The sequence below is a fragment of the Schistocerca cancellata genome, chromosome 3, assembly GCF_023864275.1.
Source record: "Schistocerca cancellata isolate TAMUIC-IGC-003103 chromosome 3, iqSchCanc2.1, whole genome shotgun sequence".
NCBI classification, from domain to species: domain Eukaryota; kingdom Metazoa; phylum Arthropoda; class Insecta; order Orthoptera; family Acrididae; genus Schistocerca; species Schistocerca cancellata.
Genome location: NC_064628.1, coordinates 206,386,050 through 206,458,138, shown reverse-complemented (window position 1 = coordinate 206,458,138; position 72,089 = coordinate 206,386,050). Strand labels below are relative to the sequence as shown.

Below are 72,089 nucleotides of genomic sequence, written 5' to 3'. Positions count from 1 at the left end.
TTAAATAACATCGGGGAGAGGCTACAGCCCTGTCTCACTCCCTTCCCAACCACTGCTTCCCTTTCATGCCCCTCGACTCTTATAACTGCCATCTGGTTTCTGTACAAATTGTAAATACACTATCGCTCCCTGTATTTTACCTCCGCCACCTTCAGAATTTTAAAGAGAGTTCCAAGATAAGTCGTAAGGTCAGTATTGCCTCACGTGTTCCAACATTTCTACGGAATCCAAACAGATCATCTCCGAGGTCGACTTCTACCAGTTTTCCCATTTGCCTGTAAAGAATTCGTGTTAGTATTTTGCAGCTATGACTTATTAAACTGATAGTTCGGTAATTTTCACATCTGTCAACACCTGCTTTCTTTGGGATTGAAATTATTATATTCTTCTCGAAATCTGAGGGTATTTCGCCTGTCTCATACATATTGCTCACCATATGGTAGAGTTTTGTCATGACTGGCTCTCCCAAGGCTGTCAGTAGTTCTAATGGAATGTTGTCTACTCCCGGGGCCTTGTTTCGACTTAGGTCTTTCAGTGCTCTGTCAAACTCTTCACGCAGTATCATATCTCCCATTTCATCTTCATCTACAACCTCTTCCATTTCCATAATATTGTCCTTAAGTACATCGCTCTTGTATAGACCCTCTATATACTCCTTCCACCTTTTTGCTCTCCCTTCTTTGCTTAGAGCTGGGTATCCATCTCAGCTCTTGATATTCATACAAGTGGTTCTCCTTTCTCCAAAGGTCTCTTTAATTTTCCTGTAGGCAGTATCTATCTTACCCCTAGTGAGATAAGCCTTTACATCCTTACATTTGTCCTCTAGCCATACCTGCTTAGCCATTTTGCACTTCCTGTCGATCTCATTTTTTAGACGTTTGTATTCCTATTTGGCTGCTTCATTTACTGCATTTTTATATTTTCTCCTTTCATCAATTAAATTCAATATTTCTTCTGTTGCCCAATGATTTCTACTAGCCCTCGTCTTTTTACCTACTTGATCCTCTGCTGCCTTCACTATTTCATCCCTCAGAGCTACCCATTCTTCTTCTACTGTATTTCTGTCCCCCATTCCTGTCAATTGTTCCCTTATGCTCTACCTGAAACTCTGTACAACCTCTGGTTTATTCAGATTATCCAGGCCCCATCTCCTTAAATTCCCACCTTTTTGCAGTTTCTTCAGTTTTAATCTACAGTTCATAACCAATAGATTGTGGTCAGAGTCATCTGCCCCTGGAAATGTCTTACAATTTAAAACCTGGTTCCTAAATCTCTGTGTTACCATTATATAATCTATCTGATACCTACTAGTATCTGCAGGATTCTTCCATGTATACAACCTTCTTTCATGATTCTTAAACCAAGTGTTAGCTAACGACGTCCTCTTGAGTAGTCCCCGCCCGGAGATCCGAATGGGGGACTATTTTACCTCCGGAATATTTTACCCAAGAGGACGCCATCATCATTTAACCATACAGTAAAGCTGCATGCCCTCAGGAAAAACTAAGGCTGTAGTTTCCCCTTGCCTTCAGCCATTCGCAGTACTAGCACAGCAAGGCCGTTTTGGTTATTGTTACAAGGCCAGACCAGTCAATCATCCAGACTGTTGCCCCTGCAACTACTGAAAAGGCTGCTGCCCCTCTTCAGGAACCATACGTTTGGACTGTAAACAGATACCCCTCCGTTGTGGTTGCACCTGCGGTATGGCTATCTGTATCATTGAGGCACGTAAGCCTCCCCACCAACGGCAAGGTCCATGGTTCATGGGGGGGGGGGGGGGGGGAGGGGGACATAACAACGACATAACAAGCTGAAAACACAGGAAGCACATTTTCGCGACAGTTCATTTCGAAAAGAATAAAGTTATTGCTGAGGACCAAACATACACATCAATAATAACAGGTGTCGCAGTGAAATGGGAGAATTGTCAACCACGGAAATAGCACGTTACGTTAGGAATCAGAAAACGGAAGTGGTGTCCTCTGGACAACAAACCATTGCCGATGACCTTGATATCACATTCAGTCGAGATGGTATCGTAGTCCGGTAAATAACACGCCGTTGCCTTGCAGGCGTTTAACAGAACGACGACAGCTACGTGGCCACGCAACGTGTATTTCGTATTGATTACTATCTCGCAAGTCATGCACCAGTCCCGTCGGCACATGCCATCAAAGTATGGATACTGAACTTTGAGGCAACGCGCTGTGCGGTGCGAACGAGGAGTGGAAGTGCAAAACGCGTGTGCTCCCCAGAGAATGTTGTAGGTGTGGAAGAAGACTAGGGGAAGTTCAGGCGTTCTGTACGTAAGCATGCACTGTAACTTGACACATCCGACCGCAGTAAATGGCGAATATTGCACAAGGGACTGCAGTATCACCCATACAGAATTCAGATCGTACAAAAACTGAATACGGACGACCTCCCAAAGAGACTATCCTTTTCCAGGGATTTGTTGGAACTCATGAACGACAACCCAGACCCGTGTAACAATTTGATCATGAGCGATGAGGTCAATTTTTATACATCAGACTTTGTTAACAAGCAAAACTTGAGATACTGGTCACGTGATAATCGTCAAATGTTTGATGAAATGCCAGTTCGGAGTCAGAAAGTGATAGCGTGGGACGGCGTATCACCGTTTCGAATCAAAGAGCCTTGTTTTTCTTTTAAAGATGACCGCGCCAATGTTGTTACCGTGAATATTGAACGTTATTTCTAATGCGACAGCTTTCGGAACTTCCTGTAGCTTCAAGCACATTCTTCAAACAAGACGGCGCCACATTCCATACCTCGCGGTATTCCATTACCGCGCTGCGGAACATCTTTCTTGGTCGTCCCACCTCCAAGAACGGGAACACTTCGTGGCCTCCAAGACCACTTGACCTCTCACCGTGATTTCTTCCTGAGGGATCATTTGAAATCTCAGATCTTCCGGTGCGACCCACCACACATCATTCAGGACCTGTTCGAATTCTAGTGCCAGTCCTGCAAGATGTGGTCTCTAACTTCCCTAAAAGAACTGAAACGTCTGTGAAAAAAAATGGCGTCCACAATTTTCAATTGATGGTCATTTTAAATTCCAAGCATTGTGAATTCATTATGTATTTCTTTTATATTGCAGTGCATAAACTTTATCGCTCGTGGAGGTTTCAAAGTTGGCCGTTTCACTGTCGCACCTGTTAATTTGTCTACTAACTTGAATCAGTAACAATGGCAGTAGCTCTACACTGGTGTAAATTGCCTAGCAAAACAAGGACAGACTATTTCACAATCAAACCTCAATTGTTTATTCTTAAAAAATCGCACGCCGGTGGCTCTCGTAGTGTCTCTTGTTCTAGGGTGATTGTGCCACGCCTTCTCCGCATCCACATTACTTCACTGAATAATCCACTCCTGGGAAAGCGATGCTGCGAGAGGGCTCGGACGTTCTTTGCAGTATATATGTAACGTATTTTTTACAAAATTAGTAATAAAACTTCTTACCAGCTGTCGTCTTTCTCCCAACGCTCAGCAGTTGTTTAAGAACAACTAGTTCAGGAGCCTACTCGATGTGTAAATGGTTGCGAAAACATACTTGACGTCTAAGCAACAAATAATCCTGGCCATACAAAGAGCATCATGACAGATACAGGGATTAGTGAGCATAAGGTCGTTGTGGCTAGACTGAATACCGAACATCCAAACTCAGCGAAAATAAACGCAAAATGTATTTAAAAAAGCAGACAAAAATTCGTTTGGCGCCTTCCTAAGAGATAATGTCCACTCCTTCCAATCTGATTATGTAAGAGTAGAGCAGATTTGGCTTGAATTCGAAAAAATAGTATCGACGGCAACTGAGAGATATATGCCAGATAAATTAAAAAGAGATGGTACTGATCTCCCCTGGTACACAAAACAGGTCACAGTTCTATTGAAGAAGCAATTAAAAAAGCATGATAAATTTCAAAGAACCCGAAATCTCCCAGATTGGCGAAGTTTAACAGAAGCTCGCAATTTAGAGCGAACTTCAATGTGAAATGCTTTTAATAGTTAACACAACGAAATTCAGCCTCGAAATTGGCAGAAAACCCAAAAAGATTCAGGTTGTATATAAAGTATACCAGTGGCAAGACGCAATCAATACGTTCACTGCGCGATATCTGTGGTGATGATTAGGATGAAAGCGCCACTAAAGCAGAGTTACTGAACATGGCTGTCCGAAATTCCTTCTCAGGGGAAGACAACGTAAATATTCCAGAATTCGAATCAAACTAACTGAGAAACATGAGAAACTTAGAAGTAAATATCCTTGGTCTAGCGAAGTAGCTAAAAACACTCAAGAAAGGCAAGGCTCGCGGTTCAGATTATATGCCAGTCAAGTTCCTTTCAGAGTATGCTGACACAATAGCGCCATAATTAGCAGACATATATAACCGTCCGCTCGTAGAAAACGATTTATTGACAAACAGCCAACAAGGATTTAGAAAATATCATTCTTGAGAAACACAACTAGCTCTTTATTCTCACGAAGTAATGAGCACTATCGACAGGGGACGTCAAATCGATTCCAGATTTTTAGACTTCCAGAAGGCTTTTGACATCGTTCCTCACAAGCGACTTCTAATTAAATTGTGTGCTTAAGGAGAGTGACTGGATTCGTGATTTCTTGTCAGAAAGACCACAGTTCCCAATAACTGACGGCAAGTCATCGAGTAAAATAGAAATGATACCTGGCGTTCGCCAAGGAAGTGTTATTGATCCTCTGTTGTTCCTGACCGACATAAACGGTTTAGGAGGCAATCTGAGCTGTCCTCTTAAATTGATTGCAGATGATACGGTCATTTACCGTCATATAATGTCATCAGATGTTCAAAACGAATTGCAAAATAATTTAGACAAGGCATCTGTACAGTGGAAAAAGGGGCAATTGACTCTAAATCATGCAAAGTGTGAAGTCATCCACATGAGCACTAAAAAGAATCCGCTGAATTTCAGTTACACGATAAATCACACAAATCTAAACTCAACTAAGTACTTCGGGATTACAGTTACGAATACCTTAAAGATAATATTACATACAGATAATATTGTGCGGACAACAAATAAAGACTGCGATTTATTGGCATAACATTCAGAAAATGTAACAGGTTTACTACGGAAACTGCTTACACTACTCTTGTCCGCCCTCTTCTGGTGTACTGTTGTGCGGTGAGGGATCCGCATCGGATAAGATTGACGGAGGACATTGAAAAACTTCAAAGAAGGGCAGCTCATTTTGTATTATTGCGAAATAGCGGAGAGAGTGTCACAGGTATGATATACGTATTCGGTTAAAATGGTTCAAATGGCTCTGAGCACTATGGGACTTAACTGCTGAGGTCATCAGTCCCCTAGAACTTAGAACTACTTAAACCTAACTAACCTAACGACATCACACACATCCATGCCCGAGGCAGGATTCGAACCTGCGACCATAGCGGACGCGCGGTTCCAGACTGTAGCGCCTAGAACCGCTCGGCCACTCCAGCCGGCGCGTATTCGGGTGGCAGTCATTAAGCCAAAGGTGTTTTACGCTGCGGCAGGACCTTCTCACGAAATTCCAATCTCCAACTTCCTCCTCAGATTATGAAAATAATTTGTTGGCGTCCACCAACATAGAGAGAAATTATCTCCGTAATAAAATAAAAGAAATCAGAGCTCGCGCGGAAAGACTGAAGTGTTCGTTTTATCCACGCCCTCTCCGAGGGTGGAACGTTAGAGAAGTAGCTCACAGGTGGTTCGATGAAACGTCTGTGAGGCAGTTAACTGTGAACGGAATGTAGATGTAGATGTAGATGGATATTCATTACTTTCCTTTACACATATTTAATTAATGCTTTAGGGGGGAATAAAAAACGTTCGTAATTAGACTGTAACAACGTGGTTTCCTTCGTGATTGGCGCATGCTCGAAAATGACCTAGTGCATTACACGGAACATGTCCCTCACCGTGACTTGCAACCGCAGCGCTGCCCAGATATAGTTTGTGACAGGCCAATATGAGTATAATGCGTCACGTTAGAAACGTCTCGCCACAGAAAAAAAATTGAAATTCACACAATTTAAATCAGAAAACAGTTTCCTGCGTCTAAATACAGGAAAGTGTTTTGTGGATTAAATTATGTGAATTGAGATTTTTTTGTATTGATGTGAAATAATATGAAACTTTTATGTTAATGCAGATGTTTACAGTGGAGGAAGGATATCCCGATCCATCAGAAATGATTGTTGCAAGAGCTTTGGAACACACGCCATGGGTGCTAAAGAACTGCCATGCCATCGAAGCTGACCGCTGTAAAACAAACGGACGTCTATTACACACAATCATTGTCGGTTAAAAAGTAAATAGCCTTATTCCTTTCCCTTTTTGTAGTTTGTACTCAGGATGAAAAAAAATTATATAACAGTTGTTTTTAGTTTGTAGTCAACTGGCTGCGTTGGCTGCCGAAGTATGGTCATCCAAATCGTAACAGAAAGCATTTTTTCTTTTTTTTACAGGGGTAACACTTGTACATCTTGTTGTGTTCATTAGTACATTTTCGATTACCGTGGTTTTTGATCCGGTTTCTCTAAGTTCCGGAGAGAAGAGGTTCAAAATGGTTGAAATGGCTCTGGGCACTATGGGACTTAACTTCTGAGGTCATCAGTCCCATAGAACTTAGAACTACTTAAACCTAACTAATCAAAGGACATCACACACATCCACGCCCGAGACAGGATTCGAATCTGCGACCGTAGCGGTCGCGCGGTTCCAGACTGCAGGGCCTAGAACCGCTCGGTCACCCTGGCCGGCGGAGAGAAGAGGCGAAATACTTAAACCGGAAGAACGAATAGTATGTTGGGGGGGAAAATAATTATCACTAGTCGATCGCGAAGTAACCTGCTTCTCGAACAGATTTTGATATATGTTAAGGTGGAAACTGTATGACCGGTAATTGTACAGTGTATTAACTGTAAGACGGCATAGTTGTGAGGGGAGTGCGGGGAGAGGAGGAAGCAAACATTGGCTGGCGATGGGCGAGGAGCCGTTGGGGGAGGGGGGGGGGGGGGCAAGGCACGTCTACCAGTTGCAGTGCGAGCACTACAAATTGCGCGTCATGCTTACACGAAAGCAGGCGAAAGGCTTGGAAGTAAAACTCGCTTTTAATTTTGTTCGTAAACGAAACTGAAATCGTCATGTACATTAAAATCTATATATATAAAAATGAATGTATGTATGTATGTTTGTTTACTATGCGCTCATAAACCATTCATCCGATTGCAATGAAACTTTGGTGAGTTGTTCTCAGAACGCCCGAAAAGAGTAATGGACAATGTTTCAATGACACGCTGGTTGAAATCATCGATCTTTACTTCGATTTCTCCACTTCTTTTCCTAAGTTAAAAGAGAGAGAAAGATTTATAAGAAAATGCCTTCTGCACTGCATGTATTTTTTGAATTTGGAAATGTACTGTAATACGAATGTGTTTCGAAATAATCAGTAACCAGTGGTGTTTCCATACAAAGCAATACGGTAGCAAGGAAAACTGAAACATAAGGTAATTCGGACGAAATAGGGGGCTCCTTCAAAGTGATCGCGAACAAAATATCTGAAATGGAAACTCACCTTTTCTTGCCAGGCGTTTGTGGTGATACGCCAGGATGATTCTTGGAAAACTGTTTGAATCTTCCAATGCTACGCATGCTTTGTCCTGTGTATGTAGCAGCTCTCACTGAAGATTTGTGAATGGGGTGAAGCAATTTTTTCTGCTCCCTTTCCCTTTCGCAGCATTCAATCACACGCAATATAATTTTGCGACCATCGCTACGTAATACTCGTTTCCTTCTAACCGTAGGCCTACCAGTAGGGGTTGTTGGCGACTCCTGAGATGGTCCAGCAACTGCCTCTTCACTCATTTTGATAATGTTTAGCACAACTGCACTATAAAAACACGCAGAACAGTACAGCGCAAAACAATAACGAAGCAGACGACAATGGCTACCTTGTACGACACAGTCAGCTACGTAATGTTGGCAGCAGTCGAAACTGCGTGCCTACCGAAGCCTCCCGACGTTTACCGACTTCTACCGATTCAGGACTAGGGAGAGGTCTGCCATCTAAAAGTTTACACACTGTAACGACAGCTATCCGGATCCAGTGAGGACGGGGCTAGTTTCTGATATTGTAGGGTGGGTTCTATTTTGGTGATGAATTGGATCCTACGGGAAATGTTTTCCGCTTTCTGCGAAATATTATATGAAGTTATTGGTACTGAGTTCAACACACAATCAGTTTTAGTTTACCGGTTTTTGAGTTGATATCTTGGAATTGTAGCAAGCAAAGAATAGCATCATTCTCTAGTTGAAGGATGGGCTACTTTGGAGTAGTGACTATTCAGGGTGTTACAAAAAGGTACGGCCAAACTTTCAGGAAACATTCCTCACACACAAAGAAAGAAAATATGTTATGTGGACATGTGTCCGGAAACGCTTACTTTCCATGTTAGAGCTCATTTTATTACTTCTCTTCAAATCACATTAATCATGGAATGGAAACACACAGCAACAGAACGTACCAGCGTGACTTCAAACACTTTGTTATAGGAAATGTTCAAAATGTTCTCCGTTAGCGAAGATACATGCATCCACCCTCCGTCGCATGGAATACCTGATGCGCTGATGCAGCCCTGGAGAATGGCGTATTGTATCAGCAGCCGTCCTCAATACGAGCACGAAGAGTCTCTACATTTGGTACCAGGGTTGCGTAGACAAGAGCTTTCAAATGGCCCCATAAATGAAAGTCAAGAGAGTTGAGGTCATTCGATTCCCGGCGGGGTCAGGGATTTTCTCTGCCTCGTGATGACTGGGTGTTGTGTGCTGTCCTTAGGTTAGTTAGGTTTAAGTAGTTCTAAGTTGTAGGGGACTGATGACCATAGATGTTAAGTCCCATAGTGCTCAGAGCCAGTTGAGGTCAGGAGAGCGTGGAGGCCATGGAATTTGTCCGCCTCTACCAATCCATCGGTCACCGACTCTGTTGTTGAGAAGCGTACGAACACTTCGACCGAAATGTGCAGGAGCTCCATCGTGCATGAACCACATGTTGTGTCGTACTTGTAAAGGCACATGTTCTAGCAGCACAGGTAGAGTATCCCGTCTGAAATCATGATAACGTGCTCCATTGAGCGTAGGTGGAAGAACATACTGACGAAACTAAAATGAGCTCTAACATGGAAATTAAGCGTTTCCGGACACATGTCCACATAACATCTTTTCTTTATTTGTGTGTGAGGAATGTTTCCTTAAAGTTTGCCCGTACCTTTTTTGTAACACCCTGTTTATTGTAACAATGTACACTCCTGGAAATTGAAATAAGAACACCGTGAATTCATTGCCCCAGGAAGGGAAAACTTTATTGACACATTCCTGGGGTCAGATACATCACATGATCACACTGACAGAACCACAGGCACACAGACACAGGCAACAGAGCATGCACAATGTCGGCACTAGTACAGTGTATATCCACCTTTCGCAGCAATGCAGGTTGCTATTCTCCCATGGAGAAGATCGTAGAGATGCTGGATGTAGTCCTGTGGAACGGCTTGCCATGCCATTTCCACCTGGCGCCTCAGTTGGATCAGCGTTCGTGCTGGACGTGCAGACCGCGTGAGACGACGCTTCATCCAGTCCCAAACATGCTCAATGGGGGACAGATCCGGAGATCTTGCTGGCCAGGGTAGTTGACTTACACCTTCTAGAGCACGTTGGGTGGCACGGGATACATGCGGACGTGCATTGTCATGTTGGAACAGCAAGTTCCCTTGCCGGTCTAGGAATGGTAGAACGATGGGTTCGATGACGGTTTGGATGTACCGTGCACTATTCAGTGTCCCCTCGACGATCACCAGTGGTGTACGGCCAGTGTAGGAGATCGCTCCCCACACCATGATGCCGGGTGTTGGCCCTGTGTGCCTCGGTCGTATGCAGTCCTGATTGTGGCGCTCACCTGCACGGCGCCAAACACGCATACGACCATCATTGGCACCAAGGCAGAAGCGACTCTCATCGCTGAAGACGACACGTCTCCATTCGTCCCTACATTCACGCCTGTCGCGACACCACTGGAGGCGGGCTGCACGATGTTGGGGCGTGAGCGGAAGACGGCCTAACGGTGTGCGGGACCGTAGCCCAGCTTCATGGAGACGGTTGCGAATGGTCCTCGCCGATTCCCGCAGGAGCAACAGTGTCCCTAATTTGCTGGGAAGTGGCGGTGCGGTCCCCTACGGCACTGCGTAGGATCCTACGGTCTTGGCGTGCATCCGTGCGTCGCTGCGGTCCGGTCCCAGGTCGACGGGCACGTGCACCTTCCGCCGACCACTGGCGACAACATCGATGTACTGTGGAGACCTCACGCCCCACGTGTTGAGCAATTCGGCGGTACGTCCACCCGGCCTCCCGCATGCCCACTATACGCCCTCGCTCAAAGTCTGTCAACTGCACATACGGTTCACGTCCACGCTGTCGCGGCATGCTACCAGTGTTAAAGACTGCGATGGAGCTCCGTATGCCACGGCAAACTGGCTGACACTGACGGCGGCGGTGCACAAATGCTGCGCAGCTAGCGCCATTCGACGGCCAACACCGCGGTTCCTGGTGTGTCCGCTGTGCCGTGCGTGTGATCATTGCTTGTACAGTCCTGTCGCAGTGTCCGGAGCAAGTATGGTGGGTCTGACACACCGGTGTCAATGTGTTCTTTTTTCCATTTCCAGGAGTGTATTTATGTGTAGCGAGACTCCAACGGCCTAAACATGAGAGATTTGCTCAGTCTGTATCAAATAGGTTAGTAGTGGCGGTGGAAACAACCTTTTTATTAGGAAAGGCCATGAATAGGTTAATTTTGGTAATGCTCGAAGAGTGTGCGCAAGAAAAGAAAAATAAAAAGCATACTCTTCTGCATCATAAAAATCAAAAAGGGTGTACAGTAAATTGCATTTCTAATTATCCCAAAGTAGATTTGATGTTTAATTAAATAATAAACTAGACTGAAAATATATTTTACTTTCCTCTGGAAAAGGTTATAAGGAAGTCACAGTAGTTATTTAACTATGATAAGAATACACATTGGATGTATTTGTCGAGCCTTATTTGAGAAGTAATTGATTCCGCTAGCCGGGTGAAAGTAATTAAACAGTCAGATGAATGGTGAAAATCTTAACATAACAGAGAAAACTGTGTATAAGGAAAAATCACTTCATAAAGTACTAAATAATGTCATCTAGCAGAAACCAGATACCGTGTCCGGAAGAGATACGGCACACAGCGCCACATATAGAAAAGCGCCAAGAGTGGATATAAGAAGACACTTAACTCCAGTAAGACAGTATCAACATAATCCGCACTGTATTAGCGACAGCATCAACAGTACCTCAGGATAGTTTCAGGACCGTGTTTCCACCAAGAAGAGATAGACTGGACTTTCTACACTCCTGGAAATGGAAAAAAGAACACATTGACACCGGTGTGTCAGACCCACCATACTTGCTCCGGACAATGCGAGAGGGCTGTACAAGCAATGATCACACGCACGGCACAGCGGACACACCAGGAACCGCGGTGTTGGCCGTCGAATGGCGCTAGCTGCGCAGCATTTGTGCACCGCCGCCGTCAGTGTCAGCCAGTTTGCCGTGGCATACGGAGCTCCATCGCAGTCTTTAACACTGGTAGCATGCCGCGACAGCGTGGACGTGAACCGTATGTGCAGTTGACGGACTGTGAGCGAGGGCGTATAGTGGGCATGCGGGAGGCCGGGTGGACGTACCGCCGAATTGCTCAACACGTGGGGCGTGAGGTCTCCACAGTACATCGATGTTGTCGCCAGTGGTCGGCGGAAGGTGCACGTGCCCGTCGACCTGGGACCGGACCGCAGCGACGCACGGATGCACGCCAAGACAGTAGGATCCTACGCAGTGCCGTAGGGGACCGCACCGCCACTTCCTAGCAAATTAGGGACACTGACCATTCGCAACCGTCTCCATGAAGCTGGGCTACGGTCCCGCACACCGTTAGGCCGTCTTCCGCTCACGCCCCAACATCGTGCAGCCCGCCTCCAGTGGTGTCGCGACAGGCGTGAATGGAGGGACGAATGGAGACGTGTCGTCTTCAGCGATGAGAGTCGCTTCTGCCTTGGTGCCAATGATGGTCGTATGCGTGTTTGGCGCCGTGCAGGTGAGCGCCACAATCAGGACTGCATACGACCGAGGCACACAGGGCCAACACCCGGCATCATGGTGTGGGGAGCGATCTCCTACACTGGCCGTACACCACTGGTGATCGTCGAGGGGACACTGAATAGTGCACGGTACATCCAAACCGTCATCGAACCCATCGTTCTACCATTCCTAGACCGGCAAGGGAACTTGCTGTTCCAACAGGACAATGCACATCCGCATGTATCCCGTGCCACCCAACGTGCTCTAGAAGGTGTAAGTCAACTACCCTGGCCAGCAAGATCTCCGGATCTGTCCCCCATTGAGCATGTTTGGGACTGGATGAAGCGTCGTCTCACGCGGTCTGCACGTCCAGCACGAACTCTGGTCCAACTGAGGCGCCAGGTGGAAATGGCATGACAAGCCGTTCCACAGGACTACATCCAGCATCTCTACGATCGTCTCCATGGGAGAATAGCAGCCTGCATTGCTGCGAAAGGTGGATATACACTGTACTAGTGCCGACATTGTGCATGCTCTGTTGCCTGTGTCTATGTGCCTGTGGTTCTGTCAGTGTGATCATGTGATGTATCTGACCCCAGGAATGTGTCAATAAAGTTTCCCCTTCCTGGGACAATGAATTCACGGTGTTCTTATTTCAATTTCCAGGAGTGTATTTCGATAGATTAAGGTTTTATTGAAGTACTCTGAAAAGGATTTTGCTGAAAATTTTTTTTCGAGCATTTTCCTACCACGTGTGTACCACAGCCACTTTTCTGTCATCCAACCACTGTCAACTGTAAGCCATATGGAGATGCCATTATTAGCAAAATAGTATGTGTAGGCCATGTTCAAAAACGTTTGGGAACAAGGCTTACAAAACTAACTGTTGATATGAGAGGAAAAAAATTAGAATATGGAAAACTGTTGACCAGACAGGATCGGTTAACTAAAACTGAGATAGAAAACTTGCAGATATACTATGGGCAGGCAATTAGGAGAAATACAGAAAATCTGGAGGCAATGAAGACAGATGTTTGGGCCATATTCTTCCTTAAGTCCTCTATTGATGGTAAGCCATGTCACGGATTGTGTCCATCAGGGGAAAATTCGTAGTGCAAATACAATAGGGCTCAGGCAACTGGAGAATCTTATTCTCACCAGCATTATCTTCCTGCTGCTGTTATTTCAGCAATTAAACCTATTTTCAGAGACTTGGCTCATCCTGACCTTCTAAGGAAATGTCTGTATGGGCAGATACAGAACCCAAATGAATGTTTCAACAGCATAATTTGGAACCGCCTTCCTAAAACTGTATTTGTAGGCATGCATACAATGAAACTAGGAGTTCATGATGCTGTTATTACATTCAATTGTGGTAATATTGGAAGTGTTAGGTACTGAGAAAGCTGGGCTTTAATCCTGGTGAAAGTATGATCACTGGGCTGCAACACTGCGATAAAATGAGGATAGCCGATGCAGACAGGTCTGCATCTAATATGGCCAAGAAAGCGACAAATGTCCAGGAAGGTGAAAAAGAAGCTGGAAGATCGGCTAGAGGCCAAAGAAGGGCAATCATATGCAGCAGGCAGTTTTAATTAACTGTAAGTAACAAATTTCAAAAGTTTTTTTCTTTAGTCAATTTCCCACAAACTAAAATTTTCAGTACATATGCCCCATTATATCAGAAACTATTATAGATAAATGAATGAAATTTTCAGACTCTGCATAACATAAAAAGTTGCCTCTGGTACTACATTCATTAATATTCCTCCATTAGAAAGTTCACAAAAAAATATTTTGGGGAAGCAGACCAGACAGTGAGGTCATCGGTCTCATCGGATTAGGGAAGGACAGGGAAGGAAGTCGGCCGTGCCCTTTGACAGGGACCATCGCGGCATTTGCCTGGAGCGATTTAGGGAAATCACGGAAAACCTAAATCAGGATGGCCGGACGCGGGATTGAACCATCGTCCTCCCGAATGCGAGTCTAGTGTTTAACCACTGAGCCACCTCGCTCGGTATTTTTTGCAGAAAATTTTTTTTTTGTAATAAATTTAAAAAGTATTTCTTAAAAACTATAGAATGGACAAAGTAGATTTTAGCACAGTCAACTCATAGTATCACATAACATACAGTAAAAATATTAAGGTCCTGCATCAAAAATACTTGCCTAAATTAACATGTTACATAGGCAGGGTGCGGTCCTCTTAAAGTCATTTCAATTTTGAGTACAAATGGATTCAGGAAGACTGCAGTTTAAGACATGGCACATATTAACCCTTTTAGTGCCAAATACGATCTAATCAGATTGTATCGTACGTGTTAAAAGTGCCTCATACGATCTAATCGTACTGCCATTTTCACACACTTTTCTTTCAAACTAAGGCACAGATTGTGGTATATCAATGTCATGAAGACAAACGAAGGTCAAAAGATAGTTGTCAAGTACTTCGTATCAATTGTCGATGCCAATAACCAATATTTTCGATTTCCAAACACAAGGCTGTTTTTCGTTCGTTTCGAAGGTACTATGGCGCCATCAAGGAAGAAGTCTCACTTGAGTGTGATATATACCGCGGAAAGTAGTGAAAGTGAGAATGATTTTGCAGGTTTTTCGGACAGTGGATCGATCTATGAGTGGTCTAGTGGTGATATCTCATCATGTGAGTCATCAACAGCTCAATCTGCACCCAGCAGCAACGAAGACGATATTCTACATCTACATCTACATCTATACTCCGCGAGCCACCTTACGGTGTGTGGCGGAGGGTACTTATTGTACCACTATCTGATCCCCCCTTCCCTGTTCCATTCACGAATTGTACGTGGGAAGAACGACTGCTTGTAAGTCTCCGTATTTGCTCTAATTTCTCGGATCTTTTCGTTGTGATCATTACGCGAGATATATGTGGGCGGTAGTAATATGTTGCCCATCTCTTCCCGGAATGTGCTCTCTCGTAATTTCGATAATAAACCTCTCCGTATTGCGTAACGCCTTTCTTGAAGTGTCCGCCACTGGAGCTTGTTCAGCATCTCCGTAACGCTCTCGCGCTGACTAAATGTCCCCATGACGAATCGCGCTGCTTTTCGCTGGATCATGTCTATCTCTTCTATTAATCCAACCTGGTAAGGGTCCCATACTGATGAGCAATACTCAAGAATCGGACGAACAAGCGTTTTGTAAGCTACTTCTTTCGTCGATGAGTCACATTTTCTTAGAATTCTTCCTATGAATCTCAACCTGGCGCCTGCTTTTTCCCACTATTTGTTTTATGTGATCATTCCACTTCAGATCGCTCCGGATAGTAACTCCTAAGTATTTTACGGTCGTTACCGCTTCCAATGATTTACCACCTATGGCATAATCGTACTGGAATGGATTTCTGCCCCTATGTATGCGCATTATATTACATTTATCTACGTTTAGGGAAAGCTGCCAGCTGTCGCACCATGCATTAATCCTCTGCAGGTCTTCCTGGAGTACGTACGAGTCTTCTGATGTTGCTACTTTCTTGTAGACAACCGTGTCATCTGCAAATAGCCTCACGGAGCTACCGATGTTGTCAACTAAGTCATTTATGTATATTGTAAACAATAAAGGTCCTATCACGCTTCCTTGCGGTACTCCCGAAATTACCTCTACATCTGCAGATTTTGAACCGTTAAGAATGACACGTTGTGTTCTTTCTTCTAGGAAATCCTGAATCCAATCACAAACCTGGTCCGATATTCCGTAAGCTCGTATTTTTTTCACTAAACGTAAGTGCGGAACCGTATCAAATGCCTTCCTGAAGTCCAGGAATACGGCATCAATCTGCTCGCCAGTGTCTACGGCACTGTGAATTTCTTGGGCAAATAGGGCGAGCTGAGTTTCACATGATCTCTGTTTGCGGAATCCATGTTGGTTATGATGAAGGAGATTTGTATTATCTAAGAACGTCATAATACGAGAACACAAAACATGTTCCATTATTCTACAACAGATTGACGTAAGCGAAATAGGCCTATAATTATTCGCATCTGATTTATGACCCTTCTTGAAAATGGGAACGACCTGCGCTTTCTTCCAGTCGCTAGGTACTTTACGTTCTTCCAGCGATCTACGATAAATTGCTGATAGAAAGGGGGCAAGTTCTTTAGCATAATCATTGTAGAATCTTAAGGGTATCTCGTCTGGTCCGGATGCTTTTCCGCTACTAAGTGATAGCAGTTGTTTTTCAATTCCGGTATCGTTTATTTCAATATTTTCCATTTTGGCGTCCGTGCGACGGCTGAAGTCAGGGACCGTGTTACGATTTTCCGCAGTGAAACAGTTTCGGAACACTGAATTCAGTATTTCTGCCTTTCTTCGGTCGTCCTCTGTTTCGGTGCCATCGTGGTCAACGAGTGACTGAATAGGGGATTTAGATCCGCTTACCGATTTTACATATGACCAAAACTTTTTAGGGTTCTTGTTTAGATTGTTTGCCAATGTTTTATGTTCGAATTCGTTGAATGCTTCTCTCATTGCTCTCTTTACGCTCTTTTTCGCTTCGTTCAGCTTTTCCTTATCAGCTATGATTCGACTACTCTTAAACCTATGATGAAGCTTTCTTTGTTTCCGTAGTACCTTTCGTACATGATTGTTATACCACGGTGGATCTTTCCCCTCGCTTTGGACCTTAGTCGGTACGAACTTATCTAAGGCGTACTGGACGATGTTTCTGAATTTTTTCCATTTTTGTTCCACATCCTCTTCCTCAGAAATGAACGTTTGATGGTGGTCACTCAGATATTCTGCGATTTGTGCCCTATCACTCTTGTTAAGCAAATATATTTTCCTTCCTTTCTTGGCATTTCTTATTACACTTGTAGTCATTGATGCAACCACTGACTTATGATCACTGATACCCTCTACTACATTCACGGAGTCGAAAAGTTCCGGTCTATTTGTTGCTATGAGGTCTAAAACGTTAGCTTCACGAGTTGGTTCTCTAACTATCTGCTCGAAGTAATTCTCGGACAAGGCAGTCAGGATAATGTCACAAGAGTCTCTGTCCCTGGCTCCAGTTCTGATTGTGTGACTGTCCCATTCTATACCTGGTAGATTGAAGTCTCCCCCTATTACAATAGTATGATCACGAAACTTCTTCACGACGTTCTGCAGGTTCTCTCTGAGGCGCTCAACTACTACGGTTGCTGATGCAGGTGGTCTATAGAAGCATCCGACTATCATATCTGACCCACCTTTGATACTTAGCTTAACCCAGATTATTTCACATTCGCATTCACTAATAACTTCACTGGATATTATTGAATTCTTTACTGCTATAAATACTCCTCCACCATTGGCGTTTATCCTATCCTTGCGGTATATATTCCATTCTGTGTCTAGGATTTCGTTACTGTTCACTTCCGGTTTTAACCAACTTTCCATTCCTAATACTATATGCGCACTATTTCCTTCAATAAGAGATACTAATTCAGGAACCTTGCCCTGGATACTCCTGCAGTTTACCAATATTACGTTAACTTTTCCTGTTTTTGGTCTCTGAGGACGGACGTTCTTTATCGACGATGATAATGTCCTCTCTGGTAAGCCGTCAGGTATTTTATCGTTTCGCCCAAGGGGGGGTCCCTCTAACCTAAAAAACCCCCGTGTGCACGCCACACGTACTCTGCTACCCTAGTAGCTGCTTCCGGTGTGTAGTGCACGCCTGACCTGTCTAGGGGGGCCCTACAGTTCTCCACCCAATAACGGAGGTCGATGAATTTGCAACCATTATAGTCGCAGAGTCGTCTGAGCCTCTGGTTTAGACCCTCCACACGGCTCCAAACCAGAGGACCGCGATCGACTCTGGGCACTATGCTGCAGATATTAAGCTCAGCTTGCACTCCGCGTGCGATGCTGGTTGTCTTCACCAAATCAGCCAGCCGCCGGAAGGAACCAAGGATGGCCTCAGAACCCAAGCGGCAGGCGTCATTCGTTCTGACATGTGCTACTATCTGCAGCCGGTCACACCCAGTGCGTTCAATAGCTGCCGGAAGGGCCTCCTCCACATTACGGACGAGACCCCCCGGTAGGCACACCGAGTGCACACTGGCATTCTTCCCCGACCTACCCGCTATTTTCCTTAGGGGCTCCATAACCCGCCTAACGTTGGAGCTCCCTATAACTAATAGGCCCGCCCTCTGTGACTGTCGGGACCTTGCCGGAGAATCGGCCACTGGCCCAACAGGCGAGGCATCCTGTGGTGGCTCGGAAACGATGTCATCACCACTAGGAAGCACCCCGTACCTGTTGGAAAGGGGTAAGGCAGCTGCCACGCGGCCAGATCCCACCTTCGCCTTTCGGCCAGGCACGCGCGAGCCCACCACTGTCCGCCATTCACCCTGGAGTGATGGCTGACCGGTAAGATGCTCACTGCCGGAAGACGCAGCGACATCAGGGGTTCCATGTGATTCCAAGGCCACCGAAGTAGGCATAGGTCTCACCACAGTTGCCCCAACGCCACTACGAGCCGACGCCTGCGCCTCGAGCTCGATGAGCCTAACAGACAAAGCCTCCACCTGCCCCCGAAGAGTGGCAAATTCTCCTTGCGTCCGCTCACAACAACCACAGTCCCTACACATGACTATGTTTACCCTACCCTATACGGTGACAAATTCCCAAGATAATCTTCTGATGAGCTACTCTGATTATCAAGAAACACTCACTGAAATACGAGACGCGAAAACTACGCTAGGTTTTCCCAGAAAAACTATTTAAAAGCTAAGCGCAGCAAGTAAGTACAAAAACGCTTTATACAAACAGTACTCGCTGCTGCTGGTGCTCTCGCTCTGGCTGTCACAAGACAACTGCTGATTCAAGTGACTAGTGGCTAACGGCCGCGAAACAAACAAAGACGGTTTTAGGGCGCTTTCTGTTCTAAACGACCAAGAAAACACTAAGAAATCTAACACGAAAACTACGTAAAGTTTTATCAAGAACTGTTAGTTACTATGCAGAGCAGATAAACACAAATAGAATCCCTTCCTTAGTGGAAGGTCGTAAACAAAATGCAAAATAAACGCTTTATACAAACAGTACTCGCTGCTGCTGGTGCTCTCGCTCTGGCTGTCACAAGACAAGAATTGACTGCAGCCAGCGACACATTTGCTGAAATTGGAACTGATGAGTTGGACAATCCTGCTCCTCACCGCTTCACGTTTTCGGAATTACCAGGCCCCAAACATGTACCAATAAATGCTACACAATTGATTTTTTTAACTTGTTTTCTTTCTCTTTTTTTTCTTTTTTTTTCAGTGCAACTGTTTACGAAAATCGAAACGGAAACAGACATATGCTCAGCAATTTCTCAAAGCAAACATAAACTTATCAGTGAACTCTCATGCGAGAAAGTGGTATCCCACCTCACTTCCAGAAATGAGGGCTTTTGTGGCAGTAATACTAAATAAGGGACTTGTAAAAGAAACCAACAATTTTTAGTTACTGGTCCAGAGGTGAAAATATGTCAACTTCATGATTTTCCCAAATGTTTCCACGAAATAGATTTCAGTTGTTCCTAAAATTTTTCCACTTGACAGACAATACAAAATTGCACCCTCCTGAACATCCCGCATATGACCCCACTGCAAAGTTTGATATAATACTGAACATTGTGAATAATGTGTTTCATCACCATTATACGCCTCTTCAACAGCTGAGTGTTGACGAAAGTCTTGTTGGCTCTAAAACTCATTCCAGCTCATCCAGTATCTCCCTAATAAACATCGCCACAGATGGGGTGTAAAGTTCCAGATGCTATGTGATTCTGTGGTGAACTACTGCCTTCGATTTTGCGTGTACCGTGGAGCAAGATGTGAAGCTGACAAGAGTGGAGGTAAAAGAGCACAGATTAGGCTATGTAGTTATTACAAAATTACTTGCTCTTGGTAATTACATGAAAAAGGGGTACCACATTTTTTGTGACAATTTCTTCACATCTATTCCCTTAGTGGAGAAACAGTATTCCGTGGGAACCTCCCTCACTGGCACAATATGGAGGAACAGAAAATTTCTCCCACCTAATCTTTCCAAATTTTACATTGGGCAGGCCGAATTCTTTAGAAAGGGCCTTTGTGCTTCTCTGTGGCTTCAGGGAAAAGAAGTCACAGAAAAATCTAGTTCTGTTGATCAGTTCCTCCTCTACTGCAACAGTGTCAGAGAGACTATAAGCGAACAACAACCTTTGAAGAATCCTGATGTCATATTTCAATATAATAAATACATGGGAGGGATTGATTCCTCCGATATGATGACCAACTGTTATCTGGATGAGAGGAAGATGGTGAAATTATGGAAGAAAGTGGTTTTCAGCCTAACTGGCAGAATGTTTCTGAATGCTTACATTCTTTATAAGAAAATCTATCTTAATCCGAGAAACCACTCACACGTCAACAGCAAAATCATCTGCACGTTGTCCCAGGAGTGGTTCAAGATACAAAACTTAGCACCAACTACATCAAGTGCAGATGCAGCAGCCCCCACAGTGTATGGTGTAGACATACTACTGGGAAAGAAGGAGCAAGCCAGTGTTGTGTGCTCTACATAAGATACAACACGACAATCAAGAATAATGTGTCCTCTGTAAGAAGGGATTAGATCCCGAATGTGTTGGTCAACATTTGTGTGTCAATAAATGATCCAAAAACTTAATTGGTATTATGTTATTTTCTGTTGGAACTAGTGACAAAATTATAGATGTTTTGCCCATTTTTCGCATCAGTTTTTTCAGGGTGCATTATTTTCAAAAATATGTGACACAAACAAATATTATATCACTCAGAATACTATGTAGATTGATAATAGGAACACAAATTTTGAGTTCAATTATATTACATGTGGCTAAATATGACAAAGCCAAAGTTTTAATTTTTTCCGTACAAAAACTCTAATACAAATATGGTTTTCTATAAAAGTATGAGGCCTAATGGTGTACTCTGCTCATATTCCTGTAGCTAAAGATACTAGCTATAGAAGAAAAAAAAATTACGGTCTTATGGTAAAACGGTGCACATTTTATGGAAAGCTTAACAAACTTCTGCAATTCACTATAAAATCTCCTGGCACTTTCAGCTGATACCTTTAAAATCACATGGCACCAAAAGGGTTAAGAAAGAAGAAACAAAGTATGAGGTTTAGACTCCCATGGTTGGCAGCATTTGGAATTTTGCTGCCTGATTAACACTCTCTTCCATGCACTAGACATCTTTATCAGTCAAGTTAGCTTCATTGTTCCCCCAGGAACATTCCGCAGTGCTGTTTTTGAGCAACACTGAAACATGGATGGCAATATACACTATGGTGGAGGTCATATGTAGCAGCAGCAGCTAACACAAATAACAGATGGCAATCACAATTCAGTCCTATTTTCGAACTTTTGCTCTCATCTCACAATCTGGTAACATTGTTGGTAAAATCTTCACAACGGGTCTTTCCACGGTAATTTAGTTTTACAATAACATCTGCAGTAAGTTTAACACGTTCACTGCCACTGTAATTGGCCTTGCTTTGCCACGTAACCAATATTTTTCTTAATAGAATCTGAAAATATATTGCTAAAAGTAATATAACATGTATTTATTTTATAAGTACACAATCAAATTTACTCTCGTGAATCAAAGTTGTTTTGGGGCGCACTAAGGCGTCAGTGGCATATCAGGCCATATTCTGTAGCGGGTGGCCGTGGACGCGCCAATGCGTCTAGTGTATTGTTCCTGGTTAGTGTGACAGTTTAGGTTACTACAATTTCATTTTATATTCATAAATGAAACGAAACATCCTACTGACAAACGACATATTTATTGGACAAAAAATATAGTAGAAACATTCAAATACAAACACAAGATCTCGAAGAAACTTCTGAAATAAAATGTATGTCAAATCTAAGAAAAATACAATCTAGAGCTTTATCCATTACACTCTCAAACAAATAAAATAAATACAAAGTTTACGTATAGTACCGACACATAACTGTCGAAAAATAAATGAGCAACGAAAGTGCTATCTGCCTTTAGAGGTGGTGAATAACACAACAATTCAAACAATATCCCGCTTTATTTGGGCAATCTAGGCACTCGTAAATCGTGTCTGTTCGTTGTCCACGGCTGGCGCATGATCTGCACTTTTTTCGCGGTGTTTTTGATTTTCCATTTGATTCTCGTTTTACCACAACATGTTGGGGATTTCTGACTGGCCGTTCTACCTGCTTTCGTGGCAATAGTGCTCTTATAATACTGAGTCTAAATTCTTGGAGGGGCATTTTTGTGCCACAATATTTATTGTGTAGGGCATGTGCGTTTGTCAGTATCATTTCCACAACGTGGATAAAAAGTTTCTTGTACCAGCGTATGGTTTTGCGTTCCGAGAGGTAATATGATAACATCTGATCGTGCCGATCAACTCCCGCCATAAATTTATTGTAGTTTACAATGGCCAAGGGCTTAGATTTCTTCTCCTTTCTTTTGGTTTCAACCTCAACCATTTCATTTGTAAATGCATTAGAAATGTAGCAAACCTCCCTCTTATCACGCCACTTACCTATCATAACTCCTTCCGCAAATCTGGCAACGGCTTCACCTTTTCGTAGTTTTGCTTCCTGTATTTCCTTGGGTGTATCCTTCCTATTCGCCCTCAGAGTTCCCGTGCAGTGGGTCTTCTTATCCAGGAGCAGCTTTGCCAATGCGAAGCTGTTATAGTAATTGTCCATGTACACATGGTGACCAGCATTCAACTTTTCATCTAGTAAATGAAGAACAATTTTTTGCGCATGGCCTCTTCCTCCTAAATCGTCCAGCATGCCAGTGTATACCGCGAATTTTAGGACCATTCCAGTGGGAGTTGTCAAAATATATAGCTTTATGCCATATTTGTGCTTTTTGTTTTTGATGTATTGGCGGAAAAGTAATCGTCCACGCCAAAGGATCATTGATTCGTCCAGAGACAGTTCCCGTCCAGGGTAGTAAACTTGGCACATCCTTTCATTGAAAAAATTGATAACGGGACGTATTTTATACAACCTGTCGGATGGTGTTGGTTTGCCCTGTTTTGGATTTTCAGAAAAGTGTAATGCACGTAGTATTAGCAGAAAACGATTTCGTGAAATACTATCGGCAATTCCTTTCACGTTGAATAAAGCGTCCTTTTTCCAATAGTCCTGCAAATTCCTCATCTTTACATTTCCCATGTGCAGGAAAACTCCCAAGAACACTAACAATTCGCCAACAGTCACATCTTTCCAACAGTTTATTCGTGATTGTCCTTTGGTTCCCGCAGAAAGGAATAATTCAATCGCGTTTCGATTTGTTTCTTCTACAACTGTCAATAGAAATTCGTCCGTCAGCAAAAGACGAAAATAATCTAAGGGAGTGTTTTCCGTCGGTTGAATAAGCAGTCCCTCATTTTTTATAAATGGGCAATTTATCATTCCAACTGGCTCTCTTTCCCACGCAACAGTTGTATCAGCTGCGTTATCTCTTGTTACCACTCCTTCTGCCATTTCCCTGTCGCTAGGATTCACAGCCATTTCTACAGTCTCATCTAAAACAAACTCGGCTCCGTCAGACTCTTCACTGGATTCCACGCCGTCCTCCTCACTGGCCAGTTCCGTTTCCGAATCGCTTTCTTCTAATATTCGTAATAATTCCGCATCCGTTAGTTTTTGTACGTTTCTTGTGTCCTGTGTTTTACGTTTCTTAGGTTCTGAAGGGCCCGCCGTGTCACGATTGTCTTCCATTTTCAGTCCGACAACAGAGAAAAACTGTAGGGAAAACACACGAACCGCACCCGCAAAAATTGAAAACAATACGTTCTTAGAGTGCCTGCGCAATGAACCACACCGAATGGCTGTGCCCGACTAAACTGTGGCGCTGAGAAACAGCTGAGTGTCTCGCCGCGCAGGCGCGTCGACGGCATATGCACTAGTATCGGCCGGACGCGCTGGTGCGCCGATGGCAGTGAACGTGTTAATGCTATTTATTTTATTTGTTAAGATATTTATTTCTGGATTAAGTTTCTTTCTTGTTTCATCTGAGTGTTACCATCTTGTTCTAAAGCCGATTAAAACCTGGTAACATTTTCCCCTCAGTATTCTAATACATGAACAGCAACAATTTCTTATTGACAACCCACTTGATACATCATTAGTTTCTCATAACCAAGTAAAATATTGACTTGGGTTCAGAATCCTGTAATGGTTTTTGAATGACAAGATTTTTCAGCTTTGAATGTTATATTCACTTAAAAAGCAGCATAACTGTATGTATACAGTACCCATAGATCATTTTAAACCTGTTCAAATACAACAAAATTTTATAAGTTCACAGAATTTAACACTATTTCGCCCTGTGTTTCACAAAATTATCAGTTTTTATGCAGAGCATTAGACTGTTGAAGTCACTACTTCATAGTTTCTCGTATGTCCCTTGCACTAGCAGCACGAGTCAGGTGTCACATGATTGATTGAGGAAGGTCGATCTGTAGTGAACACTTTGGCATATTACGATATCTCAAGCCTTTTTGAACTCTACTACTGTTTGCCAAGCCCAACCCTTCAGAATGAATTTGTATGAAACCCAATAGTCAAAGCTTTGTCTGTAAATTAAGACAACCCTCATATTCATCAATTACACAATGTAAAAACATTGACTTCAGCCAGCAACAGTAGCTTAACATGCGAATATAAAAATGTCTTTCTGAATGACAAATTTCGGGAAAAAACCTTGTCTTTTCATCAGGTAAATATGGTATTTTTTATTGTATTGGCTTGCAGCCCCATCAGAGAAGTAAATCAGTTTGTTTAAGAAAACGGGTGCTCTTATGTAGTTTGTTAATTGCAGTTGAAAAGTGACAGTCAATGATCCCTTCAGTGCAAATGCACAGCAAGCTTTAACTCTCAGGCAAGATGCTGTAAATAATGAAGCTAACAAGGGAACTACACCAATGGAGTTGAGAATTTGGATCTGATGGGAAGCAGTCTCGCAATTATGGTGACCAGTGTCCAGATGGCGTAGTGCCTTAAGCAGGAGACCCATATTCAAATCCCAGTCCGGCACATATTTTCTAATTGTTCCATTGATATATACTAATGCCTGCTGACAGATAATGTCTAATTCCTTTGTGTCTTGATTCAAAATCGCTGCAGTATCAAAATAGTGTTTTGTTCTGGACTTGTCCAAAGGAACAGACACCATGTTTACACGACATGGAAATGTCTTTCTTTTTGAAGCACTGTTTGCCTTTCCAATTAGTGGTACCAACTTTTCTGTTCTGTTTTTGTTACATATGATACAACAGCTTCTCTTAATAAAATTTTCTATGTGGCATTTTTCTCCTCTGAAAACAAAATGTTTTTTCAAGCAGCCCATTTCATCTGCATTAAAAAAAAAATTCACTGGGTCTGTACTTTTCTATGACTGATGTAAGTGATTTTTCCATGGCTACATTGTCAATGTCCACACTTCACCTCTAACACATTTATATACTAATTATGTCTGTTCTTGAACCTTTTGATCCAATCACTGGATGCCTTAATGTGCGAGTCTCCACTTTTGCACCAATACATTGCTTTAGCACGAATCAATGTACCATCAATTGGAATGATGGGAGTACGTGTTTCCTTTATCCACTTTAGGAAACTGTCAAGCACTCTTTTCATTTGCCACTTTCTCCTTCCAAGCATGCTTCTCCCATTATTTTTCATTTGTTTACCATGGTATTTAATATTAGAGGAATGTTCAGTTTTTCTGCAGTATCAACTTGGTTCATGTGTTAATTGTTCGCATCTTGAACGTTCCACTTTTCTTCATTTGTAAACTGTCATTGTCTTTTTATCCCTGACAAACCAGTACACCATTTAACACAAAAAAATCATGGACAAAAAATCATTCAGTCAAATGACAAACACAAACAAAATAGACCAGTGACTGAACTACCCACTATTCGGTTAATTTGGACACTACAAAAGTCTGAAGTAGTTAGAGCTATTACCAACCTACACAAACTTCTTCCACACTTTTTTTTTTTACCATAGCAAATGATCTCTAAGACTTGCACACTTGCCCACACTGAACAGCACTGTGTCCCTGCACATTTTTGCACCACACGGCTGCAAACGCGCTGCCCCACTACCCTCAACTCTTGGCCGCAAAAATTGTAGGGGCCAAACAGTACCAATACTGCCAAATTTGAATGTGCTACGCAGGAAGGAAAACACAAAAATGCGATAGTTTAACACGTGTTTAATGGACGTGGGACTTCCAAAAATGGATTTCCTGTGCAGGACTGGAAAACACAGTAATGACGGATGTACTAACAAGATTCAATATATCTCCACCATCTGAATGTGCGCACTGTCGTGAATTGCAGAAAAACAAGCTAAATTCAGTAATATAGTAGAACATAAATTCTTAGCCAAAGTAGCAAAGGCGCATACGTGATCGGACACAGCCACTATTTACTATTTGTTCTGCCGACAAGGGCAGACTGTAGCATCACGAGGCTAAGAGTAAGGAAGGAAAGTGACTTTTGAACACAGTCACTGAGGAAATATCATTTGTGTACGCAATGTGGATCTCACACACTCCTGCATGATTAGCCCACCTGTGAACGTAAGGGTACAAGCTTCCAGAAGGATAGAACTGTGCATAAAGATGCCTATAAAAGGGCTACCGATCCTACTGGAAAGGTGGTTGTATAGTCATTGGGAGGTTAGCTAGTGTCACTGTGTTACAGGGACTGGACTCAGAAGAATCCGATGCAATTAACACTTAGGCCAGCACACTCACCTCTTCACCACGAGACTTAGGCTAATGGAAGAATAGCATGTCTTATAACCAAATGAAGACTGACAGACTTGTACATAGGGAATGTCCCAGGGGGTGCTTCCAGTAACAGTAATCCTATCTCCCACTTTTATTATATCCTTCTCGGATCACCAAGATTCCTGCCAAGTTCCGTAATCTAAACCACTAAGCCAACTTTTCAGCCAAGCAAGAGCAGGCAGCCCACTAGCAGAAGTTCTCGACGTACCTTGTCAGTGAGTTCCATGCTGCACATTCGTATAGTCCTTCATACTCCCTCTCAGGCCTCTTCAGTGGGATGCGACAGTGGTAAACTTTTCTGGTGCCAGGTCTAGGGTTGATTTTAGTACCATTGGATGGAGGAATCGGCTAAATAGAGTACAGAAATAGCCAGAGAGGCGTCGCACCTTACCATCACAGAGCCAGAGGGGCATCGCAAAATGCCACTGCAGCAGCCAAGAGGCTTCACACCGCACCGACTGTGGGCAGAACACCTTACCACCTCCGTGAGCACAGTGCAAGAAACAAGGTCAGTAAAGATGGGAAATGATGCTGAAGTAAACTTAAATGAGAACAGGCTGCACTCGAGTTACAGCGAGGCTACTAAACTAGTGCCTCAAATTTGATGGAGATAGGGAAAAATTATCAGAATTTGTAGATAACTGTACCTTTAATTTAGTAGACCCTAATGTTAAGCAAGTATATCTAAGATTTATTATTGGACAGATAATGGGCTCTGCCCCCAGTAAATTATTAGTTAGAGGACCACACAGAAACTTGGTCCAACATGAGGGCAATTTTATTAGGAAACTATGACAGCAAATGCACTATTGATTACTACACATGTACAATGTTCAATAGTAGGCAAGGGAAAGAGGAAAGTGTGGCTCAATGGGACTGTTGTGTGGACACCACACAATTTCATTTCAGAGAAGCGATGAAGAGGGTTATGGAAGCTGAAGAGGTTGTGAGTAGCACTGCTTTGATAGGGAAGTTAGGGCCAGCTGTATTCATTCTGGGGCTATACAATGACAGGATGAAGAGTGTAATACAGGCTCAAGGAGAAAGAATAACACTAACCAAAGCCATTGACTTAGCAGCTCCAGAAGAGTGCTGACCAGAAAAAAGGGCCACTGTGAAGTGGCTCAGTTGTGGTAAGGAAGAGCACATAGCACAAGAATGCAGGTGGAAATATACTGTCTGAAAGACAGACACTGTTCGGGAGGTCCCCCAACAAAACAGAATGTATTTGGCCACCCATAAAGGAAACTGATTTCCAAGAATTCAAATGGAATGGGTCACTTGTGCAGTGTCCACTGCCAGTGCGATGTACACAGTGCAGCTTGATGGGACACTTCCCCGTGCACTAGAGAAAAACCAGTGACGTGCTTCACGTCATCAGACCGGACACTGCGCCTGCGATTGTCACAAGCAAATGGGCTATGGTACATAAGAAAAACGAGCAGCAGGTGTAATGCCACAGTCCCATTATGGTGAAGCAGAGATAAGAGCTGCTGACTGCACAGGAAAATGATGATTATATATGGGTACAGATTAAGGATGTAATGGGCACTGATACAAAACTATTAATAGATAGAGGTGCACATATTAACCTCATTAAGGCCAAGGTTCTAAGAGAGAAGGTGGAATGGGATCCCAGAAAGGCGGTTATGATAAGAAGTATCGTGTAGGGCATAAGGTCCTGTGGCAATACGTTTGAGGTCCAAGATAGGAACCGACTGGGTTACAATGTTGCAGCTCTCCACAGAACAAGTAACAATAGTAAGAGCTTCTCTGACATGGGTAAATCAAACGCTTCACATAGTAACCAAGAATACTAAGAAAATTGAAGAAAGGATACGAAAACTGAATATGCATGAAGAGGATTATGGGAACAGTACTAGCAAAAAGAAACAGCACGATCTGATTCTCATAACTATCACTGAATAGTTAATACAGATTAATGAACTTGAATGGGAATATGACTTGTTGATCTCTGCAATTGTGAACGCACAGAAAGGTCTGTTACAGCCACATTTAATCACTCCAGTACATTCAAGTATTTAGAGCTAATAAAAGAGGACTTGAAAGAAAAAATTTCCCATTGAAGTAACCAAGGACCATGGCATATGTTACTTCGTATATCAGATGTATTTCTAGCCAGCAATACGTTACACTATGTGCTAAATGTACCATTAGTGGATAGTAATGTATATACATTATACACAATATGGCCATTACCTGAAGAGTATGATAAGGCAAATAAGTTGTTCACTTACACAGCGTCTGAGAAGAATTATCTAATTATCGATGATGCAAACTGACAGTATGCGCTACTGTTCAGTGACCAATTACACCGTAAAACAGTCATGCTGAGACATCAGATTTGCAAACAAAGGTTTGTTCTATTGTCCACTTATGACAAGTGATATGAAGCTCGTATGCTACAACAAATTTCAAAAGATTGCAATCAAAAATATATTATATTAAATGAAAGTATCTGGACACAGATACAAGACAATGAATGGTTGTATGTTGCAACAAAGGATGAGGGCTTAACCATATTGTGAAAAGAATTATCCCATTAGCCTTATTATAGAAGGCACTTGGAAGCTAACCTTTACAATCCAATGTAAAGGGTATGGTGGGCAAATCATGCTACAGGCTGTAATGGTACTTGAATTACGTCACCATTACGGCAGCTCACCTGAACCTCGCGATACCAGCAATATTCTACTGTGTTTCTGTAAAGTAGTTGACATATTTCTGAGACAACATTCAGATTTGATTTCATTAATGTAGAGGTACTTTGATACATTGATATGTTTGTATTGCAATGATATTATTCTTATGTGTACTCTTTCTTTTTCCACTATGATCTTTGATGTACTTGTAACTCTGATTTTTGGGCGCGTAAGCGATTAGTTAGAGTGTCGGACCTTGAGAGAGTAAAGTCTTGGACATCATGTGGAAAAGACGCATATTGTAGTTAGCTTATAAAATGTGAACTTTAGCAGTGAGGAAGATGTTTTCAAGTATGTTTTGTATTGTGAAGTGATGTTTTGTGTGTTACTTGCTATTGCAACAAAAGTAATAAAGAAGTGTAACTTAAATTCAGAGTGCTGATTACTTTTTTACATCACCATTGTCCTGCAAAAGTGTAATCTTCAAGAATGGTTTGTGAAACACATCTATAAAACTTTTGAATATAGCAGAATAAAACCTAGGCCTCTTTGCATCCAAGCTTGGAATCATCACCACCTAGATTTTTGACGATTGAGCCGTTCACGAGACCAGCGTGGGAAATACGAAAAGATGAGTGCCTATTTTATTCATTATTTCATGAAATGACTTAACTGTGCTCTAATGACACCTGCCACATAATAACTTTGTTGTTGCCCGAAAATGCAGTATTTAGCAGCGTGAGCAACACCACAATCATTATTAATTTTTGACCTTTGTTGTGGTAGGGTTGTTAGAAGGCGGCAGACCGTGTTATCAGTGCTAATATCGTTAACAGGAACATCGTACATAAGTTAAATTTATACATAGATTGTTGTATAATGGATGATAAGAAGTCACCCACATTCCTACAGTGTCACTTTTAGTGCATATTGTAAGACATGTAGATGATTTAAAGATAGCAGGCCATGAAACACTGAGAATATGACAAGCATGTATATGAATGCAAAACGTTGAAAAATAACCTATGTCAAATTATTTACTATGTATGAATCTGTCAAAAAGACAGAAATATCTGTGTACATAAATTTTTATCCTTGTTTAGATACACAGGTGAACGTACGTGTATGGAATTCTGTAATATGGAAAAGAAATTGAAAATAATGGCTGGTAAATCTCACTGGCACCTGATTGTGGAGAACAAAAATTTTGCAACCTTGGAGGTCCGAGCTTACAAAATTATTCAGTAATATAGTAGAACATAGATTCTTAGCCGGAGCAGCAGAGGTGTGTACACGACCAGATGCAGCCACTATTTACTATTTGTTCTGCCAACAAGAGCAGACTGTAGCATCACAAGGCTCCGAGTAAGCAAGGAAAAGTGACCTTTGAACAGTCAATATGGAAATACCATGTGTGTCTACCATACGGGTGTCACACTCACACATGATCGGCCCCACCCGTATACGTAAGAGCAGTTTCCAGAAGAATGGAGCCGTGCACAAAGATGCGTATAAAATTGCTACCCACCCTACCGGAAAGGTCATTGTATAGTCGGGGGGAGGTTAGCTAGTGCCACTGTGTTACAGGGGCTGGACTTAGAAGAATCCGATATAGTCGACACAGGCCGGCACACTCACCTCTGCACCACAAGAGTTAGGCTCAGGGAAGAATAGGGAAGTCTTATAACCAAATGAATACACTTTGTAGATAGACTTGTACACATGGAATATGCCAGTGGGTGCTTCCAGTAATAGTAATCCTATCTCCCACTTTATGATATCCTCCTCGGACACAGATATTCCTGTGAAACTCTGTACTCTAACCCACTCAATAGCCTACTTTTCAGCCAAGAAAGTAAAATGCAGGAGGCCCACTAGCAGAAGTAGTTCTTGCCGTGCCTTGACGGTGAGTTCCACAACACACATTTGTGCAGTCTTTCCTACTCTCTCTCAGGACTCACTGGTGGGACACCGACAGTTTTTTCAGGGTTTATATGAAATCGAAGCCTGCTAAATATGGCATCAAGATTATGTGCCTTTGCGACCCAATATAATGCTTTTATCTATACGGGCAAAGCAATCACTAATGAAACAAGCCAACTCTCAGTTCCAACACAGAATGTACTGCAGCTTGCAGAACCTTTATTTGGAACAAACAGAAATATAACTGCTGATAACTGGTTCTCTTCTGTGGAGTTGGTTGACAAACTGATTGAAAATGGTTTTTTTTTTTTTTGTTGTGGTTTTAGGGCGCAAAACTTCTATGGTCATTAGCGCCCAGCCCGTGACTTAAGACAGTAAAAAACCGAAATTTAAAACCAGCAGCAATGGGAACAAAGACAGAAAATTGGAGAAACTAAAATTAGAAGACTGCTTAAAAATCCACTACAGAAAGGGGGTGATTGTCCCCGAAAAAGGCTTCAAATGACTGACGTCATTTCACTGTCACTAATAAACTGTAGAACGCGGTCGGCGGAGCACGTGTCATCTGCTAAAATCGACGATAGATCAGGCGATAGCTGTAGACGGGAGCGTAACGGATTAAAATAGGGGCATTCAATTAAAAGGTGTCTTACCGTCCACAGCTGAGAGCAGTGGGGACAGAGTGGGGGAGGATCGCCGCTTAAAAGATGTCGATGGCTAAAACGACAATGCCCTATCCGGAGTCTAGCTAAAATTACCTCCTCCCGACGACGCGTTCGGGAGGAAGAGGTCCAAGCGCAAGGAAGGGCTTTCACTTCCCGCAATTTATTACAGGGAAGTGCCGACCAATGGGCATGCCATAAATGAGCAACATGGCGACATAAATCGTTCCGAAGATCGGTGAAGGAAAGCGACTGAATAGCTGGCCGAGGAAGAGAGACTGCGGCCTTGGCCGCTATATCGGCCGCCTCATTCCCACAGATACCAGCGTGTCCCGGGAGCCAGAGGAACGCCACCGAGACGCCCCTCAGGTGAAGCAAGCGCAGACAGTCCTGAATCCGGTGGACCAGAGGGTGCACAGGGTAAAGAGCTTGGAGACTGAGGAGAGAGCTGAGAGAATCTGAGCAGATAACGTACTGTATCCGCTGATGGCGGCGGATGTAGTGGACAGCCTGGAGAACAGCGTAAAGCTCCGCAGTATAAACCAAACACTGGTCGGGAAGCCGAAAGCGATTTGGGGTGTCGCCAACAATATAGGCACTCCCTACACCTAACGATGTTTTCGAGCCGTCGGTGTAAATAAATGTGGCGTCCGTCATTTCTGCACATAGAGCAGCAAATGCCCGACGATAAACAAGTGTAGGGGTACCATCTTTGGGAAATTGACAAAGGTCACGGAGCAGGCAGATCCGGGGACAGAGCCAAGGCGGTGCTGTACCCCAAGTTGTCAGGAAGGTTTTAGGAAAGCGGAAGGAAAGAGAATGGAGCAGTTGACGGAAGCGGACTCCCGGGGGTAGTAGGGAGGAGGGGCGGCCTGCATACCCTACATCAAAGGAGGCGTCGAAAAAAAGGTCGTGGGCTGGATTAGCAGGCATGGAAGACAGACGGCTAGCATAACGACTCAGGAGGACTGCTCCCCGATTGGACAGCGGAGGTTCAGCAGTCTCAGCATAAAGGCTTTCCACAGGGCTAGTGTAAAAAGCTCCAGACACTAAACGTAATCCACGGTGGTGGATAGAGTCGAGACGCCGAAGAATAGACGGCCGAGCAGAGGAGTAGACTATGCTTCCATAATCCAATTTCGAGCGCACTAAGGCGCGATAGAGGCGGAGAAGGACCACTCGGTCCGCTCCCCAGGAGGTACCATTCAGGACACGGAGGGTGTTAAGCGATCGCAGACAGCGAGCCGAAAGATAGGAAACGTGGGAGGACCAGCATAGTTTTCTGTCAAACATAAGACCCAAGAATTTAGCGACGTCTGAAAACGGAAGGTTGACAGGACCGAGATGTAAGGAGGGCGGAAGAAACTCCGTACGTCGCCAAAAATTGACACAAACGGTCTTACTGGGTGAAAAACGGAAGCCAGTTTCGATGCTCCACGAGTGGAGGCGATCGAGACATCCTTGAAGACGTCGTTCAAGAAGGCTGGTCCGTTGAGAGCTGTAGTAGATCGCAAAATCGTCCACAAAGAGGGAGCCCGAGACATCAGGAGGGAGACAATCCATAATTGGATTTATGGCGATGGCAAACAGTACAACACTCAGCACGGATCCCTGGGGTACCCCGTTTTCTTGGGAGAAAGTACGGGAGAGAGTAGTGTTCACCCGCACCCGAAAAGTGCGCTCTGCCATAAATTCGCGAAGAAAAAGGGGCAGCCGGCCTCGAAAGCCCCAAGAGAACAGTGTGCAGAGGATGCCTGTCCTCCAACAGGTATCGTATGCTCTCTCCAGATCAAAAAATATTGCTACCGTTTGGCGTTTCCGGAGAAAATTGTTCATGATATAAGTGGAGAGAGCAACAAGATGGTCAACGGCAGAACGATGCTTCCGAAATCCGCATTGGGCTGGTGTTAAAAGACTGCGGGATTCCAGCCACCAAGCTAAACGGTAATTCACCATACGCTCCAAAACCTTACAGACACTACTCGTGAGAGAAATGGGGCGATAGCTAGAGGGGAGATGTTTGTCCTTTCCAGGTTTCGGAACGGGAACGACAATAGCTTCCCGCCACCGTCTGGGAAAGGTGCTGTCGGTCCAAATTCGATTATAAAGGCGAAGGAGGTAACGCAGACTATGGGTGGATAAATGCAGCAACATTTGGACATGGATACCATCCGGTCCTGGGGCGGAGGAGCAAGAAGATGAGAGGGCATGTTGGAGTTCCCGCATGGAGAAAACAGTATTGTAGCTTTCGTGATTTTGGGAGGAGAAAGCAAGAGGTCGCACTTCCGCTGCACGTTTCTTCGGGAGAAACGCTGGCGGGTAATTTGAAGAGCTCGAAATCTCAGCAAAGTGCTGACCCAACGAGTTAGAAATTGCGACGGGGTCCACTAAGGTATCATGCGCGACAGTGAGCCCAGAAACCGGGGAGAAACTAGGCGCGCCTGAGAACCGTCGAAGCCGACTCCAAACTTCCGAGGAGGGAGTGAAGGTGTTAAATGAGCTAATAAAGAATTTCCAGCTGGCCTTCTTGCTATCGCGGATGACGCGACGGCATCGCGCACGGAGCTGCTTATAGCGGATACAGTTGGCCAAAGTAGGATGGTGACGGAAAATGCGAAGAGCACGTCGCCGCTCACGTATTGCGTCACGGCATGCCTCGTTCCACCAAGGAACTGGGGGCGCCGGGGCAATTCGGAGGTGCGTGGTATTGAACGTTCCGCAGCTGTAAGGATAACGTCGGTAATGTGTGTGACCTCATCGTCGACGCTGGGAAAGCGACGGTCATCGAATGTCGCGAGAGACGAAAAAAGTGTCCAATCGGCTTGGGCAAACTTCCAGCGTCGCGGGCGCATATATGGCAGTTGAGGCTGCAGTCTGAGGACACATGGAAAGTGGTCACTCGAATGTGTATCATCAAGGGCGAACCATTCGAAGCGCCGAGCTAGCGGAACAGTACCGACCGCAAGGTCCAAATGAGATAAGGTTGTCGTGGAGGCAGACAAAAATGTGGGGACCCCAGTGTTGAGGCAAACTAGATCCGCTTGGTGGAAGACGTCTAGCAATACGGAGCCACGTGGACAAGGGTGTGGAGATCCCCAAAGCGGGTGGTGGGCATTGAAGTCCCCAACCAGCAAATAGGGGGGTGGAAGCTGACCAAGAAGATGAAGGAGATCAGCTCGTGCCATTGGTGTGGACGATGGAATGTATACAGTACAAAGAGAGAACGTGTATCCAGAAAGGGAAAGACGGACGGCGACAGCTTGGAAGGAAGTGTTTAAGGGGATTGGGTGATAATGGAGAGTATCACGGAGAAGAATCATGAGTCCTCCATGGGCTGGAGAGCCTGCAACAGAGGGGAGATCATATCGGACAGACTGAAAATGAGGGAGAACAAAGCGGTCATGGGGACGCAGCTTTGTTTCCTGAAGACAGAAGATGACCGGCGAGTAGGAGCGTAAGAGAACCGACAATTCATCCCAATTGGCTCGAATACCGCGGATATTCCAGTGGATAATGGACATGGGGTGAACAGAAAATGGAGGAATGTGACTAAAGTTGCTGTCAACTCAAAGACTGCTCGGAGCTAGCAACCGACAGCATGGAATGGCATTCAGCCGAAGGCAGAAGATCCTGATCCATAAGTTGGTCAGGAGCAGTCCCTGCCACCAGCGATCGGCCGGTTGACCGGCCACCAGCAGGGCGCCTCGGCGACACAGAAGATGGCCGAGGGCGATTTCCGCCAGGTGGTGCTGTAGAGGGGGCACGCCTTGGCGGAGAAGGAGAGGAACTGGGTTTCTTTGTAGCCTTCTTAGAAGAATGTTGTTTAGATGGAGGAACCGATGGTTGTGAAGCTGCGGTACGTAAAAACTCTTCACGAGTATGCTCTTTTTTCGAAGACTTGGCGTCAGACTTTTGGGCTCGAGATTTAGCAGAACCCGACGAAGGGTGAGCCATAGAGTGGGCAGGCGAAAGTGGTGAGGTTGAACGAGCGATCTTTGCGCTGGCCGATCTAACGGCCGTGGTACTAAAGGTGAGGTCGCAAGTCTGCGTGGCTGCCTCCTTTGTTGGCCGAGGAGAAGCAAGGACAGTGCTGTATTTTCCTGACTGAGGCACGGTGGGCTTGCGACTGGCGAATAATTTTCGAGCAGCAAAGGTCGACACCTTTTCCTTCACCCTTATTTCCTGGATGAGCTTCTCATCCTTAAAAACGGGGCAATCTCGAGAGGAAGCAGCGTGGTCACCCATACAGTTGATGCAGCGAGGGGATGGAGGTGGACAAGCACCCTCATGGGCATCCGTGCCACACGTAACACATTTGGCTGGATTGGAACAGGACTGGCTGGTGTGATTGAACCGCTGACATCGATAGCAACGCGTAGGGTTTGGGACGTAAGGGCGAACGGAAATTATCTCATAGCCTGCTTTGATTTTCGATGGGAGTTGAACTGTGTCAAATGTCAAGAAGACAGTGCGGGTTGGAATGATGTTCGTGTCAACCCGTTTCATTACTCTATGAACTGCCGTTACGCCCTGGTCAGACAGATAGTGCTGAAGTTCTTCGTCAGACAATCCATCGAGGGAGCGTGTATAAACGACTCCACGCGAGGAATTCAAGGTACGGTGCGGTTCCACCCGGACAGGGAAGGTGTGGAGCAGAGAAGTACGCAGCAATTTTTGTGCCTGGAGGGCACTGTGTGTTTCTAACAACAGGGTGCCATTCCGTAATCTGGAACAAGACTTTACAGGACCTGCTATTGCGTCGACTCCTTTCTGAATAATGAAAGGGTTGACCGTGGAGAAGTCGTGACCTTCATCAGACCGAGAAACAACAAGGAACTGTGGCAACGATGGAAGAATCGTCTGTGGCTGAGACTCAGTATGCTTACGTTTGTGACTAGACTTAGTGGAAGGTGAGGAAACCATTGCGGAAGAATCCCCCATGATTCCGGCGTCTCCGATGGCGCGCTCCTCCCTTGTGGGGGCCCTCTCTGAGGGCACTCCCGCCTTAGGTGATTGTTCACACCTCAGGTCACACCTCCCGACAAACGGACGGAGGGACCAATCGGCATTTTCGGAAGGTATCAGCTCGGGTAATCACCCCTCCCTGGGCCTGGCCGTTACCAGGGGGTACGTACGTGTCCTACCTGTCTACCCGGGGCGGGGAATTACGCGTTACCCCGTCACCGGCTACGCACGAAGGGCGTGGGTCGGCCTTCAGACACGCACAGGGAGGAAGAAAGAGAAAGGGAAAGGAAGGAAGAGAGGTCTCAAACGCCGCAGCAGAGAAAAGGGTAAAGAGAAGAGGTAAGGAAAAGAGAAGGACAAAGGAAGGAAGAAGACATAAAAGCAAGGAAGGCGAAGAATGCAGTACATTTACGAGCGTCCGTCTCCGGACGTAGGCACAAACCATACTCCCAGATGGGGAGAAAGGGAAGGAAAGAGCCAGAGGTGAGGGGAGGAGGGGCGAAGATAGGGATGGGGAAGGATGCGGAAAGGGAAGGTATGCAGCCCGGAAAGGAAGGAAGGCCACATTAGCTCGGGGTCCCGTGCTCGCTACGCACGTATCCACAAAAGAGTTGTGGACCCCCTGGGGGGTGAAAATGGTTTGACCTACGTTGGAACGATGCACAAAACTAACAGGGAAATACCGCCAGAATTTTTAGCCAATAAACAACGGGTAGTAGGATCTACGTTATTTGGTTTTGTGAAGGATAAAACATTGCCATCTTATGTCCCAAAAAAGAATCGAAGTGCAGTGGTAATCTCATCAATGCACCATGACAATTCAGTCAATGAAAACAGTGGAAAATCTAAGATAATTGAATTTTACAACAGAACAAAACGTGGTGTTGATACATTAGATCACAAATGCGCCAATTGTTCAGTCTCTGGAAGAACTCAACGACGGCCATGTCTCATTTTTTCAGCAATATTGAATATTGAGAGTGCAAATGGATTCATATTATGGAAGGCATCAAATAGTGGAAAACGTATGAAACGCAATCATTACATAAAAGAAATTGGACTGAATTTGATAAGGCCATTTATCACAGAAAGGAAGATGGAGTATTCTTTATTTTCAGTAGATTTGAAGAGTAGAATTGATAATTTTCTAGAGGCAGCTGATGAACCACAAAATGACCTACGACTAGAAAATTCACCTTGCAATCAAAGTGGCTCATGAAAACGAGGAAGATGTTATTTATGTGGTCCTAAAACCAACAGCAAACAATCACATAAATGTTACAGATGTCTTAAATTCATCTGTAAACGACATGTAGAAAAAAAGTGTTGTGTACTAAGTGCCATTCTTAGTTCAGGTACTGATATAGATAACATTTGGACACTTCCATGTTTCGTTGTCATTAGTTTTGTTTCTAGTTTTATTTCTGAGTGATGGCATAAAGAATCCCTATTTATGTTAAGGGGAAGTTATGAGAAACCCCATGCTATATCTAGGTTTTTAAATCTAAGCCTTTTTTGTAATCATGTAGCATTCCAAAGTAAGGTACTAAAAATTCTAGTAAAATATGAGACTTAGGATTTAAAGATTAAAAAATAATACTATAAAAAAAGTTTTGCTCAATAAAAGTTGATTTATGTTCGAAACAACATTTAATACAATCATTACATATTTACATATGAATTATATCTTTTATAGGGATTATGTTGAATTTTTATTCAAGGGTCCATTTGGACCCACGATTCCAGTTATGTTTGTCAAAATATCGATTTTGGTTAAGGTTTAAGATTCCAGTACAAGCAGAAGTTTCTCTCCACTGATTTCTTCCTCTGCCATTTCTTGTAAAAACATCCTCAACAGTTCTTTGGTCATTTTGCTGGAGGAGTGAGAGTGGACAATTAAATCTGGTGTTGGGAACACGGACTCACATGTATGAATACTCAAGGAACGAGACTCGAAGTGCAACAAAAGCTTTAGAGCAAGTATGCCCCTCTGTGAAAGCGATGCAGTAATTATGTACGTATGAGTTGTCACGTGAACAAACTGTACAACTCCTACAATATCTTTAGCACCTCTGTGTGCTAGAGTGCGGCCCACAGTCATCATCTTGTTGAGTCCACTTTCATCGGCATTGTAGACATTTGTGTCTTTATGGGCTATCATGAGTGCATGAGCTGCTTGCTGCCAGTTATCTACAATTTTCTGGATGTCATTTCTGTTGTGGTACGTTTTCAATGTAACAAAAAAATTTACTTTACAGCTTACAATATGGTTTGTCCACCTTCGGCACAGATAACTGCAGTGACACATCGTGGCATGGAAGCAATCAGACACAGGAAGGTTGCTGGAGGGAGTTGACACATCTGCATACAAGTCACCAGATTCCTGTACATTTGAGGAAGGGAGATGACTAGCTCTGATGCCACGTTCAGTCACATCCCATGTGTCCGATCAGGATCAGATCTGGTTGGGGGCCAGAACATCAATTGGAGCTCACCACTCTGTTCCTCGACCATTCCATTGCACTCCATACCTTGTGACATGGCACTGATATGCGAGTTGTCACGTGAACAAACTGTACAACTCCTACAATATCTTTAGCATCTCTGGTTGCTAGAGGGCGGCCCACAGTCATTTCCTTGTTGAATCCACTTTCGTCGGCATTGTAGACATTTGTGTCTTTATAGGCTATCGTGAGTGCATGAGCTGCTTGTTGCCAGTTATCCACCATTTTCTGGATGTCGTTTCTGTTGTGGTACATTTTCAATGTAACAAAAAATTTTACTTTGCAGCTTACAATATGGTTTGTCCACCTTTGGCACAGATAACTGCAGTGACGCATCGTGGCATGGAAGCAATCAGACACAGGAAGGTTTTTTTTTGTTTTTGGTTTTAGGGCGCAAAACTTCTATGGTCATTAGCGCCCAGCCCGTGACTTAAGACAATAAAAAACCGAAATTGAAAACCACCAGCAATGGGAACAAAGTCATAAAATTGGAGAAACTAAAAATAGAAGGAATGCTTAAAAATCCACTACAGAAAGGGGGTGGTTGTCCCCAAAAAAAGCTTCAAATGACTGACGTCATTTCACTGTCACTAATAAACTGGAGAACACGGTCGGCTGAGCGCGTGTCATCTGCTAAAATCGACGATAGATCAGGCAATAGCTGTAGACGGGAGCGTAACGGATTAAAATAGGGGCATTCAATTAAAAGGTGTCTTACCGTCCACAGCCGAGAGCAGTGGGGACAGAGTGGGGGAGGATCGCCGCTTAAAAGATGTCGATGGCTAAAAAGACAGTGCCCTATCCGGAGTCCAGCCAAAATTACCTCCTCCCAACGACGCGTTCGGGAGGAAGAGGTCCAAGCGCAAGGAAGGGCTTTCACTTCCCGCAATTTATTACGGGGAAGTGTTGACCAATGCGCACGCCATAAATGAGCAACTTTGCGACATAAAACGCTCCGTAGATCGGTGAAGGGAAGCGACTGAATAGCTGGCCGAGGAAGAGAGACTGCAGCCTTGGCCACTATATCAGCCACCTCATTCCCACAGATACCAGCATGTCCCGGGAGCCACAGGAACACCACCGAGACGCCCCTCAGGTGGAGCAAGCGCAGACAGTCCTGAATCCGGTGGACCAGAGGGTGCACAGGGTAAAGAGCTTGGAGACTGAGGAGAGAGCCGAGAGAATCTGAGCAGATAACGTACTGTATCCACTGATGGCGGCGGATGTAGTGGACAGCCTGGAGAACAGCGTAAAGCTCCGCAGTATAAACCGAACACTGGTCGGGAAGCCGAAAGCGATTTGGGGTGTCGCCAACAATATAGGCACTCCCTACACCTAACGATATTTTCGAGCCGTCGGTGTAAATAAATGTGGCGTCCGTCATTTGTGCACATAGAGCAGCAAATGCCCGACGATAAACAAGTGTAAGGGTACCATCCTTGGGAAATTGACAAAGGTCACGGAGCAGGCAGATCCGGGGACAGAGCCAAGGCGGTGCTGCACCCCAAGTTGTCAAGAAGGTTTTAGGAAAGCGGAAGGCAAGAGAATGGAGCAGTTGACGGAAGCGGACTCCCGGTGGTAGTAGGGAGGAGCAGCGGCCTGCATACCCTACATCAAAGGAGGCGTCGAAAAAAAGGTCATGGGCTGGATTAGCAGGCATGGAAGACAGATGGCTAGCATAACGACTCAGGAGGACTGCTCGCCGATTGGACAGCGGAGGTTCAGCAGTCTCAGCATAAAGGCTTTCCACAGGGCTAGTGTAAAAAGCTCCAGACACTAAACGTAATCAACAGTGGTGGATAGAGTCGAGACGCCGAAGAATAGATGGCCAAGCAGAGGAGTAGACTATGCTTCCATAATCCAATTTCGAGCGCACTAAGGCGCGATAGAGGCGGAGAAGGACCACTCGGTCCGCTCCCCAGGAGGTACCATTCAGGACACGGAGGGTGTTAAGCGATCGCAGACAGCGAGCCGAAAGATAGGAAACGTGGGAGGACCAGCACAGTTTTCTGTCAAACATAAGACCCAAGAATTTAGCGACATCTGAAAACGGAAGGTTGACAGGACCTAGATGTAAGGAGGGCGGAAGAAACTCCTTACGTCGCCAAAAATTGACACAAACGGTCTTACTGGGTGAGAAATGGAAGCCGGTTTCGATGCTCCACGAGTGGAGGCGATCGAGACATCCTTGAAGACGCCATTCAAGAAGGCTGGTCCGTTGAGAGCTGTAGTAGATCGCAAAATCGTCCACAAAGAGGGAGCCCGAGACATCAGGAAGGAGACAATCCATAATTGGATTTATGGCGATGGCAAACAGTACAACACTCAGCACGGATCCCTGGGGTACCCCGTTTTCTTGGGAGAAAGTACGGGAGAGAGTAGTGTTCACCCGCACCCTAAAAGTGCGCTCTGCCATAAATTCGCGAAGAAAAAGGGGCAGCCGGCCTCGAAAGCCCCAAGAGAACAGTGTGCAGAGGATGCCTGTCCTCCAACAGCTATCGTATGCTCTCTCCAGATCGAAAAATATTGCTACCGTTTGGCGTTTCCGGAGAAAATTGTTCATGATATAAGTGGAGAGAGCAACAAGATGGTCAACTGCAGAACGATGCTTCCGAAATCCGTATTGGGCTGGTGTTAAAAGACTGCGGGATTCCAGCCACCAAGCTAAACGGTAATTCACCATACGCTCCAAAACCTTACAGACACTACTCGTGAGAGAAATGGGGCGATAGCTAGAGGGGAGATGTTTGTCCTTTCCAGGTTTCGGAACGGGAACGACAACAGCTTCCCGCCACCGTCTGGGAAAGGTACTGTTGGTCCAAATTCGATTATAAAGGCGAAGGAGGTAACGCAGACTATGGGTTGATAAATGCAGCAACATTTGGACATGGATACCATCCGGTCCTGGGGCGGAGGAGCGAGAAGAAGAGAGGGCATGTTGGAGTTCCCGCATGGAGAAAACAGTATTGTAGCTTTCGTGATTTTGAGAGGAGAAAGCAAGATGTCGCACTTCTGCTGCACGTTTCTTCGGGAGAAACGCTGGGGTAATTTGAAGAGCTCGAAATCTCAGCAAAGTGCTGACCCAACGAGTTAGAAATTGCGACGGGGTCCACTAAGGTATCATGCGCGACAGTGAGCCCAGAGACCGGGGAGAAACTAGGCGCGCCTGAGAACCGTCGAAGCCGACTCCAAACTTCAGAGGAGGGAGTGAAGGTGTTAAATGAGCTAATAAAGAATTTCCAGCTTGCCTTCTTGCTATCGCGGATGACACGACGGCATCGCGCACAGAGCTGCTTATAGCGGATACAGTTGGCCAAAGTAGGATGGTGACGGAAAATGCGAAGAGCACGTCGCCACTCACGTATTGCATCACAGCATGCCTCGTTCCACCAAGGAACCGGGGGGCGCCGGGGCAATTCGGAGGTGCGTGGTATTGAACGTTCCGCAGCTGTAACAATAACGTCGGTAATATGTGTGACCTCATCGTCGACGCTGGGAAAGCGACGGTCATTGAATGTCGCTAGAGACGAAAAAAGTGTCCAATCGGCTTGGGCAAATTTCCAGCATCGCGAGCGCATATATGGCAGTGGAGGCTGTAGTCTAAGAACACGTGGAAAGTGGTCACTCGAGTGTGTATCATCAAGGGCGAACCATTCGAAGCGCCGAGCTAGCGGAACAGTACCGACCGCAAGGTCCAAATGAGATAAATTTGTCGTGGAGGCAGACAAAAATGTGGGGACCCCAGTGTTGAGGCAAACTAGATCCGCTTGGTGGAAGACGTCTAGCAATAGAGAGCCACGTGGACAAGGATGTGGAGATCCCCAAAGTGGGTGGTGGGCATTTAAGGGGATACGGAATCGGATTTTGGGTTAAAAAATCGAATTTTTTTTTATTGGCGTATTATATTCTGCCATGTTTCCTCTTTAAAATGACGTATCATACATAGCTCTACTACAATTATAACTATTTTATTTTTATATATTTGTGAGATCGGGTATTGCGCTTTAGTTATACACGTCTCTCGTGGCTGACCATGAACTTTTTGGCAGTACCTTTAAAGTGACATGAATTCAAATATCCCGGTTTCCAGCGACTATTTATACACTAGTTGCCCGAAAATGTTTCTCTCTGGTTTCCTCAAGTTACTCTTTGACTTTGTGGCGGGACTGTTTTGTAAACAGTGTGATATAAGAAAGTAGTTGTTGTTGAGTTATTTCGTATTTAGTGCTTCATTTTTCGCAGTGAAAATGCCTAGAGCTAAAGCAAAAGTATTTAAAAAGCGTGTGAACTGGCAAAAGAAAAGAAATAATGATTCATTAGCAAAGCAAAGCAGTTCATCATCATCACTGTTGGAAAATGTGAATCCACTTATTACTGATTTGCCGAACGAACTTACACCAAATGAAAACAGTGCTTCTCATAAAAAACTAAGAGATTTGGAAGATAAATATAATTTACTTGATAGAGGGAATGAAGTTTTTGAACTCATTGATACGAATATATTGTGTGAAGCTCTTGAAAACAGTTTGTGCTGCAAAAAATGTCATGGAAACGTTTCTCTGAAAGTAGAATCCCATGTTGGCCTGGCTGCCCAGTTTAATTTAATATGCAGTGTTTGTAAATACAGCTGTAAGTTTCCAAGTTCGGTTTCAGTAACTGTAAATAATGGATACAAGAAAACTGAACTTTATAGTGTAAATATTAGGTTAGTTTATGGATTGCGAGCAATTGGTAAGGGCAAAGCAGCTGGTGATATGCTATGTGGTGTTCTAAATCTTCCAAGTGCACCTTCAAAGTTTGAAGCTTACAATTATGTACTAGGATCTGCAGTTGAAGATGTAGCATAGAAGTCAATGCAGGTTGCTGTGGAAGAAGCAGTGGAAGAAAATGACGGCAGTCGTGACCTCACAGTGGCGTTTGATGGCACGTGGCAGAAAAGGGGCCACACCTCCAACAATGGTGTTGTAACAGCAACTAGTGTTGATACTGGCAAGGTTATTGATGTTGCAATAATGTCTAAATACTGTAGGTGCACAGGCAGGCTGAAAAATGAACACAGTGATGACTGTATTGCTAATTATTATGGTAGTAGTGGTGGCATGGAGGTTGCTGGGGTGAAGAAAATTTTTCATCGCTCTTCACAGTGGTATAATGTTCGCTATGTCAAATATCTGGGAGATGGTGACTCTAAAGCATTCAAAGAAGTTTTGGAAAGCAAACCATATGGGAACAGTGTAAATATAAGCAAACTTGAATGTATAGGACATGTGCAGAAGAGAATGGGTGCCAGGCTGAGAAGGTTAAAATCAGTTATGAAAGGGAAAAAACTAGATGATGGGAAAACCTTGGATGGCAGAGGAAGATTGACTGATTCCATAATAGACCACATTCAGAACTGCTATGGCCTTGCAATCAGGCAAAATACAGGCAATCTTGAAGAAATGAGGAGAGCTATATGGGCTTTATATTTCCACACCGCATCCACGGATGAGCATCCACAACATGGTTTGTGCCCCAAAGGTGAAAACAGCTGGTGTAAATACAATAGGGGACTAACAACAGGAGAGAAATACATTCACCACCACAGTCTACCATCAGCCATCATGGCAGAAATAAAGCCCATTTTCAGAGATCTGGCTGACAGAAGTCTTCTGATGAAATGTCTTCACGGAAAAACGCAGAACCCCAACGAGTGCTTGAATAGTGTGATATGGCATCGTCTCCCAAAAACAGTGTTTGTCGGAATTAATACACTACATTCTGGTGTGTATGATGCTGTGGCAACCTTCAATCTTGGAAATATAACTAAATGCCAGGTCCTTCAAAAGTTGGGTATGTGTGTTGGTTCCCGTACGGTACGTGCTATGTTCTTTTTAGATCAGCACAGACTAAGGCATGCTGATAATATAATCAAGACATTAGTGAAAAAAGCAAGACAGGTGCAGAGGGGTGCCAAAAGAAGACTTGAAGATGATTATGAAGACTGTGAAGGGGGTATTAGCTACGGATCAGGAATGTTTTAATCTTCTTTCTCCGTTTCCCGTAAGTTTACTTTTTACTTCATCTAGGAACATTATCTCAGGTACTGGTCAACCTAGAAGTCTGAAATTTTTATGACGTAGTGACATAGGTCCCTATTACATACTGAAACAACGATTTTTTAATTACTTGATTTACAAAAGACTTAGGGGTGATAGTCTAGTAAAAAGCGATGGAAAAAATTTACTTAAAAATAAATGTACAATATCTCTGTAAGAAAATACTTTGACAATAAACTGTTGTTTCAGTATTGTTGTAACATATGAATGCACATACAGTAAAATTTTTACCTCTCTGTCTCCAGTAGTTTGTGAGAAAATGTTCCCTATAGTAGGCATATATTAACATTGCGGGGATAGGTGATTCCGTATCCCCTGAAGTCCCCAACCAGCAAATAGGGGGGTGGAAGCTGACCAAGAAGATGAAGGAGATCAGCTCGTGCCATTGGTGTGGATGATGGAATGTATACAGTACAAAGAGAGAACGTGTATCCAGAAAGGGAAAGACGGACGGCGACAGCTTGGAAGGAACTGTTTAAGGGGATTGGGTGATAATGGAGAGTATCATGGAGAAGAATCATGAGTCCTCCATGGGCTGGAGTGCCTTCAACAGAGGGGAGGTCATATCGGACGGACTGAAAGTGAGGGAGAACAAAGCGGTCATGGGGACGCAGCTTTGTTTCCTAAAGACAGAAGATGACCGGCGAGTAGGATCGTAAGAGGACCGACAATTCATCCCGATTGGCTCGAATGCCGTGGATATTCCAGTGGATAATGGACATAGGGTGAACAGAAAATGAAGGAATGTGACCAAGGGTGCTGTCAACTCAACGACCGGTCAGAGCTTGCGACCGACAGCATGGAATGGCATTCAGCTGAAGGCAGAAGATCCTGATCCATAGGTTGGTCAGGAGCAGCCCCTGCCACCAGCGATCGGCCGGTTGACCGGCCACCAGCAGTGCGCCTCGGCGACACAGAAGACGGCCGAGGGCGATTTCCGCCAGGTGGTGCTGTAGATGGGACACGCCTTGGCGGAGGAGGAGAGGAACTGGGTTTCTTTGTAGCCTTCTTGGAAGTATGATGTTTAGATGAAGGAGGAACCGATGGTTGTGAAGTTGCGGTACGTAAAAACTCTTCACGAGTATGCTCTTTTTTCGAAGACTTGGCGTCTGACTTTTGGGCTCGAGATTTAGCAGAACCCGACGAAGGGTGAGCCATAGAGTGGGCAGGCGAAAGTGGTGAGGTTGAACGGGCAATCTTTGCGCTGGCCGATCTGACGACCGTGGTACTAAAGGTGAGGTCGCAAGTCTGCGTGGCCGCCTCCTTTGTTGGCTGAGGAGAAACAAGAACAGTGCTGTATTTTCCTGTCTGAGGCACGGTGGGCTGTCGACTGGCGAATAATTTTCGAGCAGCAAAGGTCGACACCTTTTCCTTCACTCTTATTTCCTGGATGAGCTTTTCGTCCTTAAAAACGGGGCAATCTCGAGAGGAAGCAGGGTGGTCACCCATACAGTTGATGCAGCGAGGGGATGGAGGTGGACAAGCACCCTCATGGGCATCCTTGCCATACGTAACACATTTGGCCGGATTGGAACAGGACTGGCTGGTGTGATTGAACCGCTGACATCGATAGCAACGCGTAGGGTTTGGGACGTAAGGGCGAACGGAAATTATCTCATAGCCTGCTTTGATTTTCGATGGGAGTTGAACTTTGTCAAATGTCAAGAAGACAGTGCGGGTTGGAATGATGTTCGTGTCAACCCGTTTCATAACTCTATGAACAGCCGTTACGCCCTGGTCAGACAGGTAGTGCTGAATTTCTTCGTCAGCAATCCATCGAGGGAGCGTGTATAAACGACTCCACGCGAGGAATTTAAGGTACAGTGCGGTTCCACCCGGACAGGGAAGGTGTGGAGCAGAGAAGTACGCAGCAATTTTTGAGCCTGGAGGGCACTGTGTGTTTCTAACAACAGGGTGCCATTCCGTAATCTGGAACAAGACTTTACAGGACCTGCAATTGCATCGACACCTTTCTGAATAATGAAAGGGTTGACCGTGGAGGAGTCGTGACCTTCGTCAGACCGAGAAACAACAAGGAACTGTGGCAACGATGGAAGAATCGTCTGTGGCTGAGACTCAGTATACTTACGTTTGTGAGCAGACATAGTGGAAGGTGAGGAAACCATTGCGGAAGAATCCCCCATGATTACCGGCGTCTCCGATGGCGCGCTCCTCCCTTGTGGGGGCCCTCTCTGAGGGCACTCCCTCCTTAGGTGATTGTTCACACCTCCCGACAAACGGACGGAGGGACCAATCGGCACTTTCGGAAGGTATCAGCTCGGGTAATCACCTCTCCCTGGGCCTGGCCGTTACCAGGGGGTACGTACGTGTCCTACCTGTCTACCCGGGGCGGGGAATTACGCGTTACCCCGTCACCGGCTACGCACAAAAGGCGTGGGTTGGCCTTCAGACACGCACAGGGAGGAAGAAAGAGAAAGGGAAAGGGAAAGGAAAGAAGAGAGGTCTCAAACGCCGCAGCGGAGAAAAGGGTAAAGAGAAGAGGTAAGGAACAGAGAAGGACAAAGGAAGGAAGAAGACATAAAAGCAAGGAAGGCGAAGAATGCAGTACATTTACGAGCATCCGTCTCCGGACGTAAGCACAAACCATACTCCCAGATGGGGAGAAAGGGAAGGAAAGAGCCAGAGGTGAGGGGAGGAGGGGCGAAGATAGGGATGGGGAAGGATGCGGAAAGGGAACGTATGCAGCGCGGAAAGGAAGGAAGGCCACATTAGCTCGAGGGTCCCGTGCTCGCTACGCACGTATCCACAAAAGAGTTGTTGACTCCCTGGGGGGACACAGGAAGGTTGCTGGAGGGAGTTGACACATCTGCATACAAGTCACCAGATTCCTGTACATTTGAGGAAGGGAGATGACTAGGTCTGATGCCACGTTCAGTCACATCCCATGTGTCCGATCAGGATCAGATCTGGTTGGGGGCCAGAACATCAATTGGAACTCACCACTCTGTTCCTCGACCATTCCATTGCACTCCATACCTTGTGACATGGCGCTGATATGCGAGTTGTCACATGAACAAACTGTACAACTCCTACAATATCTTTAGCATCTCTGGTTGCTAGAGTGCGGCCCACAGTCATTTCCTTGTTGAATCCACTTTCGTCGGCATTGTAGACATTTGTGTCTTTATAGGCTATCATGAGTGCATGAGCTGCTTGTTGCCAGTTATCTACCATTTTCTGGATGTCGTTTCTGTTGTGGTACATTTTCAACGTAACAAAAAATTTTACTTTGCAGCTTACAATATGGTTTGTCCACCTTTGGCACAGGTAACTGCAGTGACGCATCGTGGCATGGAAGCAGACACAGGAAGGTTGCTGGAGGGAGTTGACACATCTGCATACAAGTCACCAGATTCCTGTAAATTTGAGGAAGGGAGATGGCTAGCTCTGACACCACGTTCAGTCACATCTTATGTGTCCGATCAGGATCAGATCTGGTTGGGGGCCAGAACATCAATTGGAACTCACCACTCTGTTCCTCGAACATCCCATTGCACTCCATACCTTGTGATATGGCACAAAGTAAAGCCACTAGACAACACAGAAAGCTGACTTATGGCAGCACTATCATCTGCAATCATTATTATTACTACCACTAGCACTATCAATACTTCTGAATATGTGATAGTTGTTTCCTTTTTTCTGTTTTGATTATGTATAGTCTGTGAAACTACAAATGCACTAGCTGCTTTATCATAAGTATTGTCTCTTCTGTCACACGTCCGACAGAACACCACACCTATCTATACAAATGTCACAACTTGTTTGACAAGATCCCATGGCACTATTCACTGATACAAGTTTCATAATTCTAGCATATCTCGTTGCTCAGGGTTGGGCAATATGCCTACTTGGCTACAATCATTTATCTTGTTCTGTTTGTCCATTGTATTCCCAGAAAACAATCTGCAAATATAAAAGGCAATCAGTGAAATTCTAGTTACCATAATAATCACATTAAGATTTCACTACATTATATGAACTTTCAGAAAGACTAATCGAATAATTGCTCATTGTTCTTCACATAATCACAGTCATCATCATTAAGTTCAAGACTGTTCTGTAAATTAAAGTTAAAATTTACTTATGTGTTTCACATCAAGAACATCAAAAGAAGACATATGATCATACTCATCGTCTGCTTACTTACACCCATTAGCAACAGCAAACTGCCACTAATTCTGCAGCCCATTACAACTTTTACAGGTCATGACATCCTGTATGTTTTCATCTTCCACATGCTGGTATCTTTTGAAATTGGATCCCAAGTCTTATGACGATACTCGAAGCCATCTTGGGACATCAACCACACCAAAAACACACTGCATCAAAAAACTTGTAAGGTGCAGTTCTATTTAATTAATGCTCCATTTCCTACATTTCACCTTAATCCACACTGATACAGTGTATCTGAAACAAAAGAATCTCTCAATAACAATTGGCAAATACACTGATTCAGTAATATTTACACAAATATTTAATATTCAGTTCTTCTCAGAGGACATTTAAACAGCATGTAATAGTTAGTAAGAAAATTTCATCATTGTTTTACTATACGACCACAACCTCTCCTTCAGCAACTCTGGCTATATGTTAATGTGTCAGTACTTTACCCATTCAGTGATCATTTAACTGTTTCACACAACCATAAAATAAGTTTCATAAGGCTTCATACACTGCAATTCTTTTCCTGTGCGGCGCGAATATGAAAAGTTACCTAATACCGTCTTATACATGCTCTCGACATGTTAATGTGCCCTGCTGCTACTGTCTGGGTGCTCTGTGTGTGTTATGCTCACCTTCGATCCTTCCGTCAGGTGGTCTACACGTGTATAAGCCTGCCCCTTGCCACTGTGTGCTCTGGAAGCTTTAATGCACGAGGCACTTAATGGCCAGGTAGAGAGGGCAAGTAACCACATTTCCATGTAAGTGTTCAGCAGCTTTCCATCATTCAGTCTTTGTGCATTTGCTGCCGTGACCTTATTTGTGTTGCTGTTTTCATCTTCATTTTTCACTGATAACATGGCTGGCTGATGTGGCTGTAGACAGGAAGTGATTGTGAAGATGACAGGCACCTACACCTGGTTCTTGGTGTCATACGATAAAAGAAACATGAGCAGAGTGTAAGACGCCTCCATATAAAGACCACTGCAGTAGTCTTGCAAGAGAAACTAGGTGGCAACTTAATGTCATTACGTGTACCTATAATGCATTCTGCATGTTGTAAATAAATGAAAGCTCTTGACGAAAATGGAAATAACTAAACATTTATTTACTTAGCAACTACATTTTGTGGTATAACAACAAACAGGTTTTGATTAAAGCTGAGTATTCCACATAGAATATCACATATATTGAGCTATGGTGAGTCATTTCTCCTTCCCACTATTGATAGCTCCTAGCTAGTGCTTCGCTAGGTGGCGCATATTACTCCCTTGTGTGGGTATCACTGCCCTGGCTATTCTTCAAAAGCAGCCACTGGAGCAGCATCTTGGGGCCTTCATATAGTGCAGTGCAGGCAGTTTACGTGTAGCCTTCGCACAATGTGGGGCTGGGGTCTGTGGCAGTTCTTCGAGCAACAGACACATGCTGTGGATCAGCACGTCTTTTCTGGGTTGCCATTCACGCTTTTTCAGCAGGACTGGGTAGAAGGCAAAAGATTTGGTTCACCTACACCATGCGTATCTAATCGTTCGGCTCTGTGCACAGGTTTCCCACTTCGCAAATTGCTTTAGAAGATGTTCATGTTTATATTCATTGAGTCATCATGCAAGCCTCTGTTATCTGATTATGTTATTCTAGGACCAATTTATTGCCATGTCTGCTCTGGGTATTTTTTGAAGTGATTTGCATTAATCTGCTGACCAGTATTACAGGGTGTATACGGGGACAAGGAAAAAAAATTCCCGGATTATTCCCGGATTTCTCCCGGATATCCCGTTTAAAAAATATGCGTTTTCCCGAGCGAAAATACACTTTTTCTGTGCTAAGTGACAGTAGGTTTTCCGTAGATTTTCCTTCGGAACTGTAAAACTTATCAATCCTTTGAATGGTTAACGTTTAATACAATCGCGCAGTACTTCCCGGAAAAAAAAAGAAAAGACGGGGCAGAGAAGTTTTGGAGAGACTATTAATTAAAAAAAAAAAAAAAAAAAGAGAGAAGTTTTGGAAAGACCTTTGATTTGCAGCAACATATACGCTGCATATTTTCGTATTACGAAAGTATAAATTCGAATTGCACCAAACACAGCGCGTTAGTTTCCGGAAGGTTGAAACCGAGGTTGCGATGTCCTTTTGTAGCAACTACATTTTGTGGTATAACAACAAACAGGTTTTGATTAAAGCTGAGTATTCCACATAGAATATCACATATATTGAGCTATGGTGAGTCATTTCTCCTTCCCACTATTGATAGCTCCTAGCTAGTGCTTCGCTAGGTGGCGCATATTACTCCCTTGTGTGGGTATCACTGCCCTGGCTATTCTTCAAAAGCAGCCACTGGAGCAGCATCTTGGGGCCTTCATATAGTGCAGTGCAGGCAGTTTACGTGTAGCCTTCGCACAATGTGGGGCTGGGGTCTGTGGCAGTTCTTCGAGCAACAGACACATGCTGTGGATCAGCACGTCTTTTCTGGGTTGCCATTCACGCTTTTTCAGCAGGACTGGGTAGAAGGCAAAAGATTTGGTTCACCTACACCATGCGTATCTAATCGTTCGGCTCTGTGCACAGGTTTCCCACTTCGCAAATTGCTTTAGAAGATGTTCATGTTTATATTCATTGAGTCATCATGCAAGCCTCTGTTATCTGATTATGTTATTCTAGGACCAATTTATTGCCATGTCTGCTCTGGGTATTTTTTGAAGTGATTTGCATTAATCTGCTGACCAGTATTACAGGGTGTATACGGGGACAAGGAAAAAAAATTCCCGGATTATTCCCGGATTTCTCCCGGATATCCCGTTTAAAAAATATGCGTTTTCCCGAGCGAAAATACACTTTTTCTGTGCTAAGTGACAGTAGGTTTTCCGTAGATTTTCCTTCGGAACTGTAAAACTTATCAATCCTTTGAATGGTTAACGTTTAATACAATCGCGCAGTACTTCCCGGAAAAAAAAAGAAAAGACGGGGCAGAGAAGTTTTGGAGAGACTATTAATTAAAAAAAAAAAAAAAAAAAAAAAGAGAGAAGTTTTGGAAAGACCTTTGATTTGCAGCAACATATACGCTGCATATTTTCGTATTACGAAAGTATAAATTCGAATTGCACCAAACACAGCGCGTTAGTTTCCGGAAGGTTGAAACCGAGGTTGCGATGTCCTTTTGTAAGCGAGTCATATCTCAAGCCACGAGATCTCGCCAGCCGATGACAGCAGCTATTCAGAGCATAGGACACGTGTTATAGTCAGCCAATAGCAAGATCACTGGTTACATAGCGCGAACACGCAAGAGGAAAAGTTAAGCTTTCACATATAATTTTGGTCTCTAAGATTAACACGCTACAACAGAAGCTAAGTTTTCACATGTAATATTGATTTTTTTTTTTTGCGTTTGTTATACTTTAAGATACATCGCAAAAATGTGCCAGTAAATTTAAAATTCTGACATAAATGTCTCGGCTCGAAATTCTTATAAGTGGCTGGTCCTCAAACTGTTGTTTCGAATGCTCTGTGATTTAGATATCCATCCCACTTTCTCACACGTAACATAATTCATCTTGCGTAAAAAGAAATTTACTTTGAAAGTAACGCTTTTCTAACCACCGTTCGCAATACTATCCGGAGACTGTTAGAAATAGGTTCGATTTACCAGTTGCCAGAGAGCGCCAGAAAAACAGGCATTATTGTGCGTGTGCAACTGTATTGGTGTAGGAAGCCCGCATGTTCGTGTGAATTAAGCTTGTCAGTGTGGTTTTTAGGATGTAAATTTTCTTGGAGTACCAGTACTCTGCGATCTCATTTTTGGTTCTTTATTATGGCATAATGCCATATATGGCAGAAGATGATAACGTGCACTTGAAATTAGCTTCGCTTGGAACTAGGCAATACTGTAGAATGAAACACTTCGTTTCAAATAAAAAGACTGCCTCAGCGGAAAGACTAATAAAGCCAAATTTCTTTAGCAAACTTGCAAAATTAACTTCACTGTTCTGCAAGGCGATTAATGCTTGACTGCTACAAACTTGGAAATAAAATAAAATCAGAAAACTGAAATTAATAATATATTTTTGCCCTCCGTAATTATGTGAATGTATTTTAATTCACTTGATAACTTCCGGCCACAGAAATCCGTTTTGTTTTCATTTTATGTGGGAGCTGTACACGAAGAGAAGCAGCGAAATCACTTAACGTAAACACGGGTCACGTGGAGAACCCCCTCCCCACTACAACTCTGTGCAAGCGTGAATCTGGCAGCTAGGGCGCGGGAGAAAAATTTTTCTCGTTTGCATCTGGCTGCTTGCTGCTACTACCGATACAGCTAACAGCCAAACTTCAAGTAGCGGGAGAAGGTACTGCTTACACGCGAGTCAAATGCGCAAGCGCAACAGACCGCTGGCAATTGGTCAAACGAACCTTACGTGAACAGTTGTGACGTCATGCTCATAGCAAGCCGTTTATTGTTACGAAGAATTAGTCTGCGCCCTACGGCCTTTGACATATTTTTGCTATTCGCAGACGCTTGTGCGTGCACGGTGTTTTGTTGTTGTAAATTGCACATTTCCTTTGCCACTAAAGTTTTATTTTTTTCCCTCTCGTGTATATTTTCTTGCTGCAGTATCATTCTCCAGTAGCAGGATACAATAACATTCTTTGCTAGAGAATCAATTCTGCAGTCAAATATACAAAAATTTAACTTGAAGCTAAAACAATGAAAATTTCCCGGAATTCCGAAAAATTCCCGGGTTTTTCCCGGTTTTCTCCCGGATGAAAAAATTCCCGGGTTTTTCCCGGATTTCCCGGTTGTCCCGGGTCGTAGACACCCTGTATTATCTTTAAAAATCTGAGATAATTAATGCTGTTGTGGCTATCTAATGTGTCCTGCTTTCATGCATAACTGTATCACGGTCCCTTGAATTATCTAGTTTTTTTTAATTTTTGTGTGTTTTCAAATGGGTTTATGCGAGAGAACAAACAGTTTCTGAATTTTAATATTTGTTTTCACTGTGTTCAAAAGCTGGCGGTCTCTCTGGTATTACTACGACAAATCCCTGTAAGTTGTTTGTTTTATGACCTCCAGCTAATGGTAACACCTTGGAGAGTTCTTATTTATATTCCTTCCTGGAAGAATTTACAGCTGCTTTTGTGTAGTTCCCTGTTACATCTTACATTTTTAGTGACACTTATTTCCTTGGGCGTATGATCTTATTGGATAGGTTCGCATCCTGTCTGTGCTCAAGTTGAATATCTTGTGTTTTCCGACTTGCACTGTAAATGAAATTTTGCTTTCGGCCAAGAAGCCTATGATTAACTAGCTTTGCACACGGAATTTTCCCTTTACTGTTATTGTTATGTTTAATATGTATTTTAACTAAGTTCTAAATTTTATTGTAAATTGTTTGGTGTAAGTCTTTTGGCTGTAAGGCAAATGTTATGTCTTAGTATTAATCTTTTTGGCATCTACCTAATGTCTTGGATTTGAGCTCGCTTACAGAAATTGACCAAGAACTCAGTTTTAATTATTTTATTAGCAGATTTAATAAAAATTTTAAATGCTGATATTGTTAAAGTATTATTTTCTTGCAACTTATTTGAGCCCATTATTGTTGTAATTCTGTAACTGTGTCATTCACCATTTAGAACACTTCGAGTTCGTAAATTAAACATGGCACATTACACTGAAATTTTCCAACCTGTTTTTCTTAAAGGGATACTGCTGTTACTTTACAAAAATTTTCTTTTGTTGAAAGGATAAATTATGTTAGTTAAAGGGGTCTAGTCCTTCCATGTCATTTCCCTGATCCTGGCAAATCCTGATTTCAAATATTAATATGTGCAATGCCACATTATTCTTTTTTGACAAGATATTAAATAATGTTAAAAAAGTACATCTTCCCACAGGGAAAAAAGAAAAAAAAATCATTTCGGATATACCTCAACAGAGAAAGTTTCGAGTATTAATCATACAGCAATATATGCACCCTCTTTGCTTACTATCATTTGCAAAAAAACCTCTTTTACATATCTTGAACCATTTATAAAGTATAATGGGTGTTGCGACCATGAATCAGGTTGCACATGACCACCACACTGGGCATGGCCAGAACAAAATATGCATAACATTCCCACAGATACAAAAACCAATATCTTGAGAATGATGATAGCAATCGCTCTGCTCTCAGCTTTAAATACAATATTGACACATTAGCTACATTTTGTGCACTGCAATCATTGATGTAAAATGGACCATACACAAAATCTACGCACTGGTTGTGTGTGTGTTTTTTTTTAATTTATTTTACCTCTACAGAAATCTTAATTTCGTTGAATTTTTTGTTTAACTGGATGCAGCACAGTAACAAACAAATAACAGAAAAAAATTCAGTGTTTTACTGGGCGACAAGATACCGTAATATGTGGGAAAAAATTTGAATTTTTCACCAGTTTTCTTAGAATTTGCCAAGTATTTCATTAGCTGCCGTGCACATCCGCTCACCACATCACTGACAATTAGTAAATGAAATCAACAAATATGGAGGAATGAAGTTATACCTGTGGTTCCCATCTGCTGATGTATTAGAATGGTATCATGTATGAGAGAGTTGTGTTTTCATGAGTGTGTAAAGGTGTATGTTGTGTAATTCTGATGAAGGCCTGTTTGGCTGAAAGCTTTGACTGAAAGTCTTTCTGTTATGCCTATCTGTGACTTAGTATCTCCATTATATTGTCAGTAGCAACTAACCTTTTCATAATATTGTCAGAGTGATATGACAGATTTATAATTTCCTTGAGTTGTTATAGTTATGAATATGTAGAACAGCAAGTTTATGGAAGAATAACTAACAAAGAACACTACGTTATGTGGATGATTCTAAAGTGATACTTCCCTTCCATCTTAGGCTTCTCACATCCTAAGAAATATGTAATTTGTGTGTGATGCAATGTAGACATACCTCAAAATTTGTCTATGGAGTGATTCATTTCTAGAGGACTTTTAAAGTAGAAACCGTAAGTTCTTAGAGGACATGTATTTTGTATCAGCGTTGGTGAAAACCCGAGCAGAATACGAGATTGTCATGCCCAGCCCTCCTTGAATATTCAGCACTGGGGAGCAGGGCTGTGTGGCAGCAGTATAGGATAGGGCAACAACTTCAAGTTGCACTCTCCACAGGATGCAAGTAGCATGTTCGTAGTAGTCAAAGAGTTAACTGTTACAATGTTCATTTACATGACATTAAAAAAGACAATGCGATAAAAACACATCTAGTTTACCTTCATCAAAAATGTGTTTGATGCCTTTAATGAGCCACTGCACCGAAAAATCACATTTCTGTTGGCATCAATTTTAAAACATCAAACTTCTAACCAAAGAAGAAATCTGCTCTCCATGATTCATCAGCCCATCAGTGCACAGGACACTTGACATCATGCAAATGTTTCTGGCAGCAAAGCAGAACACAGGTTTAAATATTTATTCAAAATAACTTTCACTACTTTGCAGAATAAAGTTCAGGATTTTCTTCTATGTACTTAATGTCTTGAGCCACACGTTGAATCTGTTAGAAGGCTATAAAAAGAAGTGTTTGAAAATAAACAAAAAAACAGAGTATATGATTTATAAGCTGGGAATTTGGGTGTACTAGTTTGCTGTTCTTTTAATTTCCTATATGTAACTATATTGCAAATGAAGATCTCAAAATTAAGATTGGACTAGATAAACATTATTTCACAATGAAACTCAATTCTTTGAAGTAATAAGATCACAAATAAAACAAAGAAGTTATCCACAAAACAACAGTAAAAAGCATATTTACACCTGCATCTTAAAAGTGTGGGAAATAAAGCCAAAAGGGTAAGCTACTAGCCATGGAAATTGGTTACTAGAGCAGTAGTGCTAGTCTCACAACTTTACATCAGAAATGAAGAAAGCAGAAAAACGACTTACATGGAAGAAACATGGTGGAAACTACTGAGAAATAAATTACTACATAACTGACATTTAGAACAAATGGATGATTATAAATGGCCGAAGAAGGTACGAAGATCAACAGCCTAAAAGATGGGACACATACTGAAGTTACAGACTTCACAATTCTCCAAGACAGCAACTGGGAAGAAACTACAGAGGTTGGAAGGAGAGAAACAGCACTGGCTGCAAACAACCCACAAAAGTATAAATTTTGTGGTAACAGTTGGATTTGTAGTGTAGCCAAGATGTAAGTTACACTGAAATGTGGTTGAAAGTTGTAGCTGACAAATAAGAAGGAATCGCACATGTTGTGCAGCATGAATTAAATTCCTCCATAATATAACATACATGACAACAGTGACATGTCCCCCATAGTGTGATTAGCTGTTAGAAACAAACCAAAAAAACTTAAGAAATGTGTATGTGTGGAAAAGTTGAGAAGATAAAACAGAGCAATATGCACCAAGAGAAGATTAAAGTGATTTCAAGCTATTTTTTTAGTAACAAAAATCAGAGAATGACCTTGGTCACATCTATCCTGTTCACTGCTGCCACATCACTCTATACCACCTCCAGTGCCAGTTGTCACAATGAGTTGCAGATAACACCTGAACTGGTAATGTGACAATTGTTGTCTGTTTTGATTATCTGTATAGATTGAATGTGACAGGATGTTCTATATTAGACACAAAAGTGAGCAAAGAAGTGGCAAGATTACTTCCACACTACTAAGCACAACTTAAATCATACAATGGGCACAGATAATGTATACAGACAACACTGCCAACCTCACTGCTTAACTGTTCATTTTATTAATTTGACAGAGGTATAGAAATGAATGAAGCACTGCGAAGAATGAGTAAAAGAGTTACAGGCCAACATAAAAACGAAGAAAACTGCTCTGGGCTTATCCTAAAATAAAATGGCATTATAAAACAGTTCTTGAAGGATATGTAGAAGGAAAGAGAAAATTAAGAAGAAAGGTCTGAGACCCTGTATATGATGGGAGGTTACATATACAAATAACTGAAAAAGGGATAAATGTAAAACAGCACAGATGACTTGTTATATTTTGTCATGGTTTGCAAAGGACGAACGACTGGCTACACACTTCCATTGTCAGATTCCAGCAATTCACTACCTTCAAACTCAAATCTCATTTATGCTGCATCGAGAAACATGTGAGGATAGTTTAATAAGAATAAAGAATTGCCCAAAAACTGTTGAAATACAATCAGAGGAATACTGTCTTTTTAATGTGCACAAAAACTTTACAAAGGACAAAATTACTACACTACAGAACAACAAAAATTTCACTGTTTGGTACATCAGTTCTCCCACCCCTAGTCTTTCCTCAGTTTCTAAGTGCCAATGAGAGGCCACTGGCTAAGCTCACAGTCTGACCACAGTGTCATTCTTCTCAAAGGTGCTGTCCAGGTAGCATCATAACAAGCAACAACTACCGAATAAACACTTATTGTTAAAGGGTTTATCAGGCAATACTGTGCTTCATTCCAACTGTCACCAGCATGTCTCAACTTTGTTGCTACCCATTATTCACTTTTATGTTCCCTGTAAGGAAGTATTTTACATTTGCTAACAGAACAGTAATTTTCATCTACAGTACTGCACTTTTTGTTTGCGAGTTACAAGTGGCAGTTTCACGACACACACAACCAAATAAAAGGAACTGTTAATATAAGGCATCTAACTTTTTTCCATGATCTTTAAGACAATGGCAGAAGAGAAAATTTTATTGACACTGCTGATTGGAACAATAAATGTGTGTGGTGTTTCACTGCCAACTATACAGAGATTATTTGCAGTAGCATGTGCAATTGGTACTTGTGGCGAACGCCAAGAACTGGAACCAATTTGTATTGCTTCAGAAACATCTTCATCAGAAGATGTGTGTTGGAATTCCTATGACTGTGACAAGTGTCCCAGGCAAAAAGTAGCAGATGTTTTACCCAAGATTTCTTTCACAGGTGGCTGATGTTAAATTAGAACAATTCTGAAATCTTTAGGTTTCAGTTACAGAAGATGCAAGGATGGAAGAGGGTTTCTGATGGAGAGATACAATATTAGTGGAGCTAGAAAATTTTTCTGGGAAATAGCCATAAGAAAAAAAAAAGGAAATTGGCACCCTATTAATTATCCAAGTAAGATCATTACTACACCAGGAAGCACATCTGGCAGAATAAAAGGAGCAATTGTGGTTTGAATGTATTGACTAACACAGGAAACCGACATTGTCATCCACGACCTTATCAATATAGCTTTATTGACTTTGCAAAGCCAACATTTACATCTTGCAAATTCAGTGATCATCACAAAAAGATGAATAGTGATGTATTTAAACATCACACTGGTTTTTAGATTTATTACAGGGTTCAGAAGAGGATTCTGTTACCACATGCATAATACCAGTTACCATTCAAGAAAAAACTAATTCAAATGCATAGGAGGAAGAAATTTTGATAGTAGTTAGAAGATAAAATTATTTCAAATTTGGGCTGCTGTACAAAAGCAGAGGTGTTGGAATTCAGGCATCATTAGCACATTTATGATCAATTTGAACTTGACAGCTCAGCATTAGAAATGAGCTGTAAGGTTGTGAGGCTGCCACTACAACTTGATAAAAAATTTGTGGCCCTTAGTGAAAGAAAGGGTTACATGCATAAACTGCACATTCAGAATGAAATGATGTGCAGAATTTAAGTAAGCACGTCACTGATGATGTCTCTGAAGACTGGAGAAAGTGCATACACCATAACGAAAATTTGCAAGAAAACCAGTATATGGAAGAACGCATCTAAGAAAAGTTAAGTGAAAGCATCGTTATTGCTTCAAATGACATGTCTTTAGGAAAGGGAAACTGCAATAAATTGTGTTAAATGTTATTTTTCTTATTCCTTTCATTTCCCAAAGCTGTAAATACCGTTGCATCTCTCCACTACCTTTCCTATCAGCTTCCCTTTCCCCTCTGACTCGAAATATTCATCAATGTGTGGCAGAACAGCTGCCAGGGGTGGTGGTGGTTAGTGTTAAAACCATCCCAGCATTTGCCTGAAACGATTTAGGGAAACAGCTGCCAGAGATACACTGCCTGTGGTGACGTGTGTCACTTACTTGAGAGCAGAAAATCCTCATCTTCTGCAGCACCTAAGGCTAAAATAACACACACACACGCTACAAAATTATCCAATTCCAGCTACACAATTTTTATTGCCAAAGCTATCAGCCATTTTCAGATTTCACTTTCAAATGAGCTCCTTGTAATGCACCATGCATGTTTGTGCCAGTCACAGGCCACAGGCTTCCAATGTGAGATGGCTGATGTGTACGGCAAAAACCATCTGCGCGAGGGGGGGGGAGGGGGCAAGTGTGCTAAAAAGGTTGATGGGGACCTTCAACATTTGCTTCTCAAGCTACTGCTTTCACTGCTCCTTAGTATAATAAGATTAATGTATCAGTATTCTTAATCATAGAGGTGAAGAATCTTTGGGAAATGACTCACCAGATGCAAAACATTGTCACAAATGAGCATTTTGTAGGAGTAGACAATCTTTCTCATAAACAGCTTAATTTATCCCTGCTCCTCTCCCATCACCTCCATACCATCACCTGCTTATCCTGGACCTTCCTGATGCAGGCTATGTTCTCAACATACCTGCAAAAATATAACAGCATCACTATACACACAATACATTACAGCATTCAAAATTAAATTTTGTCACAAATTTTCAGAAAGACTAATCAAACTGATCACAAAGTCACAAAGTCACTGTCATCATCAAAGTTCATCTCTCTTCAATACTCTATAAATTTGTAAATAAACTACATTCTACAAAAATTTCAATTTCCTACTGATCCATAAATTGTAAACACACCAAGAAATTGAGAAAAATGTTAAAATCAGTAATCATAGCAAAACATTAAATTTATTCTTTAAAATTCATTTTCATATAATCAGTTAATTTTATTTGTTTATATACATTTGAAATGCAGTAAAAATTGTCCACATACAATCCAACACTTCACATCTACATGCCAATGACACTGCTTACACCTCAAATTTTATAGCATAGCTACTCTAGTTTAGTATAAGTCCTCACTTTTCAAAAGAGGAAAGCCTGCAGTTTTGACATTTTTAAAAACCACCACCACCAGAAATTTTACACTCACTCAATGGAAAGAACTTCCACTTGCTCCAAATTTGTTGTTGGCATGGCACAAGTAGCCTGTAAATAAGGAATCCAAGCATTAAGAACTTTATTATAATGTACTGATAATCAATATTAAATACATAAACTGTCAGTTCTTCTTAGAGAACAGCATCAGGCACTCAGTGATATATTACATCATTTATGATCTAAATACAATGTTTCCCATCTCACATCTGCACAGTGAGTTGTTACATTTACTCTTTTCATCTTTTATTCCACCTATGAATTAAGTTTTGAAGTGCAAACTATGATTTATATAACATTAAAGTTACTGGATGTACTAAGGTGGTGAATTTTTGATAATCTACAGCGTAGGGATAAGGGGTGAATCAAAAAGGCATTTGTAGAAAGTGACATCACAGGAAATGATCATGCAAATGGAAGAATTTCTGCTCCTGCACCAGATGCTCCAGGATACTTCATTACTCAATGCCATTAAATTCACAACTTTCAATAAACATGCTACAGTAACAGCAATTTCATAACATTTCGCTCAGCATTTTAACGAAACTTGATATAATACAAATGTAAGTAAATAATTGGCACACACCACAAAAGAATTTCTTTTCAACTTGAGACATCTATTATAAACTTGGTGGTGGTGGTGGTGGTGTGTGTGTGTGTGTGTGTGTGGGGAGGGGGGGGGGCGCAAGACGACTCAAATTGGGTCTTCACAGATCACCAAACAAAAAGTCCCATCATCCAGGGATTAATGCACAATAACCCTTGCCAAAGTATATTAGAGAAGAAAAAATACACAAAATCATTATTTAAGGGGGATTCCATTATCAAGGGTGCCACAATTGCAGAGTTTTTCAACAATTAGAAGCTAATATAGGAAAATGTACAAATATAAATAAATTGAAGACTGAATGACTATTGTATGAACAGTTGTTTTATCTTCACTTTAAATCTGTATATCAGAATTAAATGAAGTGAGCTGTTAATCATATTTGAAACCTTGTCATAGGTGGGTCAGAAATCTGACAATTTTACAAGAAATCTGTGAATTATGAAATTATTTTAAATTTAAACTATTTAAACAATTGTCTATACGATGGAATATCAACCCCAGTAATTAATATATTTAGATGTCACTTCCTAATTTAAATAACTTGGTTGAAATTTTTGTCACCTATAAATAAGAAATTTCAGTGCAGAATTATTTTACAGTGCAAATGCACAGATATGTCTGTGTATATGCGGATGGATATGTGTGTGTGTGCGCGCGCGAGTGTATACCTGTCCTTTTTTCCCCCCTAAGGTAAGTCTTTCCGCTCCCGGAATTGGAATGACTCCTTACCCTCTCCCTTAAAACCCATATCCTTTTGTCTTTCCCTCTCCTTCCCTCTTTCCTGACGAGGCAACCGTTGGTTGCGAAAGCTAAACTTTGTGTGTATGTTTGTGTGTCTATCGACCTGCCAGCGCTTTTGTTTGGTAAGGCTCATCATCTTTCTTTTTAAATATATTTTTCCCACGTGGAATGTTTCCCTCTACTATATATATATATATATATATATATATATATATATATATATATATATATATGGCTTAATGAGCAAAATATTTCACTTGTTGAGGTGCTAAAATAATAACTTTTGAAACATTCTTGCTCATCAAAATGCAAGATTCAGAAACCAAACAATACTGCTGTGAAAGCTGAAAGTATGGTCCACTGTGGTATGAAAAAAAGGCTTGCACAAGACAGTTGAGATATTTCCCTTCAAAAATACCCTAAAATTTGCATGTAGAAAATGCTGGCCAACTTTGCAGATGCATATCTTTCCATCTAGACATGCAATGTCAATTATATTTGATTGATATATAGACATCATAGATATGAACAACTATCTGAAGTTTTGGTGCGATTGGTTCATATGAAAAGTAGCAGTAGTCAGTCACACCTTGACGCTCAGAAAAGCGTGACAAATTTTTTAGCCACTGTATTTATATTTACAGTAGCTAAATCTCTAGTTTTTGCCTTGGCGTGATTCAGCATAAAAGGTTGCCTATGTATATTAAAACAAATATCGAATGTTTGCTAGCCTATCAAACTTGGCTCATTTGCACCTTTGTATGCGATAAGAAGGTGAGTAGCCTCTCTTTAAAAGCCCTTGAAAATTCATTAGCTTTGGAGATGGTCGAGTGGGGACCCGTAGTCCCCTTCATGTGGAATGACCCAGGTTTCCATAGAACTTTAGTAACTGTGCTTACTGAAAATACAGAACTAAACTTCAAGCAATCATTCTGTTATCAGACATCTCAAAGTTACCACCTAATCTCTTGTCAAATGTGACTGCCTCTGTCATTAACACATTTTGCCTCTCCGTTTTCTCAATACGAATAACATATACGTTGCACCAGTCATCGGAAAATAATTTACAAATCTTTCGGGCCAGTAATTCTGATTTCAGTCAGTTCATTAATATATGACTTGTCGCTCTTTCTTTGAAACCAAACTCTATTTTCTCTTTTCGCTGTTTTCTGTTTGCAAGCTGTAACTAATATAATTGCAGCACACACTTTCAGGTGTTTGACAGCTTAAGCTTATAAAATCATGTTGTTAACTGATAATTTTTGCCCATGTTATTGATAGTAAGAGATTGCATCAATATAGTGAAGGTTTGACAAATTTGTATTAATAAATATTGAAAGTGTGCAGGTCACTTGATGCATTTATTTCAACAGGAACTGATGTGCTACAGCGCCATGACACACACTATTATGGCTCAGATCACAAAAGCTTAGAGATGTAAATAAATTTAAATAAAGGCCTACTTATCAGACAATATGAAAACATAGAAACAAAAGTAGGTAGCCTACAGGTAACACTCAAACTACTAAGTGCTTCCTCTGCAAGTCTTACTTCGAATTTTTTTCTATATGGCAGCTAATAATTGGACTGGAGGTTAATGTGAACAAGGATACATTGGCTTTCATTGGTATTGGTAAACTCAGCAGGTTTTTTCCACAATTCCTATGAATTTGAAGATCATCTTTCATTTCATACAGAGGGCAGCTCAGCACTTACTGTTGAGAATCATGATGGGAATCACTATGAGAAGGAAGTAAACATACTTCACTGAAGATGCAATACACTGTAATGAGAAAGGGAAGGACCTACGTCACCAGAATGCATAGGTAGCCCAGGACGTTATTTGCATGGTTCCAAGACCGAGTCAAAGGCAAAACTAAACATGAGGATATACGGCATTGCGAAACATGCCTAGATAAAATAAAACAAAATCTTAAAAAAATAAAGAAAGCTGGCGGCCTCCAGCAATGGATATGAAATTTCTTATATTTTATGACCGAAAACTTAACACAAAAATTGAATTATATAGTACACTCCACAACTGTATTACTTTGTGACTAGATAACAAGCAATCCGATCATACATCGTAATGAATCAACAATCAGCAGAAATATTTGCGTGCAGTTACACAGTTAAAACTTGCATCATATGAAACTACATCGCAGTGCAGCCGCATTTAAGATGACCAAACGCGTCTTTTTGATACTATTAAATGTATAATAATGTTGGAGAACAAACAGGGCAGTGAAACTGACGACATACAAGCGTATAAGTTTCCGAAACCAGAGTGAAAGCGAAAAAAAGTTTCGCGAGTTGCCCTTGTTATAAAATAAACGAAATATTTGGGCGGAAAATATTAATCTACACAATTTGCTTTCAATGACGGTGAGTCAGTTTCAAGTACTTGCAAGTGATAGAAGTCCTCGTGAGAAGTCTATAATATAAAAACCTACTGCAATTCCCGACAGCGCGTATCTATGAATTATGAGTCGCACTTACACTGACATATTTGCAATTACAAAAACACAGAGGTATAGCATCAAGTTCACATGACAACGAAATTCAGTACCAAACAACAGTATCTTACCAATCTCAAGTTCCCCGCATAGCCGTTATATGTGATACACATCACACACGTGTTCGACCAACAACAACCGGAAGCTGAGAGCCGTGAGAGGTGTCTGAGCTGCGCAAAGATCTCAACTGGTGCCACAACGTTGCAAATGAAATACCGGCCGCACTGAAAACTTGCACATTCATGTCCCGCTACTGTTCATGCCAGACAACATTCTTAAAGATGCACCCTACTCAAGGATCCCAAGGTGTATGCCTAGAACCGACAGTTTTGTCCGTTCTGGCCACTAAATAACTCTCGAAAAGATCTGCTCAGTTCATGAGTTAATGATTATATTTCTGGCTATTGTTCTTTATTTGTTGGTTCTGTTGAGTCGATTGCTTCTGTTTATAATTAACAATGCCCTATTTTGCTATTACTGTGACTGGAACTGCAAGCCAAAAACTGAAGGTAGTAACAGTATTTATCACAATTTTCCCAACGTTCCAAAAAAGTATAGCCCGGTCCACACGCAACGATCTGTCTGCGCGGACATTGGCGCTGATGTTTGTACATGCAAATGATCGCTGCAAATATGTGTGTTCACACGACACAAACCCCAATCTACTACTCGCCCGCCATCTGTCGGTGTAGAAAAGAAATATCAGTGGCAAGCGACTACGCTCCCCGTAAACGTCAAAAATTTAATTCAGATATTTTGAAATATAGAAATAGGGGAAGTTCTGTTGTGGTCTGTGTTCGCAACTTGTGTTGCAAAATACATTCAGACCAACCGCAGGAAACAGAGAAAGCGGTCAAAATGGTGTAGACAGTGGCTGCTAAAGCGAAAGCAGTTTTCTCACGTAAATTTACTGCGAGAGTTGCAGGGCGAACCTGTTTTGTTTTACATTACCTCGTGTTCCATTTCTTCGCACACTGACACTCCAATTTCATCTCCAATTGTGCTCCTGCTTGGTCTTGCTGTTTCTTGATCCCTAAGAAAGCCAATCAGATCAAAATACCATAACGTTGGCTGGTATACTTGATCTACATCAGATCTTCTAGATTTCTGAACTTTGGATAACTCTTTTCGGAAAACAGTTCGCTGACAGACTTAATTTACGTGACTTGCCTTCATGAACTCATCCTTCAGGACAGTGTAAATAGCTTCACATGTGTTGGGTATTATTTCACTCAACGCTTGTTTCGATATTGCAGTTGAAAATTCCAAATCCTTGTAGCTCCTTCCTGTTGCTGGGAATCTTAATGTTACCTCCAGCTGTTCATGAGGAGAAATTGCCCTTCTCAGACAAGTATTTTTTCTCATAATATGAGGGTTTTCAAGCTTTAAGAGATAATTATAAGTTTCGACATCCATCCGCAAATAATTTCCCCAGTTCGCAACGAATTTATATTTTTTATTACTGTTTCTCTGTTTGCCGAGGCGTCAACTGAACGCAGTTTTTCAATTAGAGCATTGTATGCTGCTGTCTTTTTGTCTCGGTCACTATATTCTTTACTTTTAATCTTCCACAAACATGGGTGGTTTCTATATATTTCAATGAATTCACTTACAAACTCTCGAGAACACTGACGAGTATCAGCCATTTTAATGCCCTGTGCGCATAAATACAAACACTAGACCGAGCAAACAGCTGTTTCGCGCCAGATTTGCGGCGATCTCCTGTCCACACGCTCCAACTTGTCTGCGCAGATGTGGCTTGAACCTACAGATTTGAGAGGTTTCGCTCAAACCTCCAACTCCAACTTCCAGGTTTGCACACAACTCAGGTTCGTGCAAATCTTCTGTCCACACCTTCGACCATAAATATAATAGACTGGCCCTGACGTCATTTTCGTGGCTCCAACATCTCTGGGCTGAAGTCACGTGAATGTTGGCAAAACATGGTTGTTTCGTGTTGCGCTTATGGCTGTACTCAGCGTTTTGTCGGGGAAATGGCATTACATTTCACGTGTAAGTGTGTCTAACATAGTGCAGATGCGTTTATTGAAATCTGCTGAAGTGACTTTTATATGTTTTTTACACTTGAAATAGAGTATCACGTAAATTAAAGTGTTGAAAGTGATGCCTGTAAACCCTGACTCATATTACATTTTGGAAAGTATCCGTGATGATTCGGTTACAGAAGTAAGTATAACTGTTTCTCGTTCCTACTCATAGGTTCTGTAAGGATGAAAACCGAAGGCAGCTTTGGATACAGGCCTTGAGACGGAAAAACTTTAAGCCGTTTGCACATACGCGCCTTTGCTCGAAGCACTTCGAGGAGAAGTGTTTTGATAGGTTAGTTATTATTTACAATGTATATCTATAATTTGTATTTACAGTGTCTGTCATTTTTAAACCTAGACTCCAAAATTATTTTCTGAAGCTGCAAAGTCTCACCTTTCATCTAAAATAGCATTATTTTTAAACTAATAGTTTAAACTTTTGTAAAAATAGTGGGAACTGAACCTTTGAAGTGCACCTAAAATTGATACTCTAAAATGGACCTGCTCCTAAAGTAAACAATTTTGACACCTATAATTGACATAATTCCCATAGCCCATTTTCTTTTATAAGTGACTAAAGCTCGAAACGTGGCGAATACAATGTTTAAAGTTTTGACACGAGCCCACTCTTACTGTTTAAAAGAATTTTAACGACATTTTACTATAATTGATAGTTTATAGTAATTTCGTCCCACTGCCCACCAGAGTGGCGTTCGATGTATTTGTTAGATTTTATAAATGGTACTTTGAACAAATCCAGGTCAAATGTAGTTCTGGCATAATTTTTCACAAATAAGAAAGTAGTTTTTGTTGGAAGCGTTTGGCAGTCAATTGAGAAATGTGGGGAAAATCCGATACAAACATAGGATGGCAGACCGCTGATTTGAAATCCGGCCACTTTTTGCCAACAGTCACGTGGTTTATGTTGGAGCCACACCAGCCGTATAGCTTCTGCACAGCAAGGCCAGTCTACTAGTATCTATGGTCGAAGGTCCACACGCAACTATCTGTCTGCGCAGATGTGATGTGCACAGACATTTGCGCAGACAGATCGTTGCGTGTGGACGGGCCTTATGATAGGTGGATTCATCTCTGCTGAAGAATTGGTGGCATTGCCATGGAGGTAAGAATAGAGGGAGACGCCGTGACGTCACAGCTGTGAAGCTATGTGAAGCCGAGGGTAGACATCTCAATCCGACCAAAACATTGCTGCTGTAAGCTTGTGTCCATAGGCTTGTCGCTCGCTTTTGGAAGGATTTTGCGCTATTATGGTGACTTGTGTGGTGTTCGGATGTACGAATCGTTCTGATTTTGATGCGAAATCGAAGGGAATAACATTTCATGTGTAAGTTGTCTCGTTAAGTGTGATTTTACAACTTCATTGTGAATGAACGTGTGCTACATCGGTACTTGTACTACAGCGTGTTTTTCTCCTGTATGATTTTAGATTTCCTAAAAATGAAAGTCGGAAAGCTCTGTGGGAGAATGCCGTGAGGAGGAAGAATTGGCGTGCGTCTAAATGGAGCACTATATGTTCTCAGCATTTCCGAGAAGAGGACATAGACCGAACTTCCCTTTCAACAGTAAGGCTCCGAGAAAATGCTGTACCATCAGTTTTCCCTATGAACCCAAAACATTTGCAAAAGGTATGTTAATTCAAAGAATTAAATTCTTAGTTTTCAAGTTCACGTTTCAGTATAATATGCACGTATCATCGATAATCGAAGTGTTAAGTAACTCACTTTGTCTTCATCATGAACCAAATTAAAAGCTAACACTACATTAACTGGTGTAAAGTATAGGCCTAATCAGGACACTGTGTAGATTTGCCATTCTATGTACCGTATTTCAGTAAATGTTGGTGGTAATGAACAGTGTTACCCAGTAGTGTAACGTAACAGAAATGTCCCAATACGTATTACAAACAAGATGTATTTTTGTGCTTGGAAGGAGGGTATAGCTAACTTAGTTGTCAGTTTCTATTACTTAGTTTGTGATACACGTTTATTACTGAATTAACAAAATTGTATCGTTTACATTGAAGGCTAGCCATTCGTAATATTACATTAAAAACTAGTTTTAATCAGAAGAAACGCGGAATTTCGCCTTTACGAGATTTTATTTTAAACAAAAACTTTGAAACAACCAATCTGATGACGTTACATGCGTATATGGTGCAATTAGCGACTGTAATACACGCAGCGCTATAGCACACTGGCAATGTTTTGGTCAGAGTGTCATGGCAGCGAGCCACGCCCCCATGGCTTCAAAACGTAGTACGGCTGGGATACGTAGCACCATCTCCCCTTATTCTTACCTCCATGGGCATTACAATTAAAATTGCTACAATCGGTGGAATACATTTTAAAAAGAAAGATTATTTACGAGGTCTCCATACTGAATTATTGAATTTCCATCCAATGAGTTTGTAAATCTGGTAGCTCTACCTACATTACATCTTCTTAAAGCCACTTCTGTCTAACGGGCACTGAAAAGAAAAGTTATGAAATTCGTGAAGATGCACATAACACTCTAGATTCACGATTGCGAAAAAGAGAAAATGTGGATCAAGAGACAGAAACAGAGTAATTCTGCACCGAGAAATAAATGAAGGAAACAGAAATAGCAGAACAAAAACAAACCACATGCTTAACACACACGGAGGCAGCGCCTTTCAGTATTGATACTCCTCAGTAGAAATCAAAGTAATTAATGACCCAGAACAAATGTTTTTAAAAATAGTTCACAAAAGATAACCTGGAATAAATTTAAAGTGAACTAAATGCCGATATTAAATTTAATCTATTTGACGATCAATTCATATCATTATTTTGTGCAGAAGCTATACAGAAGGGACATCAAACAGCCATGTAATATACCATGGATTATTAAATTGATGAAAGTATCTTGTGAAAGCAAAAGGGAAATGTAGAAGGTATACAACTTTGCTCCCGCGCCGTTTGCCGATAGATGGCGACAACTGTAAGTAGCGGGCTAAAGAATCAGATCGCAGACGTCAGGCAGTTAGCTTGGACGTCGGTCAACATAACCTTGTTCAAACATTAGTCGATCTGTGTCTCCATCATAAAGTTGTTGTTGATTGAAAATGTCAGTGTACGAGCCTAATCACGTCCTTTGCGGGAGATGTTACTGTTTTGTTTCAATATGAAGAAAACAGCGGCTGAGTCTCATCGAATGCTCTCAAGTACGTATGATACGGACGCTATTAGTGAAAGAACGTGTCGCGAGTGGTTTTAGCGCTTCAAGAACTGTGATTTTAACGTCGTAGACCAGCATAGTGATGGAGGAGAGAAAGTTTTCGAAGATGCAGAATTGGAGACATTGCTGAGTGAAGACTCACGTCAAACTCAAGAAGAACTGGCACGATTAGTGGGAATGACACAGCAACCATGATCCAGAAAGAAGGCACTTGGGTCCCATGTGCGCTGAAACCAAGAGACATTGAACGGCGTTTATGTGTTTGTGAACAGTTGCTTTAGAGGCAAAAACGGAAGGGTTTTCTGCATCGCATTGTGACCGGGGACGAAAAATGGATTCAATACGATAACCCCTAATGCAATCATGGGGATATACCGGCCATGCTTCCATGTCGACGGCCAAACGGAATATTCACAACTCCAAGATCGTGCTCTAGATTTGGTGGGACCAGCTCGGCATCGTGTACTATGGGGTGTTAAAACCAAGTGAAACAATCATAGGTGCTCGTTATCGAACGCAATTAATGCGTTTGAGCAGAGCATTAAAAGACAAATGGCCGCAACACAGCGAGAGCCACGATAAAGTAATTTTGCACCACGAAACGCTCGACGCCACGATGCAAAAGAGATCAAAACGTACTTGGAAACGTTAAAATGGGAAGTCCTATCCTACCCACCGTATTCTCCAGACGTTGCTTCCTCTGACTATCACCTGTTTAGATCAATGGAGCATGCTCCGGCTGACCAACACGTCCGA

General features: G+C 42.5%; 1 long non-coding RNA gene across 1 annotated transcript; it reads right to left on the bottom strand.

Annotated features, from left to right (window-relative positions):
• Positions 1-49,197: 49,197 nt before the first annotated feature.
• On the bottom strand, positions 49,198-66,249 carry LOC126174823 (uncharacterized). Its single transcript, XR_007535488.1, has 5 exons — positions 66,138-66,249; positions 62,125-62,250; positions 61,527-61,679; positions 50,036-50,295; positions 49,198-49,791 (listed from the first exon to the last, which is right to left on the bottom strand). It is a non-coding gene; the product is annotated as an uncharacterized LOC126174823 (long non-coding RNA).
• Between the last annotated feature and the right edge of the window lie 5,840 nt (positions 66,250-72,089).